This window comes from Antechinus flavipes, chromosome 3, assembly GCF_016432865.1.
Source record: "Antechinus flavipes isolate AdamAnt ecotype Samford, QLD, Australia chromosome 3, AdamAnt_v2, whole genome shotgun sequence".
Lineage (NCBI taxonomy): Eukaryota > Metazoa > Chordata > Mammalia > Dasyuromorphia > Dasyuridae > Antechinus > Antechinus flavipes.
In genome coordinates this window covers 473,572,929-473,645,017 of record NC_067400.1, presented here as the reverse complement: position 1 = coordinate 473,645,017, position 72,089 = coordinate 473,572,929, and the positions used below count along the sequence as shown (strand labels likewise).

The window sequence follows — 72,089 nt, the reverse complement described above, 5'->3', positions numbered from 1 at the left end:
AATGAACAGTAACTATAGTAATACTGAGGTTGTATATGCAATCTACTAGAGGAATGAAGATGAGTAAAATTGGTTGATTATTTAGTGAATGCTTGCCTGGTTACTTTTGATTGGAAGGTGTTTCTGCTAAAGTGTGCCATTTATATAAAAGTATGTCTCCTGAAAAGACAAATAGCTCAGTGGATAGAGTGTTAGGTCTGGAGTTAGGAAGACCTGATTTCAAATCTGGATTTAGACATTTACTAGTTGTGTGATTCTGAACAGGTCATTTAACCTTTCTTTGCATTAACCCACTGGAGGAAAAAAAAAAGGCAAATCATCTAGTGTTTTTGCCAAAAGAAAAAAATCCTATGGACAGTTTGGGCTGTGGGGTCATGAAGAGTTATATATGACTGAATGACTGAACAATAAATTGTTAGTAACTGCAGACTCTCTCCCAAAACTTTACTTTTTCTGCTCCTCAGAGCACTTATATTCTAAAGAGAAATTTTAAAAAATCAGAGTAAACCAAAAACTGGAGTATCAGGAAAGGCTGTCATGACTCTTGAAAAAACAAATATTCCCTATTTTGCACAGCAATATGGTACAGTGGATAGAGTGCTTTTCCTGGAGTCAGGAAGACTCATCTTTCTGCATTCAAATCTAGTTGTGTGATCATGGGCAATGTCACTTAGCCCAGTTTGACTCAGTTTCCTCATCTGTAAAATGAGCTGGAGAAGGAAATGGCAAACCACTCTAGTATCTTTGCCAAGAAAACTCTAAATGGGGTGACAAAGAGTCAGAGACAACAAAAAAGAACTGAACAACAAATGTTTCTTGATATTTATTAAAGACAATTATTTCCCCAAGAATGTGTTTGGGAGTACTACCAGTATGATACAGAAAGATGGAGCTCCCAAACAGCTGTGACTCAAAATTGTACTGAATGTCTGTCTTAGTGTAGTTTAATTTGTAAAAGCTTATGAAAGTTTTAAGTTATAAAAGTTTAAGACTGAACTAAGACTTTTGGGACACTGCCTAATAAAAGCTAGTCCTTTTTTCTTATCAGCTAGTCCTCATAGCAAGTAATTTCTGAGTCATTTACCTCTAATTTGAGGAGCTGTAATGGTAGAGTGGGAAAGAGTGCTAGACTTGCATTTTGGAGATCCCTTCTTAAATCCTAGCTCTGCATGTTTTCACCTAGAGCAAAAGCATTTGAGGAGGGAGGAGGTTGATGGATAGAACAGTTTGACTAAAAGAAGATGTGATGTTTGGAAGGGCAAAGAAGAGTTAGAGGGGGATAACTCAAAGCTGGTGATCAGTCAGATACATCAGGGGAAGTTACAAAGACAGAAGCAGCAGCTCAGGACTAATGAAGCTCCTTGCTCCCCACTAACCACATCCACATTATAGTACTAAAGTGAAGCTCCAACTGTCCTCTATTAGTTATTTCTTTCCATTTCCTCCATCTCTCATTTCTCTCACTTTCTTCTTATATGCCATCTTACTACAATTTTAAACCAGGGGAAGCTGAAGAAACTGGCAGAGAGTTGGTGGTTAAATTATTTCATTAAACTCAGTTTATTGGGCCACAGAAAAAACAATTTCTCCAAAACTTTTATTACTTATACTAGCCACCAGGTGGAAGTCTTGTTCTACAGACCTTTATTTCTGGTTAAAGAAGATTTGGAAATATTTCTAAGAAAACTCAGAGATTTAGAGTGAAAGAATTTTAGTGGTTATTTAGCACAGCCCTCTTGTTTTATAATAGGATCCGAGGGTTGAGATATGATGAAACTTTTCTAAAATCATATATATATTAAATATATGAGTCAGAATTTGAATCTAGGATCTCTGGTTCTAAATCTGGTTTTCCTTTTAAAACATAGAAGTTATGTTTCAAAATTAATATTCTTTTATTGTCTCTCTCATTTTTTTTGCTTCCTCTACATATCTGTCATCATCTAGATCATTTCTAATCATATCCTCTTTGTTTATCTAGCTCTATCCATCTTGCTCTCTTTTCCATATCTACCTCTGTTATCTATCGATCTACTTTTGTCATCTCTCTTTCTCTTTCATATCTATCTGCCATCTATTTTCCTTCCTCCCTCCCTGTTTCCCTCTCTCCCTGTTTCCCTCCCTCCCTTCCTTCTTTCCTTCCTTCCTTCCTTCTTCCCTTCCTCCTGCCTCCCTCCCTCCTTTCTTTCCTTTCCTTCCTCTCTCTCTCTCTCCCCACACACACACATACATACACACATCTACCTATCTATATATACATATGACAAGCAGTGTAACATATTAGCTAAAGGAATATTCTAGTTATTAGGATGATTTGATTTCTAGTTCTCTTTCTGATACAGACTTCTCAATTACACAGGTAGGACAAGTCAAACTGCTTCATGGTTTTCCTTATACACAGTGTTTTATATTTTCATTTGTCATATTCCATGGTTGGATGAACTCCTTGTTTCCACCTGCCTCTTAAAACCTGCAATTTCTTTTCGGGCTTAGCTACAGTGCCATCTTTAATAGAGTGCCTTTCCTCATCCTTTTGGATTATTAGTGTTTCCTCCCCTTATCTCTTAATCAGATATTATGAATATCATATACATGTTATCTTACTAAATTGTAAGCTCCTTAAGAGTAAGATTTTTTCATTTTATCTATATATCCACCAATGTCCAGCACAGATGAGTAGCACAAAATAAGCGGTTAATAAATGCTTACTAATTGATGGAGTTCATTTCTCAGCCAAGTTTTAGGTTCTGTAAAGACACTGCAACTAAGTGGAAAAGTAGAGCACTGGAGTTAGGAAGATTCATCTTTTTGAATTTACTTACTACCTGTGTGATCCTGGGCAAGTCATTTAATTAAGCACTTTTTGCTTCAGTTTTCTCATCTGTAAAATGATCCTAGAAAAGAAAATGGCAAACTACTCTAGTATCTTTGCCAAGAAAACCCCAGAAGGGATCAGGAACAGTTGGACAGGACTGAACAACAACATCAACAACATAAGACACTGAGTTACTAAGTTACAAAGAACTTACTGGTCCACATCAGGAGTTTCCTGAAGGATAAAATCACAGGTCTGGATTAAATATGAATAAGAGGCAGTGTGGCCAATTGGACAGAGAACTGGCCTTAGAGTCAGTAAGTCCTGTGTGTATGTGTTCTTATAATTAGATCAACTTGTACATCTCAATCCATTTCTCTTCATGTCATCCTGATGAGTGAGGGAGGCAGAACATGAGATGAATTGGGGGAATTTAGTCTTGGAATAGCTGATTGATTCAGTGTGGCTAAGCAACTAATCCAGGATTAATAACTGAAAGTTTGGTCTTCAGACATTGTATATGTGTACATGTTTAGGCAGCCTAATAACACACATTGTTAACCAGCTCCTTGAAAACAAGGATGTTAGGTTCAACTGTGAAAATTTATATGTGAGGGAAGATGGCAATGGAATAGTTAATTTCAGAATAGCCATGTTATAAATGGGCATTCAGGCTAAAAGATAATTTTTTAAAATTCACTATAGAAAGTAGGGCAGCTAAGCTGGATAGATTGCCAGACTTGGAGTCAAGAATATTCAACTTTATGAATTCAAATCCAGCCTCAGACACTTCCTAGTGTGTGATCCTGGGCAAGTCACTTAACCCTATTTGTCTCAGTTTCCTAATCTGTAAAATGAGCTGGAAAAGGAAATGGCAAATCACTCTCCAGTATCTTTGCCAAGAAAACTCTAAATGGGGTCATGGAGAGCTGGATAAGACTGAAATGACTGAATAATAACAACAACAAAATGGAGTTGTTCAATTATAAGGTACTAATGCTGTTGCAAAATGATATCACTTGGAAAAATCTTAAGTGGGGAATGTCTGTGAATAACATTCAGGTTTTCTTTACTTTCTATGCTCATCAAAGAGGCAGAGAAACCTAATGGATAAAGAGCCAATCTCAGCACTTCTCATCAAGTACTGCTTTTGAGCAATCCTTTAACCTTTTAGGATCCTGGGCAGCTCTCTAAAATGATAGTTACAGGACTTCCGGCCAAGATGGCGGAGAGGAGGCGCACAGCTGTGTAAGCTCTGTGTTTTTTCTCAGAATCCATTTCATTGCAAGCCTCTGAATTAATGCTTGACTGAAAAAAACCCCACAAATAGCTACCAAGAGAAGACATCCTTGAAATTCGCCAGGAAAGGTCTGTTTTTGCTTGAGGGCAGGGATGGTTTTAGATCAGGCCCAGGGTGAGGGCAGGCAGCGGCAGCGAGAGCCGAGAGCCTGGCAGGCAGCTCACAGCTGAGCAGACCGGAGAGGGGGTGGGGTGTGATCTCAGTCGTCTCTGCGGGGGGAGCTTTGCTACAGGATTGGATACTTTGCCCTGGCAGCAAGTTAGCAGCCCAGCAGAGAAGCCAAAAACACTGGGGTGGGGGATGGGGGGAGGGAGTGAAGACTACAACCCCAAACAGCTGGAGTCTCTCGGGACCTGGCCACCCCTCCCCCACAGTGTCTCAGCATGCTCTCGGATCTCAGAGCGCAGGCGCAGCACAGTCCTGCTAGTGCCTCGCTGCTGCCCCCGCAGTCTATAGAGGAAGCTCGGTAACACCACCCAGCCCCTCCCCCCCAAAAAGCAGACTCCATTTAGGGTTTTTTTTTTTTTTTCTCTTTTTGCTAGTTTGTCTTTGATTCTTCTCTGACAAAATGAGCAAAAAATTGAAAAGGGCCTTAACCCTTGACAGCTTCTATACAGATAGAGAGAACAGACTGTCTCCAGGTGAATCTCCAAAGGAGGAGATCATCTGTTCCTCAGCACAGATGAATCTCATAAAAGAAGTTAAAAAGGCTCTCACAAGGGAGCTAGAAGAAAAATGGGAAAAGGAGAGGGAGGCTTGGCAAGAGAGACTGGAGAAGTCATCCCAGTCATTTAAAGACAGAGTGGATAAAGAAATCAAATCCTTGAAAAATAGGATTAGTGAACTGGAAACAGAAAATAGCTCTCTAAAAAACAAAATTGGCAAAATGGAAAAAAATTCCATAGAACAAAAGAACTCAATTGGACAATTAGAAAAAGACACAAAAAAAGTGAGTGAAGAAAATACTTCACTGAAAATCAGGGTCGAACAAATGGAATTGAATGACTAAGGAGACAACAAAAATCAGTCAAGCAAAACCAAAAAAATCAAACAATGGAAAAGAATGTGAAATACCTTCTTGGGAAGACAACAGACCTGGAAAACAGATCCAGGAGAGACAATCTGAGAATCATTGGACTCCCAGAAAAGCATGATGAAAAAAAGAGCCTGGATACTATTTTCCAGGAAATTATCAAAGAGAACTGCCCAGAAGTCATAGGAACAGAGGGTAAAATAGACATTGAAAGAATTCATCAATCACCTACTGAAAGGGATCCTAAAATCAAAACACCAAGAAATATAGTAACCAAATGCCAGAACCCTCAGACAAAGGAAAAAAAAATACTGCAAACAGCTAGAAAAACCCAATTCAAATATAGAGGAGCCACAATAAGGATCACCCAGGATCTAGCAGCATCCACATTAAAGGATCGAAGGGCCTGGAATATGGTATTCCGAAAGGCTAAGGAACTTGGTATGCAACCAAAAATAACTTATCCATCTAGAATGAGCTTTTTTTTCCAGGGAAGATGATGGACATTCTATGAAGTAAGCAAATTTCACCTATTTTTGATGAAAAAACCAAAACTTAACAAAAAGTTTGATCTACAAATATAGAACTCAAGAGAAACCTAAAAAGGTAAAAATAAATCTTGGGAACTATATTTCTGCTATAAAGATGTATAAATAATACATGTATACGTTGTTCTAGAAACTAGATGTGGAAAGGACATTGTACCAGAAAAAGGGCAAAGTGGGGGTACTACATCTCATGAAGAGGCAAAGGAAACCTATTATATCTGAGAGAAAGAATGGAGGGGGATGAATATAGTGAGTATCTTACTGCCTTCAGAATTGGCTTTAAGAAAAAAATTTTAGACATATTCAATTTATGGTGAAACTTCTCCCACCTCATTGAAAAGTGAGAAGGGAAAAAGTGAAAAGGGAAGGAATAAGCTAAGCGGAAGGGAATACGGAAACTGGGAGGGAAAGGGGTAAGATAGGGGGAGGAATTCTAAGGCAAGGGGAGGGATACTAAAAAGGGAGGGCTGTGAGAAGCAAGTGGTGCTCACAAGCTTAATACTGGGAAGGGGGGTAAAGGGGAAAGAAGGGAGAAAAGCATAAACCAGGGTTAACAAGATGGCAAGTAATACAGAATTGGTCATTCTAACCATAAATGTGAACGGGGTAAACACCCCCGTAAAGAGGAAGCGGTTAGCAGAATGGATTAAAAGCCAGAATCCTACAATATGTTGTTTACAGGAAACACACCTGAAACAGGGAGATACATGAAGGTTAAAGGTAAAAGGTTGGAGCAAAATCTACTATGCTTCAGGTGAAGTCAAAAAAGCAGGGGTAGCCATCCTGATTTCAAATCAAGCTAAAGCAAAAATTGATCTAATTAAAGGAGATAAGGAAGGACACTATATCTTGCTAAAGGGTAGCATAGATAATGAAGCAATATCAGTATTAAACATATATGCACCAAGTAGTGTAGCATCTAAATTCTTAAAAGAGAAATTAAGAGAGCTGCAAGAAGAAATAGACAGCAAAACTATAATAGTGGGAGATCTCAACCTTGCACTCTCAGAATTAGATAAATCAAACCACAAAATAAATAAGAAAGAAGTCAAAGAGGTAAATAGAATACTAGAAAAATTAGATATGATAGATCTCTGGAGAAAACATAATGGAGACAGAAAGGAGTACACTTTCTTTTCAGCAGTTCATGGAAACTATACAAAAATTGACCATATATTAGGACATAAAAACCTCAAACTCAAATGCAGTAAGGCAGAAATAGTAAATTCATCCTTTTCAGACCACGATACAATGAAAATTACATTCAACAAAAAGCCAGGGGAAAGTAGACCAAAAAATAATTGGAAACTAAATAATCTCATACTAAAGAATGATTGGGTGAAACAGCAAATCATAGACATAATTAATAACCACCCAAGAAAACGATAATAATGAGACATCATACCAAAATGTATGGGATGCAGCCAAAGTGGTAATAAGGGGAAATTTCATATCTTTAGAGGCCTATTTGCATAAAATAGAGAAAGAGAAGGTCAATGAATTGGGCTTGCAACTAAAAATGCTAGAAAAGGAACAAATTAAAACCCCCAGTCAAACACTAAATTTGAAATTCTAAAAATAAAAGGAGAGATCAATAAAATTGAAAGTAAAAAATAAAACTATTGAATTAATTAATAAAACTAAGAGTTGGTTCTATGAAAAAACCAACAAAATAGACAAACCCTTAGTAAATCTGATTAAAAAAAGGAAAGAGGAAAATCAAATTGTTAGTCTTAAAAATGAAAAGGGAGAAGTCACCACTAACGAAGAGGAAATTAGAGTAATAATTAAGAGTTACTTTGCCCAACTTTATGCCAATAAATTCGACAACTTAAATGAAATAGAAGAATACCTCCAAAAATTTAGCTTGCCCAAACTAACAGAGGAAGAAGTAAATATCCTAAACAGTCCCATCTCAGAAAAAGAAATAGAACAAGCTATTGACCAACTCCCTAAGAAAAAATACCCAGGACCAGATGGATTTACATGGGAATTCTACCAAACATTTAAAGAACAATTAATTCCAATGCTAAATAAACTATTTGAAAAAATAGGGTTTGAAGGAGTCCTACCAAACTCCTTTTATGACACAGACATAGTACTGATACCTAAACCAGGTAGGTTGAAAACAGAGAAAGAAAATTATAGCCCAATCTCCCTAATGAATATTGATGCTAAAATCTTAAATAAAATATTAGCAAAAAGATTACAGAAAATCATCCCCAGGATAATACACTATGACCAAGTAGGATTTATACCAGGAATGAAGGGCTGGTTCAATATTAGGAAAACGATTAGCATAATCAACTATATTAATAACCAACCAAACAAAAACCATATGATCATCTCAATAGATGCAGAAAAAAATTTGATAAAATCCAGCATCCATTCCTAATAAAAACACTTGAGAGCATAGGAATAAATGGACTTTTCCTTAAAATAGGAGCATACACTTAAATCCATCAGTAACCATCATATGCAATGGGGAAAAACTGGAACCTTTCCCTGTAAGATCTGGAGTGAAGATAGTGCCCACTATCACCATTATTATTCAATATTGTATTAGAAACACTAGCCTCTGAAATAAGAGTCAAAAAAGAGATTAAAGGAATTAGAGTAGGCAATAAGGAAACCAAACTATCACTCTTTGCAGATGATATGATGGTATACCTAGAGTACCCCAGAGATTCTACTAAAAAGATATTAGAAATAATTCATAACTTTAGCAAAGTAGCAGGATATAAAATAAATCCCCATAAATCCTCAGCATTTTTATACATCACCAACAAAATCCAACAGCAAGAGATACAAAGAGAAATTCTGTTCAAATAACTGTTGACAGCATAAAATATTTGGGAATCTATCTACCAAAGGAAAGTTAGGAATTATATGAGCAAAATTACAAAAAATTTTCCACACAAATAAAGTCAGATTTAAATAATTGGAAAATATTAAGTGCTCTTGGATAGGACGAGCGAATATAATAAAGATGACAATACTCCCTAAACTAATCTATTTATTTAGTGCTATACCAATCAGACTTCCAAGAAAATATTTTAATGATCTAGAAAAATAACAACAAAATTCATATGGAACAATAAAAAGTCGAGAATCTCAAGGGAATTAATGAAAAAAAATCAAATGAAGGTGGCTTAGCTGTACCTGGTCTAAAATTATATTATAAAACAGCAGTCACCAAAACCATTTGTATTGGCTAAGAAATAGATTAGTCGATCAGTGGAATAAGTTAGGTTCACAAGACAGAATCGTCAATTATAGCAATCTAGTGTCTGACAAACCCAAAGATCCTAACTTTTGGGATAAGAATTCATTATTTGATAAAAACTGCTGGGATAACTAGAAATTAGTAATGCAGAAATTAGGCATGAACCTACACTTACCACCGTATACCAAGATAAGATCAAAATGGATCCATGATCTAGGCATAAAGAACGAGATTATAAATAAATTAGAGGAACATAGAATAGTTTATCTCTCATATTTGTGGAGGAGAAAGAAATTTGTGACCAAAGATGAACTAGAGACCATCACTGATCACAAAATAGAAAATTTGATCATATCAAATTAAAAAGCCTTTGTACAAACAAAACTAATGCAAACAAGATTAGAAGGGAAGCAACAAACTGGGAAAACATCTTCACAGTTAAAGATTCTGATAAAGGCCTCATTTCCAAAATATATAGAGAACTGATTCAAATTTATAAAAAATCAAGCCATTCTCCAATTGATAAATGGTCAAAGGATATGAACAGACAATTTTCAGATGATGAAATTGAAACTATTACCACTGATATGAAAGAGTGTTCCAAATCACTATTGATCAGAGAAATGCAAATTAACACAACTCTGAGATACCACTACACACCTGTCAGATTGGCTAAGATGAGAGGAAAAAATAATGATGACTGTTGGAGGGGATGCAGGAAAATTGAGACACTGATGCATTGTTGGTGGAGTTGTGAACAAATCCAATCATTCTGGAAAGTAATCTGGAATTATGCCCAAAAAGTTATCAAACTGTGCATACCCTTTGATCCAGCAGTGTTACTCCTGGGCTTATATCCCAAAGAAATACTAAAAAAGGGAAAGGGACCTGTATGTACCAAAATGTTTGTGGCAGCCCTGTTTGTAGTAGCTAGAAACTGGAAGTTGAATGGATGCCCATCAATTGGAGAATGGCTGGGTAAATTGTGGTATATGAATGTTATGGAATATTATTGTTCCGTAAGAAATGACCAGAAGGATGAATATAGAGAGGCTTGGAGAGACTTACATGAACTGATGCTAAGTGAAATGAGCAGAACCAGGAGATCATTATACACTTCAACAACGATACTATATGAGGATATATTCTGAAGGAAGTGGATTTCTTTGGGAAAGAGACCTAACTCCATTTCAATTGATCAATGATGGACAAAAGCAGCTACACCCAAAGAAAGAACACTGGGAAATGAATGTAAACTATTTGCATTTTTGTTTTTCTTCCCGGGTTATTTTTATCTTCTGAATCCAATTCTTCCTGTGCCACAAGAGAACTGTTCGGTTCTGCAAACATATATTGTATCTAGGCTATACCGCAACATATTTAACATATATAGGACTGCTTGCCAACTAGGTGAGGGGGTGGAAGGAGGGAGGGGAAAAATCGGAACAGAAGCGAATACAAGGGATAATGATGTAAAAAATTACCCTGGCATGGGTTCTGTCAATAAAAAGTTATTATAAAATAAAATTAAATTAAAAAAAGAATTAATGAGTAAAAAAAAATGATAGTTACAGAGTAGTGTCAGACTGATTTGATGGAGGGAGTTTTCTCATGGGCAATCCCTTGTCCTATTTGAAATCACAGGTCTGGGCCAATGTGTTTGGTTTTATATTTATTCATTTCCACTGGAAAGACAAATTTTGAGTGCCACTCCACTCCTCCTTTCCCCTTTTTCCCTGGGGAAGGGATATTGGGTTCAATCTAATAAATCATTAACATGATTTGATGCCTATCCCATGAGTGTTTGCAAGATCTGGAGTGTTTGGATGGATTCAGAGTCATGAGATTGACATTAAAATTTAGGTTTGGGTAACTCATGTGGCCTTTCTGTGTATAAATTTCCTGATCTGTAAAATGGGGAGAAGTTGGACTAGAAGGCTTCTAAGATCTTTTTCACTATGTTCAAAAAGTTATCAAACTGTGCATACCCTTTGATCCAGCAGTGTTACTATTGGGTTTATCTCCCAAAGAGATCTTAAAGGAGGGAAAAGGACCCACATGTGCAAAAATGTTTGTGGAAGCTCTTTTTGTAGTGGTTAGAAATCGGAAACTGAGTGGATGCCCATCAGTTGGAGAATGGCTGAATAAATTGTGGTATATGAATATTACGGAATAGTATTGTTTGGTAAGAAACAACCAACAGGATGATTTCAGAGAGTCCTGGAGAGATCTACATGAACTGATGCTGAGTGAAGTGAGCAGAACCAGGAGATCATTATACACGGCAACAAGATTATATGACAATCAGTTCTGATAAACATGGCTCTCTTCAACATTGAAATGATTTAAACCAGTTCCAATGATCTTGTGACGAAGAGAGCCATCTACACCCAGAGAGAGGATTGTGGGAACTGAGTGTGGACTACAACGTAGCATTCTCACTCTTTTTTTTCCCTCAAAAATTTTATTCCATTGTTTACTTTACTATTTTTTATTATAGCTTTTTATTTATAAGACATATACAGGGGTAATTTTTCAACATTGACCTTTGCAAAAGCTTCTGTTCCAACTTTTCCCCTCCTTCCCTCCACCCTTTCCCCTAGATGGCAAATAGTCCCATACATGTTAAATATGTATAACATTCTCACTCTTTTTGTTGTTGTTCCTTTGCCCTTTGTTTTCTTGCTTATTTACTTTCGTTTTTTGTTTTGACTTCTCTTGTGCAACAAGAGAATTGTATAAATATGTTTATACATGTTAGATTTAACATATTTTAAAAACATGTTTAACATATATTGAATTGCTTGCCATCTAAGGGAGAGGATGGAGGGAAAGAGGAGAAAATTTGAAACACAAAGCTATGCAAGGGCCAATGTTGTCAAAATATCTGTGATGTTTTGAAAATAAAAAAAGTTTTATTAAAAAAAGATCTTTTCCAGTTCTAAATCTATGATTTTGCAATCTTAAATAGTCTTCTAATGGTCTTCTAATTTCAAACATTGTGACTTTAGGTTGGGAGAAATATAATTTTTAATCTGGGGACAAAGGAATTTTTTTGGAAATAATAATGAATATTTAGATAAAGATTGAGGTTGTTGCAGAACAGAGATTCTTAATATGTGTGTGTGTGTGTGTGTGTGTGTGTGTGTGTGTGTACACAGAAAAAGAGAGAGAGAGAGAGAGAGAGAGAAAGAGAGAGAGAGCGTGAGATAGAGTCTCTTCAACAGTATAGTGAATCCTATTAACACTTTCTCAGAATAAGTTTTGTTAAGTGCATGGAATAAAAACATAGGAATAATATATGAATAAATAAAATGAAATAGAATAGGAAACAAATTACATTGAAATAAAGGTAGATAATTTTTCCTGACCCAAGTTCATGGACCACAATCTCTATCCATGAGTCCTTTGTTGATGGTGGGTATAGGGGTGATATTTCTATGGATTCTTGGTTAAAAATTCTTCTTCTGGGGGGGGTGATTTCTGAATTGAGAGCAAGAAAAGATCTTGAAAATCACTTGAACAAGGCTCCTTATTTTTTTCAGGTGAAAAATTGAGTACCTAGAGTAGTTCTGTACGAGGTTGGTGAGTGATCAAGAGTCCAGCTAAGATAATAAACTGCTGTTGTTTGGCCTTTGATCTTGAAAAGGACCAGAGACATAGGGAGAGTGATATTTTGACTTGCAAGCGACATGAATTCAAGTGAGGCAGAGCTATGAAAAGTCATCCTTTTTACTTTCTCCTCCAGAGTAATCAAAGTTCAATGGCAAGATATAAGTCAAGAAGACTGGTAATGGCTTCCAAGGTAGTAGCTAGTACGCCAGATTTAGCAGCAGAAAGATCTGGATTCAAATCTTTTCTCTGCCCCTTACTGATGGAAGCCATAGATAAATCTCTGAGACTTAATATCCTCAACAGTAAAATGGAAATCATAATAATAATACCTATAGTACCTACTTTACCACAGTGTTTTGATATTTAAAAAAAAATATATATATATATAGTGCTATATAAATGTTAGATGTTATGTCTGAGGCCACTCAGCTAGTTTATTTCAAAACTGGGACTAGAATCTAGATTTCCTGATTTGGTTCATATTCAATGACAACTATTTATCTACCATTAGACAACTAGGGAGCACAATGGATAGATCACTGGGCCTGGAGTCAGGAAGGCCTGATTTTAGATATAGTCTCGGATACTTACTAGTTGTATGACATTGAACAATTCATTTAACCTTTCCCTGCCTCAGTTTCCTCATCTATGAAATGGGAATAATAATAGCACCAACCTCTCCAGGAGAGTTGTTGTGAGGATCATATGAGATAATGTTTATAAAGTCCTGACACACTGTTGACTTTATAGAATGATAATTATTATTGCTATTGCCACCATCATGATTATCATCATCATTGACCTAATTAGTCATTAGCACTTTAGTGTGAACAGAGGATCTAGGATTAGTTTGTCACAATAGGCAAAAGAGGGAGGGAACATAAATTGAGCCCATGGTAGCTCTCTTCAAGTATTTGGAGCTTTTGACTTATGGTACTTGGCCCAAGAAGGCAGAACTAAAAGCAGGGAGTAGAGAAGAGGCATATTTTGGTTTATATAAGGAAAAACTTCTTTACAATTAGACCTGTGTAAAAATTGAATGGATTGACCTTAAGAGAAATTCCCTATCTCTGGAGGTCTTCAAGTAGACAATGGGTGACCATGGGGTGTTTGGGAGGATTTATGTTCAAGTGTTGGTTCCACTGCATGACTTCAAAAGGGTTCTTTAAACCAGAAGTGAATAGTATTTCAAGGCTTTTCCTTCTTCAAATATCTCCTCTCCCCCTGTCCCTTTCCTTCATGGCCTTCTATTAAAATAAAGGAATAAAAAAATTATATTGGACAAATTAAGTGGGCTATGATGTGATATAATATGACAAACTACCCATTTTGAGGTTATGAAAGTCTTTTCATTTTAACCTAAAAATAACATAAATATGTTGGAATCTTTACAAACTGCTAACTCATTAGAGTTGATGTTTTGGGCCAGAACCTGAAACAAGGTACTAAGTAGAACTAATTGATACAATGCTTGTGTTCACACCTTTACTCATTGGAGTTAACTGTAACTTTGTGAATTCATACCTCCCTTGAAGCTCTTAGGGCCAGAGAGCACTCTGGAAGAAACCTATAATCCCTCTCTCTCGTATCCCATAATTCCTCTCTCTCATATATATAAGATACAGACAGAGGCTCTCAGACAGATTTCAGCCAAATTACATGGAGAGGAGCGTCAAGTCAGAAGAAGCCACGAGTTGGAGTTGAGCTAGAGCCTAGAGAGAATTACTTCAGAAGGCAAGAGAGACAGATTCATCTTTGTGCTGGCTGGAGGCTGAAGAAAGCAGAGGCAGAGGCTGAAGGACAAACCTTTGGATTTGGAGACATTCGGAGGGAGTTCTTGGAACCGAGCAGAGAGATAGGCCTCTAAGAATCTAGCTATCTGGGCCCAAGGAAAGAGACAAGACTCGGAAGGAGAAATAAACATTTGTATTTTTACCAGCTGGCTGCATTTGGGGTAATTATTGATCTGAACTGATACTAAGGCTGCCTCCAGAAAACCTCCCTCAAGAGACCTGCTCTTCCCCAGAGAGAACCATCATCTATTTATATATTTTAAAAGAAGAAAATCACCACATAAATGCATAACTAATCAGAAAAAGTCTTATAGAGGCTGGGTGTTGAGAGCAGTCTGTTAAGAAAGAAGAGGAATTGGCATATGAAAGCTTGTTTATGGTGTATGGAAAGCCTTTAAACAGCAATATTTAAAACTGTGAGGAGTCTTTTCTGGTCTTACTTTTCTTTTTGTTGAGTTAGGAATGGGGCTGTCTTCTCTCTCCTTTTTTCATCTTGCCATCTCTATCTCTCATTCTCCAGGCCTCAGTTCTTGGATATATAGTTTTCTCATTCTGCTCATTCTTCTTCCTTTATTTCCTTTGTGGTTTTACATATTTGTTAGGCAGTGAAGATCATGTTGTTGGTGAGACATACAGGGTTTAGATAAAACTTAATCCTTGCTGTCATGGAGCTTTTACTCTAATAAAGGGATAAGAAATTAATACAGACAATAGATAATATTACAGGATAAATGCAATAGGAATTCTGTGAAGTCTTAGAAGTCTTAGAAGGAAGGACATTACTAATGGGGGGAATTAATGAAATGTCCAGGAGAAGGTAATATCCTTGAAGGAAAAGATTGTTCATTTTGTGTTTGTATTCTCAGTAACTAGTATGGTGGTTTCCACATAATAAAAAGCATAATAAAAATGCTTATTTAATGAAAGAGCATTTCTCTTGGGAGATATTTGAATTGGATTTTAGTGGATGGGTGGCAGATCAAGAGACCAAAAATGTGAGGAAGAGTATTCCAGGAATAAAGAAAAACTGAATTAAAGATACAGACGTGAGAAAACAAAAGGAATATTGGTTTTTTCCTTGGTGGTGGGGAGTCATAGTGCAGAAAATAGTTCAGCATGACTGGAACATAAAGCACATGTAGGAGGTGAAATAAAGCCCAATTATGATTTTCATTTTTTAATGTAATAACATCATTCTTTGTTCTACTTAATTCATTGTTTCTCAATGTGTTCTGTGAATTCAGAAGACAACATATGAGCAACATCACAGGGTCCTTCCCCCAGTTGGCTCCATATAAGACTCATACAGACCTGGTTCCATCTTAGAGAAATCTCATCTCAGAGAAGGAGGCTAGATTTCTCTTTGCTTTTCTAGCTTTTTGTTTCTATCCTGAAGTTAAGCTTGGAGAATCTAAAACTTATATCTACATATAGCTTATATTTAGAATTTCTGTAAAATCTTGGTAAGAGGATTTGTAACATATGTAAAATATGAATAGCAGACATAGGACAATGCTTCATTTCCTTCTCCACAGAAAATTCTTAAGATGATAAAATACTCATAGATTCTCATAAATATATCCTGGAAACACAAAGCCCATTATATTATATTATATTCTCCTCAAAAAGTAAAGGTGTTTTTAGGTAGTCTGTTGACTATTCAAAAAACAAGGAAGAAAGGGCAAGTGGAAGTAGAAGAATAGAGAATCCTTATTTTGTTTCCCCAAAACTGTGGATTTATTGAAGGACTCTTGTTTGCCTTTCTGTACTTGGTACAGTGCCTGGCACATCATAGATATTTAAAACTGTTTATAGATTGACTACTGGAAACTAAGCAACCACTGCTTGAAGGCCTTGGACAATTAGAGATAGGCTGATGGTTTAGTTAAAAAGTGGATATAAACTGTAACCTATTTAACATATAAAGAACTGCTTGCCATCTTGGGGAGGGGGTAAAGGGAGGGAGGGGAAAAATCAGAACAGAAATGAGTGCAAGGGATAATGTTGTAAAAAATTACCTTGGCATGGGTTCTGTCAATAAAAAGTTTTTAAAAATTAAAAAAAGAAAAGAAAAGAAAAAAAGAAAAAAAAGTGGATATAATAAAATTTCAAAAATAAAATTTTTGATCTATGATCAGATTGCTATCTTGGAGGTACAGAGAGACAATGGAAGGCCAAGTGTGAAAAATATCTATGAAGGAGATTATTGCATCTTTTTCTTTAGGGCTTTGGAGAGTGTGGAGCATGAAGCTAGTAATGCCCTCTTCCATGGACTCGGCTTGTCCATCTCCTTTAGGATAAAATGATATCAGGTCACCAAAATGACCATCAGGTCTTTTAAGGGTCAAAAAGTGTTTCTGTTTGAATTTATTTGGTAGTGACAATGAGAAATAGGAGTAGGGTGTCAACAAAATATTTTCTTCCAAGGTTAGAAAATCTGAGAGGCAATAAATAAGTTTAGGGAGTCTTTCCTTCTTAGATGCTTTGGAGTTGTTATAGGAAGAAGTGTGATAGAGAAGGGAAGAGATTTATAAGTAGACTACTACAAACACTTCACACTATTATCAGTCATTTATATTTTAGTATGAATGGAGATCTAAGGTCAGAGTTTAACATGGCATTGTCAGTTAATCTTGCTTTATGTATTGTGTTTAAAGGAAGACTGTTTACCCACATTATCCTTGTTCCCATTCCTTATAGCCTTCCTTTCTCTTTACTTAACTTCAGACTTTCTTTGGGGTAATGCCTATGATCTTACCTAGAAATTCAATTCTTAAAGTTTCATTCCTTAACCTTAAGATTTATTTTATCTGTTAAAATGAAATTAATTAAGGGAAGTATCACACCAATTTGTTGTATACCTTAGTGTGAATAAAGGTTTTTGCAATTGTTTTTATAGTGAGGGGAGATGGAAATGGGGACCCTAGGAGCCTAGAATCTAGGGAAGAGAACCCATCAAAGAGGAAAGGTAGAGAATTAAAAGACTGGAGGAGAATGTCTATTCAACTAATTTCAAGTATATATACATACATACATATATGTTTATATTGCTATCGTTGTTGTTCAGTTGTATCCAACTCTTCATGCACATTTAGAGTTTTCTTGGCAAAGATAATAGGAATGGTTTTGCTATTTCCTTCTCCAGCTTATTTTACAGATGAGAAAACTGAGGCAAAGAGGGTTAAGTGAGTTGCCAAGGGTCATACAATTAATTAGTAAGTATCTGAGGCCAGATTTGAACTCAGGAAGATGAATCTTCCTGACACAAGGCCCAGCACTCTGTCCACTGTGCCACCTATTTGTCCTATACATTTATATATATATGTATATATTACATATACATATACACATATACATATAAATATATATATAAAACCTGTTCTATGCTAGACTTAGGGATACAGAAATAAAAAATGTACATTTTCTCCTCCCAAGATGCTTGATGATATGGTATACTGATAACATCATCTGAGGGACATTATTATAAGTGCTACTAAAAGTTATGCTGAAAATGTGGCATTTCTTTTTGGAGTGGCAAGGAATTGAAAACTGAGTGGCTGCCCATCAGTTGGAGAATGGCTAAATAAGTTATGGTATATGAATGTTATGGAATATTATTGTTCTATAAGAAATAATTAACAGGATGATTTCAGAAAGGCCTGGAGAGACTTATAGAAACTGATGCTGAGTGAAGGGAACAGAACTAAGAGAACACTGTACATAGCAACAAGAAGATTATGTGATGAGCAATTCTGATGGATGTGGTTCTTTTCAACAATGTGATGATCCAGGGCAATTCCAATAGACTTGTGATGGAGAGAGACATCTGCATGCAGAGACAGGACTATGGGGACTAAATGTGGATTGCAGAATAGTATTTTTACTTTTTTTGTTGTTTGCTTGCTTGTTTTTTTTTCTTTCTTATTTTTGTTCCCTTTTGATTTGATTTTCTCTTGTGCAATATGATAAATGCAGAAATATGTTTAGAAGAATAGCATATGTTTAATCTATGTTGCATTACTTGTAGCTAGGGAAGGGTAAAGGTGGGGAGGGAGAAAAAATTTGGAACACAAGGTTTTGCAAGGGAGAATGTTGAAAACGATCTTTGCATGTATTTTGAAAAAAATAAAAAGCTTTTTTTTTTAAAAGAAAGTTATACTGACTCAATAACACATTGTTCCTAGAATTACTTATCAATCAATGTTGGGAGGAGATCACCCAGTCTTTAGTTTTGTATTACCTGCATGTACCTGGAATTTGTCAAGCATTTGCTGCCTTGGGGAGGAACTGAGATGAAACTGCCCATCCCCTTTTATTGCTATGGACCTGTGGAAACTCAATTGTTTTTATTTCATTATAAAAGTTATCAATAAAAGCTGGCTCCATCTTGAAACCATTTCTGATCTCTAGTGAGCATTTAGTCAACATGTACCTTGCTATAATTAAATTTTTAAAAATGTATTTTAATATAATTTAAAAAAATAAATTAAAAATTTTTTTTATTTAAAATTTTGAGTTCCAAATTCTATTCTTTTCTCTTTCTCCCTTCCCTGAGATGGTAAGCAACCAGATATAGGTTGTACATGTATGATTATGTAAAACTTTTCCATATTAGTCATTTTGTACAAGAAGACTTAAAAGAAAAAAAAGAAAGGAAGGGGAAATAGCATATTTTACTCTGTATTCAATCAATATCAGTTCTTTCTTTGGAGACTGATAATATGTTTCATCTTTAGTCCTTTGGTATTGCTTTGAATCATTGTATTGCTGGGAATAGTTAAGTCATTTACAATTCTTCATTGAACAACATTCCTGCTATTGTGTAGCAAGTTTTATTCACTTCACTATGCATCTGTTCATGTAAGTCTTTCAAGGTTTTTCTGAAATCATCCTGCTTGTCATTTTTTTGTAGCACAATAATATTTCATTACAATGACATACTGGCTTGTTTAGTCATTTCCAAATGATGGGCATCCCTTTGATGTCCAAGTTTTGGCCACCACAAAGAAAACTATCACAAATAGATCCTCTCCCCCTTTTTCAGATGGATCTTCATATACTTTTAATAAACTCCTTTTAATTTTCTTTGTCCTAAGTTTTGTAGGGCAAAAGCCCAAAAGAAAAATTTCCCTAATAACAGTGCAAAGGAGAGATCTAATAAAAGTTCTATGACTAATTAGAAAATTATTGAAGAGAAAGAAAGAGAAAGCTCAGGAAGGTGGTACCTGAGCTGTTTCAAAGGAAGGTTGTGATTTCACTGGGCAGAGATTAGGGATAAAACTGTAACTGAGAAGGATGGGGCAAAAGTGAGGGGAAAGGGATGAAGAATAAAGAGTTCTATAGGTTGGATGGAGCAGTATTAGAAAAGGATGTAAACATAAGCCAGATTCATCCTGAGGGACCTTGAATGTCAAGATCAGAACAATGTTTGGTAATTAAGGGAGCAACTGAAGGCTTGTGGTTAGAGGAGTGAAATGAGCAATGGTTTCATTTGGAAGATGAAGAAGGCAGCAATGGGGAATTGGAGGCTCGTGCATAACCGGTGGTGGGGACAGGACTCCTGCTTGGACCTCCCATTAGTTTTGTATGGTGGAATCAACTATATGGGTTATAGACTTCTCCAGGACAGAATTCAAGTCTCTACCCTTAAACACAAGGTGTAATAAAGTGCTATGTGCTCAGTCAGTCTTTATTGATGATTATGACAACGTGTTCTATTTCATTTGGGAAGAGAAATGATTATATCAGAAGATGAAGTCATTTGTCTCATAGCATAGAAAAAAATGGGTTTTGGCTTCTATAATTTTATCCAATGAGATGTTACTTCTCTGTTCTATCTTTTCTTTGCAAAAAGAACTGAGATTCTTTTTTTTTTTAAAGATTTTTATTTTCAAAACATATGCATGGATAATTTTTCAACATTAACCCTTATAAAACCTTGTGTTTCAAATTTTCCCTTCCTTCCTTCCATCTCTTCCCCTAGATGGCAAGTAATCCAATATATGTTAAACATGTTAAAATATATGTTAAATCCAATATATGTATACATATTTATACAATAATCTTTCTGCACAAGAAAAATCAGATCAAAAAGGAAAAAAAAACAAGAAAGAAAACAACAAAATGCAAGCAAACAACAACAAAAAGAGTGAAAATTCTATACTGTGATCCACACTCAAGGAACTGAGATTGTTGCCAAAATGCCTCAGCTCTTGGTTCTCTCCTTTCCTACTCTTGAGTCTTGCATTATTTCAGTCATTCTGTTTTTAATGAAAATTTAATTTCTTTAATTTGCCTCTTGAGTCTGAGAAGTAGAAAGAGGGAAGATTGCCAAAGAGAGAGATTTCAAGTAAAAATTAATGCAGCATTTTTGTTTATGGTGATGATGGAAGCACCTGAAAATGTGGTTTCTTCAGAGGAGCAACACTCCATGTATGGAAATTCTTTCCACTGATGCAACTTGGCACCTTCTCTGCAGCTTCTCTTTTGAGAGGCACTAAAGAGTTAAATGAATTTGACAAAGCCACACAGCTAGTATGTGCCATTGGCTGGGCTTGAACTTAAATCTTCTTGGTGCCAAGGGAGCCTTCTATACATTAGGCCATGCTAACTCTAGCAGTAATGCAGATAACATTTACCACTTCTGTGACTGTGACTCTTTGCTCACACAACAAATTGTCTAGAGATGGCAGAACTAAATACTTTTTTGGGAGATGGGGAGAATACAAAATGAATGAGGTCTATAAGTCATTGGTTCCTGGTAAATTATTTTTAAATTTCCATGGGAATGGGTATGCATTTTGAAAAGACTGATCTCACAGTCCTCCTCCTCATATATTCTTTCTTCCAAAGTAGCTAATTTGTGGTTCCTGGCACAGAATATTCCATCTCTTATTTACACAGACTTCCCTGATTTACTTCTTTTCCTAAATGCCATCCCTCTTCCCGCTCTTATTTTTTTATGTTATTCTTCAAGCCCTACAAGATTACTTTATATTTATTTATCTGTGTATCTGTATCCTGACTCATCTACTTGGAACTGGTTATTTTTAGTCTTTGCATACCAATTCCTAGCATATAATAGGTGCTTAATAAGTGTCTGTTGGATTGAAGTGAAGTATTAGAAGGGGAGGGAAGTGAAAGAGATTTAAAGTTTTATCTATTTTTTTTTTTTTTAGGATATTGATGGGCTTGATTTGTGTGCTGAGGAAAGCCAAGGACAGAGGAACTCATTCACAAAAAATATTTTCTGACAGTTGGAAATGGTACTAGTTTCTTATCTTCAAGAGTCTAAGTCAAAAATCAACCCCATACAATAATCTGCTTTCAGTTTGAAGGAATTCTCAGGATATTCAGGATATCATGCTATACACTACATTTTCTTCCTGTCCTGCTTCTGATTCTCAGGTCTTTGACATCTTGTCTCTTACTTTGGAGCTTTGTTGTCATGGAATAGCTTTCCTTTCCAGCTATCTTCTCCGTCTTGAGATTTCTTTTCTGAGTCTCTCCATTTTGGGGACCAGAGCCATCGTGCTTTATTTCCCTCTGCCATTCTCTGTTTCTGACTTCTATGACTTTATTGCCATGTTTTTAGAATGTTATCTTCCCCTGTTAGAATATAAACTAATTGAGGGCAGGGATTGACTATCAGGAGAAATGATTATCTCTCTCATGTGTTAACAGCTAATTATTGAATTAGGTAAAAGTTTTTCCCCTTTTCTATTTGTTTATTTCAAAATCAGCCCCTATAGATTACTTAGGCAATATTTTGATGTGCAGAACTGGTAAAGAAATCAGATCTGTTAAAAAAAAATAAAGTTAGGTAAATTGATGGATTCTGGCCCATTTTGTTTTATTCAAGACAAGTTTGGGAAAATGTGGATTTTTCCTCCATTGTGTTATACTCAAGACAAGTCTGGGAAGATGTGGATTTTTCCTTTTGTCAAATGGTGATATGGACACAGATAATTCTCTTTAACAAAAACTGAAATCAGTCACCTCCCCCACTCCCTCATTAGAGTAAGCTCGATTCTGACCATAATATTAATTCTTCTCATTACTTGTTAACCAGTTAGAGTTTATTTCCACCCACTCTTCCAAGAGCATATAAGCATTGAGTGAATTCCATGATTTATCTTTGGTCTAAGAAAGATGACCAAATGACCATTATTCTTTTACTAATATGCTAGCATCATTAATAAAAGAAAAAAATTCCCCAGAAATTATGTCTCTTAAAATTTTCATACATTACACTATCCTTTTTCTTTGTATTTGTATCGTAAGCATTAAGATACAAACAAATGTTGTAATAGGAACTTAATAAATAATTTTTGGCTTGATTTTATAATTGGGCAGTGAGTCAAAACCCAGGGGTGATAATCTGAGAAATAGTAAAAAAAAATATAAACTCCTGTTTAGCTTTTAAAGCCTTTTACAATTTTGTACCAAATCATCTTTTCAGTTTCTTTATTGATTGCTACTGACCTCCCTCCTATCTATCCAAATTGACTTTCTCTCTATTTCTCATACATATACTCAATCTCTGGTCTCCATGTCTTTGCCCTGGTCATCCTTCATGCCTGGAAGATATTCCCTCCTTACCTTTACCTTGTAGAATTTTTCTCTTTCTTTAAGGATTCACCTCAACTTCTTTTTTTTTAATTTTTAAAGCTTTTTATTTTCAAAATATATACGTAGATAGTTTTCAACATTCTTTTGTAAAACCTTGTGTTCAATTTTTTTTTCTTTTTTTCTTCCTTCTACCCTGACTCTTGAATGGCAAATAATATAATATATGTTAAACATGTGTAATTCTTCTTTACATATTTCCACAATTATTGTGCACAAGAAAAATCAGATCAAAAAGGAAAAAAATGAGAAAGAAAACAAAATGCAAGCAAACAACACAAAAAGGTGAAAATATTATGTTGTGATCCACATTCATTCCCCACTCTGGATGCAGATGGCTCTCTTCATCACAAATCATTGGAACTTGCTTGAATCACTTCACTATTGAAAAGACCCTCGTCCATCAGAATTGATCATCATATAATCTTGTTGCCATGTATAATGATCTCCTGGTTCTGTTCATTTCACTTAGCATCAGTTCATATAAATCTCTCCAGGTCTCTCTGAAATCATCCTGCTGATTGTTTCTTATAGTACAATAATACTCCATAACATTCATATTTTCCATTCTCCAATTGTTGGGCAACCATTCAGTTTCCAGTTCTTTGCCACTACAAACAGTTTGAACATTTCCCTTTTTTATGATCTCTTTTTTTTGATGAGCTTTTTTATTATCTACAGGCTCAGTAGAGACAAAGGGTATACACAGATAACTTTTTGAGCACAGTTCCAAATTGCTCTCCAGAATGGTCAGATCCATTCACAGTTCCACAAACAATGTATCAGTGTCCCAGTTTTCCCACATCCCTTCCAACATTTGTCATTAACTTTTCCTGGCATTTTAGCTGATCTGAGAGGTGAGTAGTTTATTTCAACTTCTACATGCACCTTTTCCTATTGATCTGAACTGTTAGTGCTTTCCCCTGTTCTCAAACTATTTTGTAGACAGCAAATTTCTATTTATTCTCTTTCTATGTACAGAAATACACATGTATACAATACAAGCATATAAAGACACACACGTAACATGTATGTGCCAGTTTTCTCCCTCAGAGCCAGGTTGCTCCATCTACTCCTTAGGATTTCCTGGAGGGAATCCAAGGAGATTGGGATGGAGTGTTTCTCTTCTCTACCACCATCAACACAAGCTCCTACTGCTGTGTTTCCCCTTTAGGTAAGAGCCTATGATTAACCTCTCAGTTCCATTTAACAACTTAATGTTAATTACATTTTACAAAGGGATCTTTACTTTGAAGATATAGGAGGAACTAAGTACAAATATTTCCCCTTTCCCATTTCCAACACCTTACAATACTTTAATTCCCCCTCATTCTCTGGAGGAATAGATTCAAAACTTAGTTCATTTGCTACAAAGTATTGATCCTGTCTAGTTCTCATCCAAAAAGACATCTCTACTGGGATGAGTAATGGTCTTGGCTATCTCTTGGCTGGGGTCTCAAAGGTCACTCCTTGCTCCCTGAGGCTGCAAAGCTGTGGACTTTGGAATACTAGGAAGGGCAGACACCCTCTGTACTGTTCACTCTTTTCACCCAGAATTGAAAAGGACAGACATGAATACATGTATCACATACATACATATATATATATATATATATGTATGTATAATGATAGAATTAGAGGAAACACACACACACACACATATATAATTATTTCCTCCATTAGGACATAAGCTCCTCATGAATAGAGATTGTTTAATTCATTGTATTTTTAACTCCAACATACAGCACAGTGTTTGGCACATAGAAGGTGCTTAATAAATGCTTGATGACTGGTTGATTGATAGGAGACAAGTGAAATCATAATAAAAAGCAGATTTTCTGTCTTCTTCCCTCTTCACTGGCATTTTGAGGTGTGTTATATATCTTTTTCTTTAAATGAAGAGTATTCTCCATTTCTTTTTGTTTTGTTTTCTCCCAATCTTTGGTATGATGAGGAAATTCCAAAACTTTTGCACTTAGGCTGGTTGAGGGAGGGATACTTAGAAAAGAGATGGAGTGTATCCTGAATCTAATTGTGAATGTTTCTCTCCCCACAAGGTCCGGTTGGGGAACTTCTGTACTAAGCTTCCACTGTCTACAAAAACAGGCCCTACCATTTCTTTATAGTAGAAGGTTCTAGATTATCTTTTTTTTTTAAACATAAGGACCCAGAGAATATACAAGGTGAGTGGTTGAAATAGAAAAGACAGAGTTAAAATTTTCTCTGACCAGTGGTCCAGGTTTATGATTCATGAGGCCCCAGCAGGGTCTCTAGTTGCTCCAGCTGTTTTCACATCTGGAGTAATATGGCCTAGGAGCTCAGCCAGTAGTGATGGTGTATAGACAATAGTTGAAGGGCAAGGCAGTCCCTGAAGACCCTAGGCTACTCCCTAAAACCTGATGGCTTACATTCTTTGTTAACCTCTATGGTTTAATCAGGGTCAAATTGAGTAATCTGGGTCACCTACAACTTTGGAGGCTCTTCATGCTCTTGGCAATGATTAATTAAAAAATGTAGACTTTAATGGAAGATAAATTCTTAATCATACTTCACATTATTATGTAGGATCCAATATAAATTCCCATATAATAGATACATGAAATAAAATTATTTCTCTTAGCAGTTAGGACTGCCTTTAGCTATCCATCCCTTTACTTTCTTCATTTTCTCTCTCCCTTTTTTTTTTAAATTTAATTTTATTTAATAATAACTTTGTATTGACAGAATCCATGCCAGGATAATTTTTACACAACATTATCCCTTGCAATCACTTATGTTTCGTTTTTTCCCCTCCCTCCCCCCCCCCCAAGATGGCAAGCAGTCCTATATATGTTAAATATGTTGCAGTATATCCTAGATACAATACATATTTGCAGAACCGAACAGTTCTCCCGCTGCATGGGGAGAATTGGATTCAGAAGGTAAAAATAACTCGGGAAGAAAATAAAAAATGCAAATAGTTCACATTCATTTCCCAGTATTCCTTCTTTGGGTGTAGCTGTTTCTGTCCATCATTTATCCAATGAAACTCAGTTAAGTCTCTTTGTCAGAGAAATCCACTTCCATCAGAATACATCCTCATACAATATCGTTGTCGAAGTGTATAATGATCTGCTGGTTCTGCTCATCTCACTTAGCATCAGTCCATGTAGGTCTCTCCAAGCCTCTCTGTATTCATCCTGCTGGTCATTCCTTACAGAGCAATAATATTCCATAACATTCATATACCACAATTTACCCAGACATTCTCCAATTGATGGGCATCCATTCATTTTCCAGTTTCTAGCCACTACAAACAGGGCTGCTACAAACATTTTGGCACATACAGGTCCCTTTCCCTTTTTTAGTATCTCTTTGGGATATAAGCCCAATAGAAACACTGCTGGATCAAAGGGTATGCACAGTTTGATAACTTTTTGGGCATAATTCCAGATTGCTCTCCAGAATGGCTGGATTCGTTCACAACTCCACCAACAATGCATCAGTGTCCCCGTTTTCCCGCATCCCCTCCAACATTCATCATTATTTTTTCCTGTCATCTTAGCCAATCTGACAGGTGTGTAGTGATATCTCAGAGTTGTCTTAATTTGCATTTCTCTGATCAACAGTGATTTGGAACACTCTTTCATGTGAGTGGTAATAGTTTCAATTTCTTCATCTGAAAATTGTCTGTTCATATCCTTTGACCATTTATCAATTGGAGAATGGCTTGATTTTTTATAAATTTGAATCAGTTCTCTATATATTTTGGAAATGAGGCCTTTATCAGAACCTTTAATTGTAAAGATGTTTTCCCAGTTTGTTGCTTCCCTACTAATCTTGTTTGCATTCGTTCTGTTTGTACAAAGGCTTTTTAATTTGATATAATCAAAATTTTCTATTTTGTGATTAGTAATGGTCTCTAGTTCATCTTTGGTCACAAATTTCTTTCTCCTCCACAAGTCTGAGAGATAAACTATCCTATGTTCCTCTAATTTATTTATAATCTCGTTCTTTATGCCTAGGTCATGGACCCATTTTGATCTTATCTTGGTATGTGGTGTTAAGTGTGGGTCCTTGCCTAATTTCTGCCATACTAATTTCCAGTTATCCCAGCAGTTTTTATCAAATAATGAAATCTTATCCCAAAATTTAGAATCTTTGGGTTTGTCAAACACTAGATTGCTATAGTTGACTATTCTGTCTTGTGAACCTAACCTTTTCCACTGATCCACTAATCTATTTCTAAGCCAATACCAAATGGTTTTGGTGACTGCTGCTTTATAATATAATTTTAGATCAGGTACAGCTAGACCACCTTCATTTGATTTTTTTTTTCATTAATTCCCTTGAGATTCTCGACTTTTTATTGTTCCATATGAATTTTGTTGTTATTTTTTCTAAATCATTAAAATATTTTCTTGGAAGTCTGATTGGTATAGCACTAAATAAATAGATTAGTTTAGGGAGTATTGTCATCTTTATTATATTCGCTCTGCCTATCCAAGAGCACTTAATATTTTTCCAATTATTTAAGTCTGACTTTATTTGTGTGAAAACTTTTTTGTAATTTTGCTCATATAATTCCTGACTTTCCTTTGGTAGGTTCTTCATTTTCTCTTAACTCTCATAAGCAAGCCTGAAGCTTTTTAATTTTTCTTGATTTCTTTCTGTTGTATCATTCATTCACTCTTTATGTCTGTGATGGCAACTGGAATCTTCCACTTAGAATAAAGAGAGGAGAAGAGAAGCCTTTTTGGAACGAGTGTTGATTAAAAAGCTGGATGCTAGTGCAAAAGAAAACCCTTTGTGGAAAAGTAAACATTAAAAATCCTGGAAGAGTAAAAAGTAGGAAGTAAAATAATTGACTTTCCAACCCCCTGATTTGACTAAACCAATGGCAATCCAGTTTGTTTCTTTTCAGAAAAAAAAAGAGGCAGATCCCTCAGGGCATTAGATTTCTAGAGAATTCTCAGGGGGAAGATCAGGATGGAGAGAGGTGACAAAAAGAATGGGATAAGAATAGGAAGTGAAAGAAGAGGGTTTTCCAAACGAAGAAGAATTCATATTGGCATGAGACTATGAGGAATAATGGCAAAAATATTAATTTATGCATACCAACTCTTCTTGTTAGTGTTCAGTTCTGACGGACTTTTTGTGACCATAGGGTCTGGTTTTCTTGGCAAAGAGTGGTTTGCCTTATCCTTCTCCAATGTGTTTCTACTTTTACAGATGAGGAACTGAGGCAAATGGATTAATTCTCTTGCCCAGGATCACTCAGCTAGTAAATGTCTGAGTTGGGACAGAGAACTCATTTCTTCCCGATTCCAGTCCCAGTGGCCTATCCACATTATCACCTAGGTGCCCTCACACTCACTTTTACCCCATCACAAATGAATGGGAAATAATCCCAGCAATGGCAGCATCTCTGCCTCAGTCTTTCCCCATTCTACTCAGCTGTCAAGGCGATTTTCCTAAAGCCAAATCACTTTACTACTAGAGGCTCCCTATCACCTCTAGGATAAACCTTATCCCTTTCTAGTCTCTTTACAATTTATTCCCTCCCCCATACTCTGAGATCTTGTGAGCTGGTCTCCTTTGCCTTCATCTTCCAATTCCTTCATGTCTGGAATTCATGTCCCCTTCTTAACTTCCCTGAAGTCTCAGTAAAAATCTTACCTTCTAAGAGAAGACTTTATCAGTCCTTCTTGTTCTTAGAGCCTTCCCTCTGAGATTATCTTTAATTTTCCCTATATATACCTCAGGCTTCGAGCCTTTTGAGAGCAGGGATTATTTTTTTGTCTTCACAACCACAGAGTTGCATGGCAGTTAGAAGCTGCTACCAGCCTGACTCATTGAAGAGAATAAGTGATTTGACCAGTGGTAGTATCTACCAGAGGTAGGATCTAAACAGAGATCTTGGTGCTTGAGGCTGGTCTTCTACTCCCCATTCCTCTGTTCTACCATATTATCCTTTGAATGTATGATGGGGATGGGAGTGACATCCCTAGGATGGAGATGAGGGAACTGACAGTAGACCCCTACCAGAGTTGGGAAATCAGTATAATTGCCAAATTCTCTTCTCCCTTGAGGGATTCTTGTATGGAGGAAGAAGCAATGATTCCAGGTATGATTAGGATCTATGAACAGTTTTGATAAAGTTGCTCTTGAGGCAGCTAGGTAGCACAGTAGACAGAGCTCTAGGTCTGAAGATAGAAAAACCTGAATTCAAATTTGGCTTCACACACTTTACAAGCTGCACTTATTAGCTGTGTGATTCTAGCCAAGTATAATAGTCTTTGCCTCAATTTTCTCATATGTAAAATGGGAATATAATAGCATTTATTTTGAAGGATTGCTGGGAGGATCTAGCACTTAACACAGTGCCTGGCACATAGTAAATACTATATAAACTTTGGCTATAATTATTATGATTATTATTGTTCCAATTTACTAATTGTGGATGCTCTGGAATATGCAATAAGCCAACTCCTTTGGAAAGGCACAAAATCTCAGAGTTGGATGGGATTTCAGCGATTGAATTCAACTCATATCAGAACCAAAAATCACTCTGCAAGTTCATTGAGTTGTTATCCAGTCTACTTGAAGAGCTGTAATGAAAGAGAGCCCACTCCCTCTCAAAGCACTAAGAATACCACAAATCCACCTGACTTGTTAATGAGTTTGTGCTCAAAAGTGAGAGCAGGCTGAGTGAGGGGGAAGGGAAGTAGGGCATTTAGGTCAGAAAGGGTCTCTCCCTCCCTGGGGCTATTGCGCTGGTTCACTTTTCCAGAGGCACTGCCAAACTCCTTCAAATCAAAGCAAAAGGAGAATTTCTTTGGAAACTTTGTAACCTACCATTAAAACAACTGTGTGTAGGAAAGCAATCGTTTGTCCTAAATAAGTGACTTATGACTGCCCTTGGTACTCTGGATTTCTTTTTAATTACAGGCCCGTTTTAAACATACAAACACACAGGGCCTTTGAAAACTTAAACTCATTCTTTGTATAGACATTCTCCTGAACACACACACACACACACACACACACACACACACACACACACACGTCTCTCCCCCTCTTTCTTTCTCTTTTAATATATAAACATTGGTCTCTTACTCATATACTAAATTTCAGCCCCTTATCCCTCCAAAAGGGATAAGATCCTACAATCAATATGTACCACAGAACTTCTCTTTCTTCATCAGGGCTTACAGAATAAGTCTGTATTCAGGTTACTTTGATGATAGAATTTAAAAAGGAAAACCTGCCTAAGCTAGTGAGTTGGGAGACCTCTGCTGTGCCCTATGTCATTCAGGAGTGCACTTAGCTCTTAGCAGAAACAGTAGGTACATTATGAAACCTTTGTGATTATTTTGTACACCTACCTCCAGCGCCTCTCCCATACCTCCTGTTATGTACAGAGGCATTGTCCCTATTCTTTCTCCTTCAATCAGTGTTTTGGCATTCTTGAATCATTTCAGAGGCAATCTACTCCCTAGAAGACTATTTAGCATCATGGAGGCTAAGTTCACCCTTCCAACATCTATTTCCTTTTGACTTCTTTTTCCTGGGTTGGTTTATAAATGGTGGAAAATTCAAGGGACAGGTAGATGACTTTAGGAATTGATTCCTGAAATCAGGATTTCCTTGACCATTTCTAGTTTAGGTTAAGCTTCCACAATGATTTATTATTCCCATTACATTTTATAGCTTCATCTCCAGCTCACCAATGTTTTAAAATGTAGTTGATATGTACATTTGGTTTGAGAGGGAAGATTACATAGAAACAATCATGTTTCTCTCTGTGTGTCCCTTTCTCTCTGTCTGCTATCTTTTCCTCCCTCCCTCTTCTCTTCCTCTCTGTCTCTTTGTCTCTGTTTTTCTTTGTCTCTTTCTGTTTCTCTGTCTCTCTCTCCCTCTCTGTTTCTCTCTGTCTCTCTATTTCTGTCTTTCTCTTTCCCTCCCTCTCTCCTCTCTCCCTCTCTGTCTGTCTCTGTTTTTCTCTTCCCCCCTTCTCCCCCCCTCACTGTTCTGGAAGGGAGGAATGTGATAGTCTTCCTCCTCTCTTTTGGTACCCTTCCCCTTTCCATTCTTGTGCTGGGTGTAGTAGGATGTCCTTGGTTTAAAGAAGATATTACTGCTTTAGGACATGGAGTGTGTGCTTGTGTGTATAAGATACAATTTGCATAAGAGACACATACAGAAAAACAGAAAGAGACGGTCCTTAAGAAGTCTCTGAACCAACTAGATAAAGGTCACCTACAGGATAAGGAAAACATAGGAGAAGGAACTAGCTGAGAGCTTTGATTGGGAACTACAAGAGGAATGTTTCCAAACCTCACGAAGTACCATTTGATGGCAGAAGTAAAACACCTACCGGGGTCTGGTGGACTATTATCTAGAGAAAATGGGAGGCAGCATCCTAGCAACCAACTAATTTACCCCTTGTCCACGCTTCCAGCTAGTCTCTCCTCCCTCCCAGCAAAACACAAGAGGCCAAGTGGCTCTCGGCTGTGTAGGCGGGACCCAGTTCTTCAGTTGCCCCAGGAAGCTCGGGGGCTGCAAGTGATGGGAGGGGAGGGGAGGAAAGGGGAGGGCCTCAATCAGCTCTGTCTGAGGCTGTGCTGGCCCTTTAAGAGGGCTCGCCCTGTGCCGCGCTGCCAGGGTCTGCCTCTCTACGAGTGGCTGCGGAGGCTCCAATAAGCGTCCCAGCGCCTCCCCGCCAGGCCCTGGGCCACAAATCTTAGTCTTCTGCACTTGACAGCGATTGTATATAAAGCTCCCAGAGCGCGCGCTGCTCCGGGAGACACAGGTAGGAGTTGGGGGGAGCACAGTGTGCGCTCATTGCTTAGGGAGCATTTTAATCCCTCTCTTCCTTTACAAGCCCCGAAGCTGTTGTTCCTCCAGCTGGGTGCAGCCGTACCACCCCAAGAGCAGGGGAGCTCTCCTTTCTGGGACCCCTTCTGTGCATAGCCCCCGGCGCCATGCTCTTGTTAGGCATCCTTGCCCTGGCCCTCGCAGGGGCCCCCGCTCGCGGTACGGACCCAGAACAGGAGATTGTGGTTCCCATCCGGCTGGACCCGGACATCAACGGGCGCCACTATTACCGGCGGGGTCCCGAGGACTCCGGGGAACAGAGACTCATCTTCCAGATCACCGCCTTCCAGGAGGACTTCTACTTACACCTGGCTCCTGATGCCCAGTTTCTAGCGCCCGCGTTTGCCACTGAGCATCTGGGTGTCTTCCAGGCCGGAGTGTCTGGGGACTCTCCCGACCTCCGCCGCTGCTTCTACTCAGGGGATGTGAATGCCGAGCGAGACTCTTTTGCAGCTCTAAGCTTATGCGGGGGTCTTCGTGGTGCTTTTGGCTATAGGGGCGCAGAGTATGTCATTAGTCCTCTGCCCAACGTCAGCGCGCCTGAAGCGCAGCGCAACAGCCAAGGTGCACATCTTCTCCAGCGCCGGGGCGCCCCTGGCCGAACACCAGGGGATCCTACCTCCCGCTGCGGGGTGGCCTCGGGCTGGAATCCAGCCATTCTGCGTGCTCTGGACCCCTATAAATCCCTTCGGTCAGGCTCGGGTGAGAGCCGGCCACCCCGAAGAGCAGGGCGGGCCAAACGTTTTGTGTCCATTCCGCGCTACGTGGAAACACTAGTCGTGGCTGATGAGTCGATGGTGAAGTTCCACGGTGCGGACCTAGAACATTACTTACTGACGCTGCTGGCCACTGCCGCGCGCCTCTACCGCCATCCCAGCATCCTCAACCCCATCAACATAGCAGTGGTCAAGGTGTTGGTCCTCGCTGACAGAGACAAGGGGCCCAAGGTCACAGGCAACGCGGCGATGACCTTGCGCAACTTTTGCGCTTGGCAGAAGAAACTCAATAAAGTAAGCGATAAGCACCCCGAATACTGGGATACAGCCATCCTCTTCACCCGGCAGGTGAGTTCTGGGCTCCTCTTTAATCCCAGATATTTCCGCTACCCCTGGGCTACTAGCAAGTTTCTTTTAATTGGCTTTTAAAAATCTCTTTGTAATTTAGGCATTCTTCCCCCTCTTCTTCCCCCTCCCTTCCCCAATTAATCAAGTTCATTTCTGCAGTTTTAAGCTTTATTATCTGTGACCCACTCCAATTCTCTCTAGTTCGGATTATTGTCCCATAATCCCTGAGGGTTCGGGAGGGGGAGAAAGGGAAGAAAAGGATTTCCGTTTATTTCTAAATCTTGCTGCCACCTCAGTTCCCTACTTTGCCTCCGCCCTCTAACTAGGTTGAGTCCCCAGGTCACGTTTTGGCAACGCGCTTTGAGGAGGGTTGGTGCTTTAGGGAGGTGTTGCCCCAAGTGGCCAATCAGCGTCTGAGCAAACCCTGGCACTCGATGGGCTGGAATTTGGGGAAACCGATGGCTAGTTTTCAATTCTCACTGAGGCCGAGAGGAGGCGCTCTGAGGATGGTTGGTGGAGAGCTTTCAAGTGCTGGAGCTGTTAATGTGGGGGTGCAAGAGTCCTGGTCCTGGGCGATCTCCTTCCATTGGTTAGAAGACTGGAGAGCGACAGTCTCAGTGTTAGCAAACTGGGCCCTCTGCAATGTTGGGGTTAGTATGGCATCCTACTTGCATAGGATTCGGATGGAAAGAATTGCTGCCATCCTTTGGCTTCTGGGCATCAGTCAGTGCAAAGAACAGTTCCTCCCTAGCGCCCTGGGAACGCGGTCAGATTCATGTCTTCTGCTGCTGCCTTCTCTTAACTTGGCCTTTTGTGGGTGAGTCTGTTTGGTTCCCTAAAGGACGCGTCTCGCTGAGAGCAGGCTGTTTAGTTGAGGCACCTGTTTGGGAAGTGGGGTGCCAGGGTCCCAACTGATGAGCATTCACCTCTGCACCAGATTCAGCTCTTGACTTTGGCTCCATAGGGCACGGTAGTTCATATCTGTTTCCCATTGAAACTATTTAGTCCTGCTTTTAACATCAAAGCCAAAAAAACTGCCTTTGTTTGCACTAGTGTTTGAAGTGGACAGATGGGAGAAAGAACTTGTTTGGGAAGGTGTATTTGCAGGGAGGGGAAGAGGAATGCTTGAAAGGGAGTAGAGAGATTCACAGGTCAGGAAAGCCACTGGGGTTTAAAGCCATCTAGTTTTGGATTTTGAAATTCCCATGCCACCTAGGGGTTGGTTCTTCGTCCCATCTATTGGAGTCTTCAGGGAGCAACAATCAGAACCAAATTTGACATTGTTGATGCTTTCAAGAATCCAATTCTTTCTTAAAGATTTTCATACACTGGCGGCTGACCCAGGATTTCAGTCTTTGAGAAGTGACTTTATCATTAATCCCTTTTTCATTTCCTATAGAAATACTATTTTAAAAAATCTGTGGTTCAATTATTTAGGGTAACTCCCAAGTGAGTTACCCTATGGGAAATTCCCTCCACTGGTTCAAGAATTGGCAACTTTCAGTCTTAGAGAGTTTCCTTGGAATACCAAGAAATAAAGTGGTTTGCCCGGTATCACCCAAGCCAGTAGGTTTCAGAGGGTGGGCTTGAATTTGTTTTTCTGACTTTGTGTTACTTTATCTATTATACTGTGCTTCCACTCATGGCCAGAATATCTGTGAATAAGAACTTCTTTTAGCAAACTCCTCCCACCACCTGGTTTCTCTTGGGAGCTGCTTGGCCTGTGGTAGTTCTTTTACATGAATTCTTTCAGAGTAGGAAAGTCTGTTGCATCTGCTGGGCTTCTACACTATTGACTCATTTGGGGAGACCATACAGGGAGTGTCTCTGACCCATTCATAAAACCCATCTCTACCCTCAGTTTGGTGAGAAATAAAGCAAGTCCAAGAAGAGGATGCCTATAACCACCAAGCAGCTAGAGTTACTTTCTGCTTCTGGGCCTCCAACTCATTAATTCTTGCTTTCCCTATGGAAGTGCTCCAGAGTAACGGAGTTTCTTCTCTGTAGTGCAGAGCCAAAACAGATTTTTTGGGAATCACTTTGGGGAGAGCACAGGTCCCTCTGAATATTTAGACCATGCAAGACAGAGGGATCTTGCCCTTTGAAGGAAAAGAAATCAAACTGAATGGATTAGGGCTTCTCAGTGATGTGTTACACCCACGACTTGACCCAAGAAGTCATGTTGACCTTGCATAATGGATACAAGATGTATGTATGACCACTTTGGTTGAAAGCTGTGGCTTCCAAACTGCCTTTCTTCAAGAAGTTACAGAGCAGGACCGGAGAGAAAAGAAGCTCTGTTGGCTGTTTGGTCATCAAGGTATGTGCCTGAGACTAGAGTAATCCCCTTCCCAGCAAATACTTAATGCCTTGCTGCATTCTAAGGGCTTTACCTAGCCCTTCATTCCTGAACCCCCAAGGGCAAGTACAGTATGAGATGAGCGCTCCTACCCAACACAGCTGTGCTTTCTGGACTCCGGCAGCTGAGGTCTCCAGAAACCAGATTGAGCCAACTACCAAAATACTTCAATATAAGAAGTGGGCTTGTGCTTTTCTTTGTAAGAATTACTTGGACTGGTCCTCTGTCTGAGTTCTGTAGTTCTTCTTTAAGTTCTGTTTGTGGTATTAGCAGTATATTTATATTTGGATGAATTTCTTTTCTTCTCTCTCTGTCTCTCTCTCCCTCTTTAAAAATAACTTGCTCTAACTTCCAACTAATTTCTTCTAAATAGCTAACTCTTATTTGCATTTTTCTCTCTTGAAATTTTACTGTTCTAGAAAGGGACAGAAGAATAAAGCATATTTGATGGAGCTGGATATAAAGCACAGTCTTTGCTTCCCTGATTCGAATTGCCACATTGATGGTGAGCCCTTTTGTATCTCAAAGGTATTAAAAAGGTGATAAGTGATGCTTATTTATTTTGATATGGGTTAGCGACTGATATGTTTGATATGTTAGCTTAGGGCTCAAATCTTTTTCATGAAGAATCTGAGCATCAGATAGTGGCTTCCTAAGTACAAGAAGTGACTGATTAAATTATGATTTGCTTGTAGTAGGAGCTTCCCTTGAATAAGACCCATGCTTCTATGTCTAAAGCTGATGGGTTGTCTTGTCAGAGGCTAGTGTCTTTTTGGATTGTGCATAGCATAACCACTGAGAAGAGAAGACCTTGGAAGGATTTGGAGATATTTGAAATGACTAATTATAGAATAAACGTAGCAGATGATGGCGCGTATTCTTCGTGAAGACAGCTTGGTGTACAAATGTCACAAATCTGATGTTGCAGAAGGAACCACAGATGTTCCCCTTGTAGCCATGCTCTCAGAATTAACTTTTCCCTATTTTTGCAGTGACTAAAGACAGGTGGAGTCATCCTCTAACTCGACCAGGTGAGGAATTTTGCAGTCATTTTGAATGAAAATTTCCCTAATGGTGAGAGAGTTTTCCATGCCTTTTTGGTGTGCTGGACAGCGTGCAGTCCTGCTGACTTAGCCAGATCTGTTTCTGTCTTTCTCTTTTACTGCAGGCTAAACATTAACCTAATGCCACCTAGGTAGACCATTATTAAAGTTTGGTGTCAGTCCTTGACCTTTGTTGACTTTGGATGTAGCCATGAGAAGCATGTGCTAAGGGGTTGGTCAGCAGGAATTGCTCTGCTTCCCTGGCTCCTTGTTGGAAATGGAGGAAGCATTTATAGGGTACCTTACTATCATCTGCCAGGCACTGTACCAAGCAATTTTTACAAATATTACATCATTTCATCTTCTTAACAAACCTTCAAAGATAGGGGCTTTATTATTTCCATTTTACAGTTAAGCAGATGAGGCAAGCAGGGATTGCTCAGGGTCACAGAGTAGTAAGTGTCTGAGGCTAGATTTATACTCAGGTCTTTCTGATTTCAGGTCCAGTGTACTACCAGCTGCCTCTGTTGGGGAGTCCAATGTGAAAGGAACTAATTTCGCTACTTTATTGGAAATGTTTAGGTTTGGTTCTTCTCCCTCTACCAATTCTTCTTAGCATTGGCGTCTTCTGACATTTTGTGTCCTGGAGATCTTAGGTTTTCTATTTATTCCTTCTTTGTAGAGGGCTGAAACTATTGGGTTGGGTTGATGCACTGAGGTCGGGACTGCTGAGCACTTGAGGCTAACTACTGATTGGACAATACTCTGTGGGCATATGCTTAGAAAATGGTCCTTTCCACTATCCCTACTGGCTCAATGATTGGTGTACAAAGGATTGTAGGAGGGACTAGGAGGTGGAATAAGACTTGCCAGAGTCACACTCTTGGCGGTAGAAGAGGGGGAAGGCAGTCATGTTTCCATCCTGTTCAACCCTGAGTCTAAGGACAAGAATAAAGACTGAGGACTTTTGCTTATCCTGACTCCGGCTGATTCTGGGGTAACTTGGGTGGTGACCTGGTCATTATACTTCTTCTTTTAGATGCTCAACAATTTTGTTTCTCTTTTTTCTTTTCTTTTTTTCTTCTTTTAGTTCTTTTCTCCTTAACTTCCTAATTTTCTCTTATACTTTTTTCATTTTTATTTTTTTGTCAATTTTTTCATCTATCTATTCATCCATCCATACTTTAATTCATTAATTCTCTCCTTGCCTTTCATAGACTGGAATTTACTTTCACATTTATCGTGGGAGAGTTTTGTCCAAATTCTTACAGCACATTTTCACATAGGTCGATATACATGCATAAATATTTACACATATGCATATATACATGCACACATATAGCCACCTACTGTTGTAGTTCTTTGTATTATTGTTGTTGTTTAAATCATTTCAGTCCTGTCTGACTCTTCATGAACCCATTTGGGGTTTTCTTGGCAAAGATACTGGATTGATTTGCCATTTCTTTCTCTCAGTTCATTTTATAAATGAGAAAACTGAGGCAAATAGGGTTAAATGACTTGTGCAGGATCACTGTTATCAACCATCTGAGACCAGATTTGAACTCAGGTTTTGTTGCACTTTGTTTCTTCTAGTTATTTGTGCACATGCCTTATTTTTCTTATGAAATTGTAAGCTCCTAGAGTATAGACTATCTTTAGATTTTCTACATATTCAGGACAGGAATTAGTACGACTTAGTGACTGTTGAATGAATCAGTGGTAGCTTTTGGTGGCCTTCTTTCTTGCCAGGGCATACCTTTCTACTTGTGTTTTTATTGCATTTCTTTCTGTCTCTTCTGGGAGCTTTTCTGAGAGAGAGTCATCCCCTCTAGCTCTTAACTTATCTGCAGGCTCTCTATTCACTCCCTTTGCATTGTTTTAAAATATGCCCATGTCTTTCCTTCCCATGTTTTAACAGAAATAAAACAAAACATAAAAGGTTCATCTGAGTTTATCAACTTCCCAAGCTGTTGTCTTCTACTTGTTCTCACTATCAAACTCTCAACCAGAGCTGTCTTCTTTCACTGCTTGTATGTCTTTACCATCAGTATGCTTTCTGCCTTTTGACTCCAGAAGGCACAGTGGATAGAGAACCAGGCCTGAAGTCAGACAGGTTCCTCTTCCCAAATTCAAATTTGGCCTCAGACATTTCCTAGTTGGGTAAATCACTTAATCCCTTTTGCCTCAGTTTTCTCATCTGTAATGCGAGTTAGAGAAGGAGATGACAGACTGCAGTATCTCTGTCAAGATAACTCCAAGTGGGGTCATGAAGAATTGGATGTGTCAGAAAATGACAACTTTCCTGAAACGAACCTTTTGAAAGTCACCAATGATTTCATCTTTTAAATTGGATGGCCTTTTGTCAGATCTTCCTAAATGTCCTCTCACTAGCTCTTGTCACCCTCAATATTCTTTCTTCTGCTGGGATTCTGTGATACTTTTCTCTCCCAATTCTTAGTTTCAGACTTGCTGCTGATCTTGGTGATGCTTGTGTGTAATGCATACTGCTGGGGAAGCTGAAGCTCGAATTCAGGAATTCTGAGCTACAGTGGAGCTAAAGATGTTTGGGAGTCTGCATTAAGGTCTGACATCAGCATCAGGAGCACACAGGAGAGCTATTTAGAAGGGGCAAATTAGTTCAGATTAGAAAAAGGGAGCAGGTTAAGACTTCTGTGTCAATTGATATTGGGATGGAGACTGGATGTGAACTTTGTAATGACCTGGACAAGACTGGGAGATCTAATCTCAAGAAACCCTCTGGAAAAACTCCCTTGTTAAGGTGGAGTTCTGAACATGTCACTGTCTGCTTAGACATCTTTTGTAGATCTCTCTTGCCTCTGGAATAAAATGCAGATCCCTTAGTCCGGCATTTAAAGCTCTCTGTAATCTTTCTTCTTCAGTCCAAATGGGACCATAAGGTCTTCCCTTTACTGGACGTTCCATTTTCTTCCCATACGTATTCTTGGGTGCCATCTCCATTCTTTGAATGCCCTTCTTCTTCATCTTTCAGAGTCCTTATCTTCCTCTAAGAGTTAGAAGAGATTTCCCTTCCTCCCTGAAGTCTCCATCTATCTCTTCCTCTCCCCTGCCCATTTCTAGAGTCCTCTTCCTCTCCAGATGACTTTATATTGCACTTAATTGTTGGTGTGTTGTATTCTTCCCCCGCCCTGATAAGGTTCTTCACCACACTTGTGTCATACTTCATCCTGGGATTCTCAGCTTCCAGTACAGTGTCCTGTACAAGGTCAGTGCTTCATAACCGTGGTTGTTTGGGTGCTAGTCTACCTTTCTCCCCTCACATGGATCATTCACTCAACTCTCCAGGGTTGAGTCAGCCTTTTGGGTGGAGGAGGAGGGAGTTGAGGTCTGGGGCCTTTCTGGCACTTTAGAAAGTGAGCCGGGCACTCTGCCACTGGGGCCCGAACCAAAGGCCCCAGGGAAGGGAGGGGCTCAGGAGAACAGCTTGTTTAATCCATCCCTGAAGTTAGCAGATGAGGTTCACTGCAGTAAACGGGGTCAGTGTGTCAGTACAGGTGTTGGGCAAGAAGCCAGGACCTTGGCTAACCGGAGAAGCACGGATCCTGTGCAGAGACTGTGCTTACTGCCTAATCCTTCCATTCCTCTCTCCCCAGGACGCAGCCCTCAGCTTTTTAACTAGTACCAGCAAGTATCCAGGCAGGGGAAGGAGGGGAGATCAGTCAGTCCTAGTAAGCTTCTGATTTCCCTTCCCATTTTCTTTTCCAAGAGGAAGGTCAGGGGGGCATTCCTGAAGAGATGCCTTTACAGACCAACCCATCTTTGGGGCTCACCTTTGCCAAAGTCTGTTCCAGAGGACACGTCAGCTTTTCTTCATTCTTCATTTTCTCCCTGCAGTTATCTTTACTGTCTTATTTATTTCAACCTCTCTCCTATGGTACCATTCTGAAAACCAGTGATTAAAAGGCCAGTGAACTAATCCTCTAATAGAAGTGACTTAATTCTGTTCTTTGGGGAGAATGATCCATCTCCCACTTTGCTTCTCCCTCCAAGTCCAGACAGCAAAGAATTATAAAATTCTTTTCTTCTTACAAGCTATAGCCCCCTCCTTCCTTAAGAATTACAAACAGAAAAGGGAATGTGGCTTTGGGGCTTGGATAAGGAAATGTAAAGATCCTAGATAGCTAGGAAGTTCTTAAAGAGGACTCGGACATTTTAGTATTTTATTGCCTCTAAGTAGGTTGAGGACTGGGGCATATCACTTGGGATGGAAGTTACCCTTGACCCTAACATTTTAATTCAAGGGAAATAGAATTAAGTGAATGAATAAATCAGTAAGCATTTAGTAAACTTATGATATTTGTCAGAGACTGTGGTGGGCTTCAGGGGATAAAAATATCAATAGCATGGTGTCCACCACATAGTAGGTACTTCCTAAGTGCTAGTTGACTGACTCATCTCAAGGATTTTAGATTCTATTAGGGAGAATACAGTGCATTCAAAGATAAATAAATATAGGATGGGATCAAAATAAATGAAAGTAACTTGAGGGGAGTGCACTAACAACTGGAAGAATCAGAAAAGACCTTTTGAAAGATGTGGCTTTTGAATTGAGTCCTGAAAGGAGTGAGGGTTCCAAGAAGGAGAGAAGGGAAGAGCAGTGTAGGAATGGAACACTGTTTATGTAAAGTCATGGAGGTCGGCGATGAGGTGTTGTGTCTGGGGAACAGAAAGGAGACCAGTTCGGTTGAAGTATAGGGTTATAAGGGAGGAGTAATATATAATCACCTGGAGAGATAGGCTGGAACCATATTGTGAAAAGTTATAAAGGTCTGGGGTGTTTGTATTTTATCTAGAGAAATCACAAAAGCTAAAACGAAGCTTTAGGAATATTGATTTGGGAGTTGGTTTGCAGTTCGGTTTGGAAAGAAGAGAAGCACAAAACAGACAGAGCAAAGGTGATTACAGCTGTCCAGATGAGGTGATAAGGGCTGGAATTAGGGAGTGAAGGGGAGAAGTCAAGGAGGTAAAATTGTTAAGACATGGCAAATGATTGGATGGGGTGCCGGGATGGGGTAAACAGTTGATTATGTCTGAGGTGGTAAACCAGCATGACCAGGAAGCAACTACAACAGAAACTGGGAAATTAGAGGGAGAGCTAGTTTTAAGGGGATAAATAGGCTAGGGAAGTAATGATGGATAGAAGAAAAAGCTTTAGGTAATGTGTGGCTGCCTGATGTGACCCCAGTTTCTTTCCTTATAAAATGAAGTTATTAGATTAAATGGCTATTGAGATCCCTTCCTTAAGATCTGTCATCCTTTGACACTCTGGTACTCCCCTGCTCAAGAAGCTTTTGTGATTCCTAATTTTCTCTAGGATAAAATGCAAATACTTCTGACCTTTAAAATTCTTTACAAAATGGTTCCAGTCTATCTCTTTAGGCTGATTACGTATTAATTGTTACTTGTGATAGACACAGGAAGGAAGGTTTCTATTTTCAGTTGATTCCAGTCATTCAATTTATTCCATTGACATTAGTCTGGGTTGTTACTGGGTAGTTCCCGAGGGGGTCAATTGTGTGTATAATCTAGGGACACGATGATTTCTGAAATTAATTTGCTTTGTTCAAATCTGTTCAATACATAGAGAAGGTCAATTTCTCAGGCTTCCTTCCTTTTGGAGGAGTAGAGAATAAATTAAAATTCAGTAAGTAGGAATAGTCTTCCACTTAGGTTCTACTTTAGAACCTTATAAGTTAAGTGGCAAGTCTAATAATTCAATTCAACCAACACTTTTTTGGTACCTTTTATGAATGAATGAATAAGTAAATGAAAGTCCTTGCTATTAACCAAGTACTGTGCTAAATGCTACAAACACAAATACAAATGATAGTCCTTACCATCAAGGAGCTCTTTATTCAATAGCATTTTATTTTTCCAATTACATGTAAATAGTTTTCAACATTCATTTTTGTAAGATTTTGAATTTTAAATTATTTTTTCTTCCTCTGTCCTTCACTTCCCTGCTTCCCAAGACAGCAAGCAAATTTCTTTCTCTGTTCGTGCCTTTTCTCTTGGCATTCCACCCCTACCCTCCAGCCCAAAAAAAGACCCCTCAAAAATCACCAAGTAAAAACCAAAGAAGGGACATAGGGAAAGACTGCCACTGCTGCCAGATTGAGTGCTTGGCTTGAGACCTCTGGTGCTGAGACCTTTGCCTCCTCCTTGCTTCCCTGTCACTGGTAACACAGGTTATTCTTGAGTTAGACCTGCCCCCTTCCTCCATCAAAGTGGAAGCTTATTCCTGCTTTTCTATCTCTCCATGTTTTCCAACCAATTTACATTATGTAAAAATCATTTGACTGAGACTGATCCACTTATGTAAAGTGAGAACTGTCTGTAATATCTAAATGTTATCAATGATGATCACTGTGCTAAAGGCTGGGAATACAAGGGAGGCAAAAGACTCTCTGCTCTCAAGGAGCTTCCTGTCTAATGGAGATAATTTTTTTCTTTTCTTTTTTTATTAAAGTTTTTTATTTTCAAAACATATTGCATAGATAATTTTTCAACATTGATCCTTGCAAAGCCTTGTGTTCCAAATTAACCCCCTTTTCTCACCTCCTCCCTAGATGGCAAATAATCCAATATATGTTAAACATGTTAAAAATATATATGTTAAATCCAATATATGTATACATATTTATACAGTTATCATGTTGCACAAGAAAAATCAAATCAAAAAGGAAAAAAAAAATGAGAAAGAAAACAAAATGCAAGCAAACAACAAGAAAAAGAGTGAAAATGCTATGTTGTGGTCCACACTCAGTTTCCACAGTCCTCTCTCTGGATAAAGATGGCATTCTTTATCACAAGATCATTGGAATTGGCCTGAATCATCTCATTGTTGAAGAGAGTCACATTCATCAGAACCAATCATTGTATAATCTTGTTGTTGCCACATACAATGATCTCCTGGTCCTGCTTATTTCACTTAGCATCAGTTCATGTAAGTCTTTCCAGGCCTCTCTGAAATCATCCTGCTGATCATTTCTTTTCTTTTTTGTGTGTGTTTTCTTGTATTTTCTCTATTTTGTTTTTTTATTATAGCTTTTTATTTACAAGACATATGCAGGGGTAATTTTTCAGCATTGACAATTGCAAAACTTTTTGTTCCAACTTTTCCCCTCCTTCCCCCCACCCCCTCCCCCAGATGGCAGGTTGATCAATACATGTTAAATATGTTAAAGTATATGTTAAATATAATATATGTATAATGTCCAAACAGTTATTTTGCTGTACAAAAAGAATCGGATTCTGAAATAGTGTACAATTAGCCTGTAAAGAAAATCAAAAATGCAGGCAGACAAAAATATAGGGTATTGGGAATTCTATGTAGTGGTTCATAGTCATTTCCCAGAGTTCTTTTGCTGGGTGTAGCTGGTTCAATTCATTCCTGCTCCATTGGAACTGATTTGGTTCATCTCATTGCTGAAGATGGCCAGGTCCATCAGAATTGATCATCATATAGTATTGTTTTTGAAGTATATAATGATCTCCTGGCCCTGCTCGTTTCACTCAGCATCAGTTCATGCAAGTCTCTCCAGGCCTCTCTGAAATCCTCCTGCTGGTTATTTCTTATAGAACAATAATATTCCATAACATTCATATGCCACAATTTATTCAGCCATTCTCCAATTGAGGAGCATCCACTCAGTTTCCAATCTCTAGCCACTACAAAAAGGACTGCTACAAACTTTTTTTGCACATGTGGGTCCCTTTCTCAGAGACAATTTTCAAGCAACTATGTACATATAATTTGTGTAGAAGACATATTGGAGCTTTCAGTTCAGCATTAGCACTAAGGGAGATCAGGAAAGGCTTCCTGCAGAAGGTGGGACTTGAGCTAAGACTTGAAGGAAGCCAGGGTGAAGTGGAGGGAGAGGAATTGAGACATGGGGGACAACCAAGGAAAATGCCCAGAATTGGTAGATGAAGCATCTTATGTAGGACGTAGCAAAGAGGTCAGTACTCCTTGACTGTAAAATATGAGCTGAGTACAGATAGGGTGTAAGATGTAAGAAGTAAGGTTTAAAATTTAGGAAGACTGGAAATGTAGGAAGGGTCCTGGATGGGAAGGGCCTTTAGAGCTAACCAGAAGATTTCATATTTGATCACTGAAGCCTGTGGGACTCACTGCTTGAATTGGCCAGATGTATGCTTTGTTTGGGAAAATCAGTTTGAATAAGTGGAAGATGGACTGGAGAGGTGAAGGACTTGAGAAAAGGAGACTAATTGGCAGGTTGTAGAAATAAGTCAAGTCTGAAGAGGTGGGGTTTGCACCAGAGTGATGGAAATATCAGAGGAGAGAAGGGAATGTATAGGAGAGATTTTGGGAAGATAGAAATGGTAGCACTTTGTCAGCTGATTGGGTATGACACCTTGGCTGGAAGCCTGGCTGATTGTATGATGTCTACTTGGAAGAGGGGAAGGATTTTGTTTTGTTGGAGGAAGATGATTATATATATATATATTTTTTGGAGAGAGAACGCATGGTTGAGCAGTTGGGTGGATGCAGTGGATAGAGCTCAGCACTTGTAGCCTGTAGTATTTGAGTTCAAATCTGATCTTAGACACTTAGTAGCTGTGTGATTTAGCACTAAGCAAATCACTTAGCTTCAGTTCTCATCTGTAAAATGGGAATTATAATCTCTCAAGAATGTTGTGAAGATCAAGAATTAACATAAAGGAGAGTAGGTGACTAGAAGTGTTTGCTGTAGGTAATTGCTTGTGGCTGAAGTCCAGGGTGGGAATGTACAGAAGAAAATATAGAAAGTATGTGTGTGTGTGTGTAGAAATGTGAGCTGTACTGATGAATAAATTGTAGTCAAATAAGAAAAACCTTTGAAAAATGATGTTTCAGGGCTGTGTAGATTCCCTGGTCACCAGGGGCCTTATGAGGAAGGACTAAAGAAATGGATGATACAGGAATAGTGAAGTTCTTAACTGAGATGGAAAAACCATCCTTCTGGGGCCATCCTGAGAAGGGGACAGCAGCAATAGCAGGGAAGATAAATGGTAAGTGAAGCAAGCAGGAGGACTGTCGGGGAATGTTCCTGCCAGCCCTTGGGAGCCATAACAGATTCCATTCTTGAAGACCTGGACCAGACAGAAGGAGTTAAAGAAATCAGAGTGCATTTGGAGTTCAGTCCAGATGGGCAGAGGCATTCAATGCTGTATGTGAGGAAGAGCTAGAGCTGGATGCTTCTGGGATTCTGAACAACTGCCACAGGCCTTGAACGCACACAAGGCCTTGTGCTTGCCCGTCATGTCCCCAGGGGACATCCAGAGCCTGGGTCCCAAACTAGCCACTCCCTGTGATGACATGAGTTGTTGATGGACAACGGTTCTCAGCTGTACCCCAGCCCTCATGAAGCTGGTTTGAGCCACGGGAATCGGGATTTCTTGATGGAAAGAACAGGTTGCTCACCAGCCAAGGAAGGTTTTTGTGGTAGAAGAGGAAAACCTCTTTTCCTCCCTTTAGTTCCCTGAGGTTTTTTCTAGACACAAATCTTGGTTGATTTTTCCTAATAGAAGAGGCAGAGCATGAAAAATCCCAAATGACAGATTATTCCCAAATCTATGATATTTGGGTTGGGAACACATGGTGTGATTGTTTTGTTTATTTCTCCCAGCATATTTAGCCTAAATAGAATTCAGTAGGGCAATGTGAGAAGTTTTTATTCTCTTTATGTGTCTCTATTTCTCACTGCCACCCTCCTAGAAAAGACCCTTATTTGCACTTGCCTGCACTATTGCAATAGCTTGCTAATAGGTTTTCCTCTGCTGTCCCCTGCCTCTCATCTTCTTTTATAGGAAGGGGGAATGAGGGAAAGAGGGAAGAGGGAAAGAGGAAGGAGGGAAGGAAAGGGGAGGAAAGGAAAGAAGGAAAGAAGGAGAAAAAGAAAGAAAGGGAGAAAAGAAAGTGGGAAGAAGGAAAAGAAGAAGGGAAGGAAAAAGAGGTTGAGGGAGGAAAGGTAGGAATGAAGAAGAGGGAAGAAAAACACTTATAAAATGCCTATTATGTGCCATTCACAGTTTAAAACATTTTACAAATATCTCATTTGATTGTCACAACAATCTTGGGAGCTAAGTGCTGTTATTACCTCTGTATTATAGTTGAGAAACGTGATGTAACTTCTGGCTTTATAATAGCTAGAAGAATCTTTGTTCTGTATAGATCTTCTCATAATACTTTCCTGCTCAAAAATTTTAAGTAGTTCCTTATTCCTCAAAATATAGGCATAAACTTTTCTATCTGGCACTCAAGGCTCTCCCTTATCCAGCTCCATCCTATCTTTTTAGCCTTGCCTTATATGATTCAGACTTTGTTTCAGTCAGACCACACTCTCCTCTGTTTCCTGAGTCCTTCTCATGCTTTTCTACCTCCATGCACTTTTTTATGTTGTCCCTCTACATGGAACGAATACCCTTCCTCCCCATTTTTGCCTCTTGATTATTCTCTATATACTCTAAAAGCCAGCTCAAGGATCAATAAATAACACCCCTTTCTCGGATCTCATGTAACACTTTAGACAGCTCTTCCATGAACTTATCATATTAGATTGTGTTATTGTTCTCTATATTTATTCCTTCTCAGAATTGGGGTGATGAAGAGGATAGGAGTCAGGAAAATCTGGATTCACATCCTCCTCTGATTCATATTGGCTGAGTAACCCGGAAAGTAACCTGCATCTGTAGAGGAGTAACCTAAGTTTCCAACTAAAACTGGGCTTTTTTGGATGGTGCTGCTTAAGTGGGACTCTTTATTGGTGGAAAGAAAGGTGATACAGGACTGATTTTTGACTGTGAGGGGTGTGTATATTCCTTGAGTTTAAAAGGAGAGACTTTTTCATTCTTTCTTCAAGATTCACACATGGTTCCAGTCTCTCTTCAGGATCGACTCAGACACGAAGAGAAAAGAGAGAAAGACTATGCAAGCTGCAGATATATAGGGGAAGTCAATTCCTCAAAATGTCCCTGATTTCCAGCTTTTCTCCTTAGAAACTTTAGGGAATTTTCCCTTGTGGGAGAATGAAACCTCTCTCTTGGTTGAACTAAGATCTCATCTCACTCTTGTGTGTTTTCTAGTATGTTTTACTCTGTATGACTTCTCTAATTTCTGTTTAGTATCTGCTTGGATAAATGAGTTTGTTCACCATTCACTATTTGTGATTGGTTTATTGTTTAACCAGTGTTGGTGAGAAGGGCTCAAGCTGGTGAGTGTAATCTTGGCAACCTACCTTGGCAACCCTACTCCCATGTGAGCTATTAGGAAAGTGGCTTATTGTTTTGGAAATGATTGAAATGATTGTACCTCTAGACCAGCAACATTTAGAGGCAGATAGAGATAATTCCAGTCCAGTACCCCTTTGTAGCCTAGAAGAAAACACCCAGCCTGGCTTTTTTCCAAGGGCTTCCCTGGCTCTCCTCTTTAGTTATCTTATTGGCTTTCCTCCTCTTCTCTGGGGAAGTCCAAATCAATCAATCACCATTTATTAAGTGCCAACTATGTGCCAAACCCTGTACTATCTAGCCATGTTTCCCAGGAACTGCTTATCTAAATGTATAGCTATTCCACGTCCACATGACCTACATGAACAGCACACCTGTTTTTGCCAAGAGAATCTCAGTTTTTACTCCCTATCCCTATATTTGTGTCTTATCTCCCAGTTGTATTCTAAATTCCTGAGGACAGGGACTGTATTATATAAATCACATCTCCCCTAGATGATATCATAGTATTCTTCACATAGTAATTAGCTAATAGATATTTGTGGTGGTATATGAGAGAGTGAGTGTGTATTGGGGGAAGAAGAGGCTATAAACTGGTTCAGGAATCGGATAATTAGTGAGCGATGCTTTATCCACCTCTGAACAACCATATGTGTATACCTGCTCAGGTATAATTGCATAAGAATTGAGTATACTTGATTGGGCTCCATGTAGACAGACTTACAGATAGATGGATAGAACCTTTTCTCTAGAAGGGATTTATCCACTATGACAGGAAAGAAGTTTTCTTTTTTAAAGTCTCTACAGAAGACATAGGAGAATTCTGAGTTCCAGTGTCTGTTTCCATCTTAGTTTTTAAGTGATCCTAGAGATGTACATCTGTCCCTATTCAGGGCCAGGCTGAGGGGACTGGGGGAGGAGCAGGCACTCAGTCTTGGAGCCTGGTATGGCCAAGATGCTTGCTAAAAACGGGCTCCTCCCCTTCTTCCCTAAAAATACAAAACTCTATTTCAAGCCACTTTTATTGGAAAGGGAACAAGGAAAAAACAAAGAATGGGGAATCATAGAATGTTAGAACTGGCAGGGACCCTGAAAACTTTCTCACTGAACCCCTTCCTCATACAGAGGTCCAGAAGGAAGAATTACAAGCCTGAGGTTGCCCAGCAGTGACTCTGCTGCTTGCTCTCTATGTAATTTATTGGCAGGTCCTATAACCTTTCTCTGGGCCTCAGCTACTTCAGCTGCTCCAAATGGCCTTGGGGGACATAGAATGGGCAGCTTGGTGGCTCAGTGGGTAGGGCACTGGGCCTGCAGTCAGTAAGACTCCTTTTTTGAGCTCAAATCTGTTCTCCAACACTTATTAGCTGTGTCACTTAACCTTATTTCTCTCAGTTTCCTCATCTACAAAATGAGCCGGGGAAGGAAATGGCAAACCATGCTGGTATGTTTGCCAACAAAACCTAAATGGGGCGCTGAAGAGTCAGACACAACTGAATAACAATCATGTTATTATTTGTCGCATGACTGAGAATCCAGGTGTTCCGATTCCTTAGCCAATATTCTTTCCTGTACTTCTTCTCTCATCTCCATCCTGTTACATCCTTTCCTTTCTCTCTCTTTCTGGCTTATGGATATTTCTTATGACTAAGGGCTGGCTAGATTGGCAATTGGGAGTAACATGCAGAGGAGTTCAGTGAGAGATATTTTTGATGTGGATTTTATAAAAGCCCATTTTTTAATGCAGGAAAGTTTTCATTCTTCGTGACAAAGAGGTATTTGCTTTGTAATGTCAGGCCATAGCAGGGAGCTGTGAAGGCTCAGAACTTTCCTGGATAGTGATGTGCAAGACTTTGTCTGGGGTTCACAAATTATCTGAGTTGAGTTGTGCTCCAGGCGACTCTTACCACCTGGTATGTGTTATTTATCTCTTTTCTGTCATTTGTTGAACAGCCACCCTCACCTACTCTACCTCTTCATGTGACTTCCCTCCTGGGATGCTGATTCCATCACAGAATTCTGGGACATGGGAAGCTCTTGGAGCTGTAAGAACTCCCTGCTGTGAGGTCTGTAGATTGCTGTGCATAAGCCACCAGAGTCTGCCACAAGACATACTTTTCTTTTATCTATATCCAGAGATAGTTGAGTCATTAGAAAATATTACTACAAGGTCATGTGAACCCAAGTTTGATTGCTCAACTGATAAAACTTGGAGAAAGTTGAATTAAATCATGATATACGCCTCCTCCCACTCCCCCTTCCCCAATAAGGCAAAGTTTAAAAGGAAAATGGGATCAAGGAACAAGGAACATAATTAGCATAACTGGGGTGAGGAGAGTTTTGGGACTCTCTTTTCCTGTTAGGGAATAATTGGGTATGTGTGTGAAATGTATAGTCTTCCAAATTCTCTTCCCTTACGTAAATAAATAGGAATTTCTGTGAAGTTGATATGAATTGCTGTATATAGGACAGGTAGGAGGACTCATATCTCTGAGTTCAAATCTGGCCCCAGCTAGATGACCTTGGACAAGTCACATATTCCTGTTTGCCTCAGTTTTTCCTTCTGTCAAAGGAACTGGAGAAGGTAATGGCAAACTACACTAGTGTTTTTGTCAAGAAAATCCCACAAAAAAAAGATCATGAAAAGTCAAACATGACTGAAGGGATTGCATAAATAACAGTTTGTTATTCAATCTCTTTGATCTTAAATCTCAATGCAAACAGAGATGACTTTCCTGCCAAGTACTCTGGCAGGTCAGAATTCATCCTTTCTTGTTATAATCTGCATTAAAAAAAGATTCTCTTGAATTCCTATAACCAAGTGGAGTTATCTCTCACATTTAGCTGTCCTCAACCCTGGCCACTGTCTTAACTGAACTAAAGCCTCATCTGGCATGGACAGGAAGGTTTTTGCTTGGTGTTCGGTTGGCTAAAGGTCTAGCTCTCTAAGTCATGAAGATCTGACTGAAGCTTCTTTTCAAAATTTTATTTATTTATTTATTAACATTTTTAAAATGAAATTTTGAGTTCCAAATTTTTTCTCTTCCTCCCTAAGATGATAAGCAACTTGATATAGGTTATATGTCTATGCCATCATGTGAAACATATTTATATGTTAGTTACTATGTGAAAGAAGAAATAGAACAAAAGGGAAAAAAAAAACTATGAAAAAAATGAAGTGGAAATAGTCTGCTCCAAACTGAGGGGAGCTTCTATAGCCAACAGTGGCTGAGGAAGGGGGGACATACCCATCTTCTACCTTGTCTTGCCTCTCTGTATACCAGGGCCTCAGCCAGCTGAGGAGAAGCTGCTCTGGCCACCTAGGAGGGTTTTTTCCTATATAAAATGACTCTCTGGATATATTTTAAACCTCCTAATTTCCTCCAAGAATAGTGCCCCCAACAGGAAATAGGCAGCCCTTCCTTGGTAAGCCACAAAACACCATCACAGGGCCAGCCACCATCTCCTTAGCTCGTCCCAATGCTCTTCATGTCTGTTCTCCATCCTTTTTGGCATCCCTCTCCTTCCTGCTTCCCCAAGATGGCTGTTGTCTCTAACTTCGGAATTTCTTCATTGCAGGATCTGTGTGGTGCTACCACTTGTGATACCCTGGGAATGGCTGATGTGGGCACCATGTGTGACCCCAAGAGAAGCTGCTCTGTCATCGAGGATGATGGGCTCCCATCGGCCTTCACTACTGCCCATGAGCTGGGTAAGGCTGAGGGGGGAGAGAGAGGGAGAGGGAGAGGGAAAGGGAGGGGGGAAAAGAAAGGGAGGGAGGGAAGGAGAGAGAAAGAGAGAAGGAGGGAGTGAAAGAGAGAGAGGAGGGAGAGAGAGAGAGAGAGGAGGGAGGGAAAAAGAGATAGAGAGAGAAAGAGAAGAAGGGAAAGAGAAAGAGGAAAAGAAGAAGAAGAAGAAGAAGAAGAAGAAGAAGAGGAAGAGGAGGAGGAGGAAGAGGAAGAGGAAGAGGAAGAGGAGGAGGAGAAGGAGGAGAAGAAAGAAGAGGAGAAGGAGAAGGAGGAGGAGGAGGAAGAGGGAATTTTCCTCCTGGCCTTTTCTGGGTTTGCTGGGAATATTCCAAGGGTCAGAGACTGAGCTCTGGTTTGTTGGACTCTGTTCTGTTTTAGCACTTGGGCTCAGGGGAGTGTATTTCATCCCTGCACCACAAGCACACACATCCTGGGGCACTGAATGAGCCCCTCTATTATGCATCATGCTTTTATGGAGCACTGTGAGAAGATGCAGAAAGAGAAAACTCATGGCTGATGGGAATGGGGGTGGACATAGGGAGATTGGCTGGAGGCATAAAAATCACAGAGAACACTCTGACGCTGGTGGAAATGAGTAGTAAGTGATTGGGGAAGGACGATCCCACCATCTTTCCCCCATCACCCGCTTCCTTCTCTCCGGCTGCTTCCCAACCAGACTTTCTGCCTCGGCCCCAGCTCTGGGGGCTCCCCAAGAAGGCCATTTTTGCCCCATATTCCTTCTCCTTATCTCTGCCCGACCCCAGAGGTCTGCTTCCCTGGCCTAAACAAGGGCTTTCTCCTGTTTTGCCCACCAGGTCACGTATTCAACATGCCCCATGACAATGTGAAGGTGTGTGAGGAGGTGTTTGGGAAGCTCCGGGCAAACCACATGATGTCCCCTACCTTGATCCAGATCGACCGCGCCAACCCGTGGTCAGCCTGCAGTGCCGCCATCATCACTGACTTCCTGGACAGTGGGCACGGTGAGCAGGGGCGGGGGAGGGAGGCCTTGGTGGGAGACCGGGCCTTATGGCAGGGAGGAGACCATTTGTAAGCTGAAATGTGCCCTATAAAGATGAGCTCTAAGTATTGCTAGTAGCTTGTTGGAGCAGGGTTCTGATCCCTGACTATGGGCTTTGGGCAATCAGTTCTGGGACCCAGTAGAAAGTTCACCATCCCAGTCACTTTCCAACTGGGTCTGACTCTTTTTGACCCCATTTGGGAATTTCCTGGTTACATTTGCCATTTCCTTCTCCAGGTCATTTTACAGATGAGAAAACAGAGGCAAACAGAGTGAAGTGACTTGGTCAGACAGCTAGGAAGTATCTGAGGTAGGATTTGAACTCTGGAAGAGGAGTTTTCCTGACTTTGGGCTGGGTGTGCTATCTAGTGCACCACGACTTAGTTCCCTGTTCAAATCCTAGCTCTCGCTCTTCCTGGGGCAATATTTTAATCTCATTGGGCTTCTGCTTCCTCTTCTGTAAAATAGAGTTAGACCAGATGGCCTCTGAAGTCTACTTAGATCTACAATTGTATGATTTTAGGTAACCTCAGTCATTTTTTAGTACATTGTGCCTCTGTTCTGGATTCAGAAAGGTCAAAACTTACTTAGCTCCTAGTATTAGTCCAGGATAGTTCCTTTTGTGAGAAGAGAGCCGGTTTTTTATGTTGGAATCTCTTATAAATGATCTTCCCAGGAATCAGGAAAAGAAAATTATCTTGCTGGAGAAAGTAGCCATAATACAGGATGAGTAACAGTAGGAAACATGCCGATGTTTATAAAAGTTAAAATCTGAAAGAGGAACCAGGAATAAAAATCCTGAGTTGTACAGAGATGGTGAAAGTATGGGTAACAAGGAAGTTGAACTAGAGATCTTAATACAAGGTGGCGGACTTTAGCACAAATATCATTGAGACTTGCTGGAAGAAGCCTCTCTGAAAGGAGAGAGAGACCCAATTCAAAAGAACTGGACAGGTCAAAGCATGTGCCTGTGTGGGGGATGTCAGGACATGGAGTAGCACTGTGTAGTTATACTCATGTTCAGAAATCCAGGAGCCAAGGAAGTGTTCGGGAGGGGACATAGTGAAGATCATTATCATGAAGACATAAGAAAGAAGAAACAATTCTAATGAGAAAGAAAAGGGGGAATTGTCTACAGAATCTGATGTGGCCACACAGGGAACTCTCTGATCAACTTAGATTTTTTTTTAAAAGTCCAGAAGATAGAAGCAAAGATAGATAATGGGAAATAGATATAAAAGTGAAGCGTGATTCTATGGAGTACCTAGGTGATACAGTTGGGGTGGATAAAACACCAGACCTGAATTCAGACTGACTCATTTTCCTGAGGTCAACTCTGACCTCAGACACTTCCTAATTGCCCACTACTCTGGGCAAGTCATTTAACCCTGTTTGTCTCAATTTGTGCATCTGTAAAGTGATCTGGAGACGGAAATGGCAAACCTCTCTACTATCTCTGCCAAAAAACCCCAAGTGTGGGGTCACAAAAAGTTAGACATGAGGAAACAATTGCATAATAACACCGTGATCCTGTTAGACTTAGGATTGCTAAAGCTTGTAACAAGCTGAGGTGGTGAGGAATATTAAGGACAACTAAAAAACTTGGAAAAAAGGAAGGTCAAAGAAGGGATAAGATAGTTATTTAGAAACATATGTGATAATGATATGTGTTAATGACAACAGATGATGGAGTGAAAACAAAATTTCTCTGTTCTACATTTTATTTTGGATGTGTTTTTTGGTTTGTTTTTGTTTTTTGCAAAGGATAATCTTTGGATTGCAAAGGGCAGAACAGAAATAGCCAAGAAGGAGTTAATACCTGAGATAAGAAGGGTGAATAAACTCTTGATGTGTTTAAGTCTCTAGTTCAAGACACATTGTGTCCCAACCTGCTAACAGAACTGGAGGATGTCACTACCAAGCTAGAATCAGTGGTACTTGAAAGGCTGTGGAAACTGGAAGAGGTACCACAGGATTGGAGAAGGGCAAACATTGTCTAGATTTTCAAATAAGGATGAGAATGGATAAACTAGTGAGTTTGACTTAGATTCTTGGCAAAAATCTAGAAGGTATTAGCAAAAGGATAGTTAATGAAATTTTGGGGAGTGATAGTAGTGATGCCAGAGAACCACTCTGTTTCCTCAAGAATGGATCATGTCAGACTGACCTTAATTCCTTTTTTGACAGGACTACTAGACAGATTATCAAGAAAATATTGTAGATGCAGTTTACCTATATTTTAGAAGGCATTTGACAGAGGCTCTTTCTGTTCTGGAAAATATGGAGGAATATGGGCTAGAGAATAGTACAATAAGGTACAATTAGTGGAATGGATAGCTTCAACGAGTAATATTTATAGTTTCTTTTCATTTTGAAAAGTCTCTGGTGGAGTGCTCCAGAGAACTCTGCTTGGCCCTGGGCTATTTGACATTTTTATCAGTGTAGCTAAGACATAATCAGTATGCTTATCAATTTTACAAATAATATAAAACTAATTCTTTGGATGAGAGTATTTAGAAAGATCTAAACATTTAGAACTCAAATGGATTTTTGCTCTCATTGATGTTAATGTCTACTCCAATGATTCAAATCACAATTCTTTTATGCATCCCTTGAGTTTACTACAAGCAGAGTACTCTGTGCTGGGATGTTTCTTGCTGTCTACTTTGTAATTCCTTATCTGTTATGTAATACAACCTGCTCATAGCCACCATATATACTTTTCCATTTGCCCTCTGAGCAATGTCATTTAAAAAATTCTTCAGAGACTATATTTGCAGTTATATAAACTTTACAAAAAGTTGGCAAGATACTTCAGTAAGCGAAGTCATCCCAATACCATTTGAGGGTGAAAATGGAAGCTGACAATAAACAGAGGAAAAATGGAAAAGATCTGCAGACTCTTGAAATCTTTAAAGACAGTAATGTTACCACACTAGGACTCTAGAATTACAGTCTCAGGTGCACTTAGAGAGAAGTTAAAGATAGTGTTAAAGCAAATAAAGAAAAGAAAAACAGCTATGTTGGACCAAGTGTGCAAAGAAGGAATCATTGCCAGAGATAACAGTTTTGAGAATGTTGAAGATATTTAAAGGAAGCAAAGATCCCAAAGGGAAGATAAAAATATTCAGATTTTATTAATGTCCCAAATTCTAAGTAGAAAATTTATGCTTAATTTCTGAGTGCAACATTTTAGGAAGGATAAGGATAACTTAGAGGGGGACCACTAGGAAGATGAAGGACCTCAACTTTGTGATCATTTGATGATCACTGACAGAACTGGAAATGAAAGATTATTTTCTGGAAGAGGGATTAGACTTGCTCTACTTGGACAGGCTTCTTTTGAAGAAAAGTTGTTGCTTATTTGTTTTTTCTTTGTGTCTGACTCTCTTTAACCCATTTGGGGTTTTCTTGGCAAAGATACTGGGACAGTTTGCCATTTCCTTCTCCAGTTCATTTTACAGATGAGGAAACTGAGGCAAACAGACTCGCTGAGGGTCACACAGGGTAGTTGAGGCTGGATTTGAACTCAGAAAGTTGAGTCTTATGACAACAGGTGTGGGACTCTATGCACTATGGCACCACCTGGCTGCCCTGGTATAAGGAAAAACTTCCTAAGACTGGATGCTTTATTGTTCAGTATGTTGCAGAGAGTATTCTTTCAAGTATAGGCTAGATGAAGTACTCTCTGAAATACCTTCCAGTTAGATGGCATATAGCATACTAAGTAGAGTGTGAGACTTAAAGTAAAGATCTGAATTCAAATTCTGCTTCAGATGCTTACTAGCTTATATGACTCATGACAAATCCTCATCTATAAAATGGGAATAATAATAGTACCTAAATCACAGGATTATTATTAAGGATTAAATGTATACTTTGCAAATCTAAAAGTGCTTTATAAATGTTGGCTCTCCTTCCAACTCTCAGAGTCTGGGATCTTCAGTTAGGAGATATAACATAGCCTTAATTAAGCTCTTTACTGAGGTAGCTAAGTGGTGCCACGGATAGAGTGCCAGGCCTGGAGTCAGATTCATCTTCCTGTTCAAATCCAGCCTTGGATATTTACAAGCTGTGTGATTTTGGGCAAGTCAATTAACCCTGTTTATCTCAGTTTTTTCATCTGTAAAATGAGCTGGAGAAAGAAATGGCTAATCAATTAACCTGTTTACTTCAGTTTCCTCATCTGAAAAATAAACTGGAGAAAGAAATGGCAAATCACTTCCGTATCTTTGCCAAGAACACCCCAAATGGGGTCATGAAAAGTGAGACTTGACTGAACATAACAACAAGCTCTTCACTTGCCATTTCTCTAAATCTCACCTTGTAAGACTTTGGCTTCCAAATCTATAATCTGGTTAAGACTATATCTGACCTCCTTACCTCATATAATTGTGAGGGCAAAATGAGGTGATAGGAAAGCGAATGCTTTAATAGTTAAAACTCCTCCCAGAAAGAGAGCAATGGGTAAAAGAGCTCTGGCAACATCCTTTGTTTCTAGATTTTCAGATGTGGCTCAGAAAATCTTTTCCCCCTTGCTTTTTTGGAAAGTAGCCTCTGATTGCTGCTAATTCATCCCAAGCCTCCAGCAGCCCCAGCTCTCTCACCTCCTCCCTTCTTAATCCCCTTGGTTTTTCCCCACAGGTGACTGCCTTTTGGACCAGCCCAGCAAGCCCATTTCACTGCCTGAGGATCTCCCAGGATCCAGCTACACCCTGAACCAGCAGTGCGAGCTAGCCTTCGGTGTGGGCTCCAAGCCCTGCCCCTACATGCAGTACTGTACCAAGCTGTGGTGCACGGGCAAGGCAAAGGGCCAGATGGTGTGCCAGACCCGCCACTTCCCCTGGGCAGATGGCACTGGGTGTGGAGAAGGCAAGTTCTGCCTGAAGGGGGCTTGTGTGGAGAGACATAACATCAGTAAGTACAGGGTGAGTATCATGGCCTGCTCTTTGCTGGGGATGCCAGGGAGTGGGGGCAGGGTGGAGCCCCTCTTAATTCCCTTCTGTGGGGACCCAGTATCTGGGAAGAAACAAGGGCTCCCGTGTGAGAACCACAGGACCCAGATTCTGTTTCTTCTGCTACTCCATTCATTGTATGACCTTGGGGATAGTGTATTTTTCACTGGACCTCAGTTCTTCTATGGTCCCCAACTTTTAAGGGGCAGGGAAAGGAGAGGAAGCAAGTTCAAAGCACTTAATGGGTTTTACTGAAGAACTTAATGCAAAAATCCTCCAGAGGAAGGAGGTGTTCGGACCCCATCTTTCTGTGTTCTCTCTTACTACCTAAGAAGGAATTTTAAACTTGACCTCTAACCCTTCAGCAATGTCTCTTTCCTCTTTTGTCACAAGTTGGATTCATTCATTCATTCATGATTCAAAGAATAAATACTTCTTAAACGCTTATTAGGTGGCAGACACTCTCCTGGGTGCTCTGCTGTGCTGGATGGAGACATGCCAGCTGGGCCTTTGTCCTTAAGGAACTTCCAGGCCAGTAGACTGCTAGTGACAGGAGCTTAAATTGTCCCAGGAGTAAAAAACCTGAATGAATCTCAGTGGGGCTGTTGAACACAGAACTAAAGGTAATTAGATTTTTTACTGATCTGGAATTCCCTTCCACCCTTTGCAATTCTACTCCAACCTTTCAAATTAGAGCATCACCTTGCTTATAAATCACCATTTAAAGTAAAAGACTTCATGACCCTCGAGTGAAGTGACCGCAACAAATCCGCTCTCTTTGTCCCACTAGAACAGCCTTCTGGGTTACTGAGCGAGGGCTTGGCTCTATCTGAAGGAAGGGTGAGGCTCCTTCACTAAAAACAATATTCACTTTGGGGCCTATTACTTGTAGTGGCCTGGCAATTGTACAGAGCAATTTACACATAGCCCTGCCCTCTAGGAGCCTGTAGTCTGAGTGAGTGGTTTATGTACTGAAGGATAAGGGCAAGGATAGAATGAATAAATACACACAAAAAGGTCTAAGCCTTTCTCTTAGGGTGGGTCAGTGATGTCATGTGGAAGAAGGATTAGGGTTGTTTTGCTTGGCCGGGGGCACAGGGTTAAACCTCTCATAGGAAGGCAGATTTCAGCTACATTTCAGAATATTCTCCTTCCCAGTTAGTGCCCCAGTCCTTTTCCTCCCTTTCCTCTCTCTCATTTCTCTTTTATCTGATACAGTCTTGTGCTCCCAAGTATATCAGGGACAGAGAGACTCCAACAGATCATCCAGTTTATCCATGAGACAGATAGGTTGACAAAGTCCCCCTCTTAGCATAAGGTTGGGAAGAGAACTCTGACGAGTCTCACTTATTGCCTCAGAGTCTGATCTGTAACTGTACATGGACCAAGACCATTGCTTTGTCCTTTTCAATCCTTCAAATAGAGCTTTCTGGCTTCTTATTTAAGCTGGAGTAGGAGTCCAGGTTGCCAGATGGGACCCTTGGGAGGTGGCAGGATCTCCTGGACGTTTTCTAGAGGAGAATGGTTTTTCTTGAAATTGAATGAAATAATCTATGTGGTCCCTTCCAGCTCTAACTCTTTAATTCTAGGTTCTATTTCATATATCAAAGCCAAAGAGAGACAGCTTGGTGTAGCAGAAAGCGTACTGGTTAGAAAGAAGTAGTTTTAAATCATATATACTTTCCAGCTGTATGACATTGGAAAAGTCACTTGACCCCTTGATATGCCTCAGATCATTCCTTAGAAAATTTTTCTTTATAAGTCATAGAGGGATTGTGAGCATAAGAGTACAGTGATTCAAATCCCAGGAGTCCCTTATTCTGATGAAATCACAGCTACTTTCATTTTTTGCAATATTTTACATTCCAGGCTGGTACAATGTTGGTCAGATGACATCTGCTCATGGATTGCAAACTCATTTTTAAATATTAAAATGCCAAGAAAACATGATTTGGAGTCTAAATTTATAGTTCCTTTTCTCTCCAGACTCTAAACAAAATCAAATCTTCATTCCATAATCTATCTCAAAGTTGAAATGATTTTAGGATTGTGGGAAGCTAAATAATTATCAAGTATCACTGATCCCATCCATTAGCAGATTATATTATATGGACATTTGGCCACTGTTTGGGTTCTACTTGATTCAGATTGAATGTAAATAGCATTTATTTTTGTTTAGTTGGAAAACCTGAAGATTTTTTCCTCCCAGTTTTTTTTTATTCAGATTTTTTTTTCTTTTTTTGGACTAGTGAAAGGAAATTCTTTGCCTCAATTGCTACTCAGTTTTAATCACTAAATAGGTGCTGCCTCTATCAAACTGAGATCTGTTGAAGACCTTATCTTAAAAAGATGGAGGTCTCCCACTGCATCCAGGGCCATCTCCAGTTCTCCTGATCTATATCTGGTCACTGGACCCAGATGACTCTGGAGGGGAAAGTGAGGCAGGTGCCCTTGCCCAGCCCTCCCTCACTTACATCCAACTCACTTGCATGCCCTGGCATAAGCTCTCTGATGTCATGGTGTTCCTTGAGAATAAAAGACAAATGACAATTTAGTAAATTAACTCACATTGGACTTGATGATGGAAAGGCTGGATTGATTTAGAAGTTATAATTAAAATATTTAATATATTTAAAGAGATACTTTTAGATTCATAAAGGTCACACTATTTTTTCTTTTACAAACAATGTCATTTTTAAATAACTCTTCACTCCTAAGAGAATAAAATGACAACTAAACAAACTAAATCAACAGGTTGAGTTTGTCCAACAATGTATACTTCATCCCACATCTGTAGTCTACGATCAGTTCACTAAGGATAGGTCTGTTTCATTAACAGTTCGCTGCAGTCTCTATTGGTCATTGCATTTTCTGGAGTCCTAATGACTCTTTACATTGTTGGGGTCAATTCTTCTGTTTTTACTCATTTTGTATCAGTGCATACAAATTCTGCTAAGTTTTCAAGAATTCTTTTTTTTTTTTCATAATTATAACTTTTTATTGACAGAACCCATGCCTGGGTAATTTTTTGCAACATTATCCCTTGCACTCACTTCTGTTCCATTTTTCCCCTCTCTCCCTCCACCCCGTCCCCCAGATGGCAAGCAGTCCTATACATCCAAAAATTCTTTATGGATATGTTCTTACAGCAGAAACATCTATCATATTCATCTATCATCATTTATTCAGCAATTTCTCAGTTGATGGGTACTTATTTTAAGACAAACTCTTAATGGGGAAAAAAGGAATATTAGGAAATTCAGTTAAATATATAATTAGTAGCAGTTTGTATTCAAGCTTATGAAGGTGATGTTGCTTTTAGTTTTTTAAAAGGCTAATCATTTGTCATGATTACATTCTTAATTTGCTTAGCCTATCCTTTTTTCTCTAAAGAGACACAAAGATAACTTGTGCAATTCTTCTATACATTTCCCCACAAATATCATGCTGCACAAGAAAAATCAGATCAAAAAGGGAAAAAAATGAGAAAGGAAACAAAATGCAAGCAAACAACAACAAAAAGAATGAAAATCTCTGTCACTTTTTAAAGCCTAGATAATCCACAAAAAAAATAAATGAAGCTCTGATTTGTAGCCTTTGCTTTTTTGTAAAATGCAAATATTCCATCTGAAAATTTAACAATCCTCTTTCTATTGGTCTGAGCAGACACCTGCTTCCAGACTAGCCTGTGGGAATTCTGGGAAATTCTGAACCAGTGGAATCTCAAAACTAACATTGCTTTACTTCAGGGTAGATGCATTGGTGGGTTGTTGATTCAGGGGAATTTCACAGATATTAAGTGGTCTCTGTCTTTCCAGGTGGATGGTTCCTGGGCCAAATGGGAACCTTATGGCCCCTGCTCCCGGACCTGTGGTGGAGGTGTGCAGTTGTCCCGTCGGGAATGTAGCAACCCTGCTCCTGCCAATGGAGGCAAATACTGTGAGGGAGTGAGAGTCAAATATCGATCCTGTAACCTGGATCCATGCCCCAGTTCAGGTAAGGAGGAACCAGGAGCTGACTCTCTTATCCTGGAAATATGGGAGTTGAGGCTGGATTTTCTAAACAACTACTATATCCAAGATGTCAGCCTTATAATTGGCAACATTGAAGGGTCCTTCGGATGTCTTTTCTCTTGCTTTTTGGAAGACAATTTCCATACTGAGCATGAAAAGTTTCTGGCCTACTTAAGTTAAAAAAAAAAAAAAAAAAAAAAAGATTTGTTTTTCACTACCTTCATTTGCAAATCTATCCCTCTCCCTCCACTAGATAGTGAGTCATCAAATCTGGCCTACTTTAAACATTCTGTGGAGGGAAATGTCAGAATTTATCCCAGTTAAGGGCACTAACATTTCCATCAACTTGTAGTAGATTATGAAAGGGAAAGGGCCAGCATATTGAATGTGAAGAGAGGGACTCTAGTGGCATCTGGACCTGGACAATTGGGAAAAGTGACCCCTGGGAATCTAATTCATCTCTTTTCCAGATTCTTTGGGTTCGTTTATATCGATTTTTTAAGCCTCAGTTTTAGTTTTCTGTTAAATGGGGGAGAATGATGGACAAGGCTGAAAGCAGAGAATGAGTGGCTCAGGGCTGAAGAATCCCCCCGGAGTCTTGCCCGCCCATTCCCTCGAGATACTTTTCTGAGACTCCTGTGTTTGCTTCCTCCCACCCCAGTCTCTGGCAAGAGTTTCCGGGAGGAGCAGTGTGAAGCTTTCAACGGCTACAACCACAGCACCAATCGGCTCACCCTCACCATGGCCTGGGTGCCCAAGTACTCGGGCGTCTCCCCCCGGGACAAGTGCAAGCTCATCTGTCGGGCCAGCGGCACTGGCTACTTCTACGTGCTTGCACCCAAGGTGAGCAGACCTGGGCGGGGAGGTCCCAGCCAGGGTGGCTTCCTGTAGGGAAAAGCTGCACGAACGTACCTGCTCATCCATGTCTCTCTCTCCCCTCCCTGCGGGGACCACAGGTGGTAGATGGCACCCCATGTACTCCGGATTCCACCTCAGTTTGTGTCCAGGGCAAATGCATCAAGGCAGGCTGTGATGGGAACTTGGGTTCCAAGAAGAAATTTGACAAATGTGGAGTGTGTGGGGGAGATAACAAGAGTTGTAAGAGGGTCACCGGACTCTTCACCAAACCTATGTGAGTTTTTTGATTGTTTGAACATTAGGCTATGATTGGTAATTCTAATTTAAAGCCTTTTGTTTTTTAATGCATATTTATTTTTTCTTCCTCCAAAATCCCCTGGTCCTACTAGGAAAAAAATAATAGCAAAAAAATCCCTACAATAAAAAAATACATAATCAAGCAAAAAAAAAAAAAAGATATCCCACATTGGCCATTTCCAAAACTGTATTCTGTACCCTGAGTTTATCATCTCTCTCTATCAGGAAGTGGGTTGCATGCTTCATTATCAGCCTTTTAGAATCATGGTTAATACAGAATTCTTAGATCTTTTAAAATTGTTTTTATGATGTTGTTTTAGTACAAATTGTTCTCTGGTTCTGCTCACTTTATTTTACATCTATTTATTCAGATCTTTCCAGGTTTCTCTGAAATTATCTCCTTCATCTTTTTTTATGCCATGTTTTGTTACATTTAAAAGTCACATTTTGTTTAGACATTGCCCAATTGATGGGGACCCCTCTTGCCCCTCTTAGTTTTCAGTTCTTTGTCACCACAAAATGAGCTGCTATAACTATTTCTGTATCTGTAACATCTTTTCCTCTTTGATCTCTTTGAGGTATAAGCCTAGTAATGATATGACTGGGTCATATGACTGGGTCAATGAGTATGCAGATTTCTAACTTTGGGGACATATTTCCAAATAGCTTTTAAAAGTAGCCGTACTAATTCATCACTCTACCAAGAATGCATGGATGGGCCTGATTTGCTGGAGGCCCTCTAGCATATGAGTTGAAGGCTTGGGAAGATAGCAGCTGTTGGAGGGGTTGGTAAAGAAGGAAAATAAAAATTCATTTCCCCCTCTCTGCTCCTATACCCTGGCTGGGAGCTCTAGAGTGACTGAGACAGATTCAAGACCTTAGACAACACCTTCAGCTATAATAATAATAATGATAATAATGATAATAAATAGCATTTTTATAGCCTTTAAAATTTACATAAAACTCATTTGAATCCTATGATGACCCTATGAGTTAGGTACTATTATTATGCTATTATACATGAGGAAACTAAAAGAGGTTAAAGGAATTGACCATGGTATATAGCTAGCAAAGTCTGAGGCAGTTTATGAATTCATGTCTTCTAGATCCCAAGTCTCACTCCCTATATACCCTTTGTCACCTTGATACCTAGCACACAGTGCTCTCCTTATCCCTAAATCTCTGAAGTAAAGTTCACAAGTATTTATTGAATGCCTGCTATCTGTAAGGTATTATATATAGTGGGTGATTAGAAAATTTGTGGTTTTTTTTTTTTTTTTTTTGTTAAGCCAAATAAGACCGGATTTTTGACACTGGGAGATGAGATGAGCAAGCAAATCATGATATAAGGCAGACAGAGGGTGGGTCCTCTTATAAAGGTTCCCATCTTTTGCCTGGGCTTTCTGCCATTTTTTCAAGTTTGGAGGTAAGGGAGTCGCTTTGGAGTGGGGACCAGGGAGTGGAATGGATTTTCACTGTCTAGAAAATCATGATTTGAAGCCCTGGCTCCCAATTCTTGACTGTTGGCTCCAAAGCTGCAGGACCTGGCTTCTGTGCTCACGTGAACACCATGCTGAGAGCAGTTATTTTCCTCAGTTCAGGCCTGGGAAGAAGTCTTTTCCCTTGACAGTGTCTCCCCTTTTGCTATCAAACTCTGTTTTTTTTGGGGTGCACAAAGGTTGACATCAGAATACATTGATCCTGAGAACTTGGGGCTCTTAGGTCTCGAGGACTAACCCTAGTTGCCCTCTCTGAATCTCTCTGAAGGGTAACTCATTTAACCCTTTCTGTGTGCAGACTGGAAGGGAGAGAAAAGCATTTGGTTGCTGTGTACAAGAAGCTTACAGAACTAAGTCACACATGCAGAAAGCAATCCAAACAAGCAGCAACAAACAAGAGCCTCAGGGAGTGACACAGAGTTAGCTCACGGTGAGCTGTTGGAAGTTGTCCATCCCAGGGATGATCTCTGGCATAATTTATCCGTGAGAAACTCTCCTTCTGAACCATCTCCCTTAGTGACACTTGGTTCTGGGACCCCAGAAGCCTTTAAGTCTTAGTGAAAGAAAACCACTATCAAGAAGGTCAACCCATTGTTGCAGAAAGGGGAACAAACCTCCAAAGGCACTGATTCCTCCCCCATAACAAAACCATAGGCCGAAACAAATTGAAAATTAATATTTAGTCATACAGAATTCTGTATAATGCGAGTTTCAGTCCATTAATATAGATACAAAGAGGCAAGTCATGAGTGCTGGTGAGTTTAGGATGGGATAGTTTGGAAAGGTTGTAGGTAATAGGGCAGATAGGTGGCTCAGTGGGTAAACTACTGGGTCTCCTAGGAAGACTCACCTTCCTGAGTTCAAAAACAGCCTCAGATACTTACAACCTATGTGACATTGGACAAATCACTTAATTCTGCCTCAGCTTCCTCATCTGTAGAATTGGCTGGAGAAGGAAATGGCAAACAACTTCAGTATCTTTGCCAAGAAAATCCCCCAGTGCAGCCATGAAGAGTCAAACATAACTGAATGGCAACAACCAAAAATCCATAGGAATAGACGAATATGCAGTGAATTTGTGATTTTTTTTTTAATACCAATGCATGTTGGGACTTTCGCTGCAACTTTTTAGTTTTAGCTAGAGTACTTAGAGGTTAAATTACTTGCTCAGAATCCCACAGACAGTATAATGTCAGAAAGAGGATTTGAATTCAGTCTTCCTTACTTTGAGATCCATTTTCTATTCACTATTCTATGCTGTCTCAATTCTAGGGATATCATAATATCAAACTCGTAGTGCTTACTAAATGCTTTTAGTAACCAAATGATTGGTTGGTAACATCAATCATTTGGTTACTAAAAGCATTTAGTTGGTTAGTTGGTAACATCATTTACAAATGTGGCACTTTAAGATTTGCAAATTATATATGATCACGTTTGATTTATACAACTCTCTGAAGTAGGTAATGCAAATATCATTATCTCAGTTGCAGATGAAGGCATTGAGGCTTAGAAAGGCTGAGGGCCTTGATCATGGTCATATACTAACTAATAAGTGAGATTTTGAACCCAGGTCTCTAGCAGGATTTTGAGTCCATCTCTTCTGACAAAGTCCAAGATTCTTTTCTTTATATGAATAAAATTTTTTTGTTTCTTTTGTTCAGATTTATGATTTCATATTGATCGGTATCGAGCAAACCCTTGCTTGGAAACTGCTTCCACCAATGCAGATCAGCAATTTATACATAATCTGCAATTTATGGTCTTAGAGTTACCGGGGGGCCACCATATATAATATGTCAGAGGCGGAAACTGTTCCTACATCTTCCCAACGCCATACTGCATTTGGTCATGAACAAAGCTTAATTTAATCGAGAATTATCCAAAGTAGCTGCTTTTAAGGTATTAGATTTCCTTTCAGAAAGGGCTTGATTACCTGTTGGGCACGATGTGCTAGCGTAGATTAGACTGGACGCTGAGGTCAGATCTGGGAAGTGGGACAGGTCTGGATGTCTCCTTCTGAATTGGACGAGTCAGTTTCCAGGGGTTGCCGTGGGGACCCCTTCCACGGTGAGCTGGACCAGGCGCTGCTGAATTTGGTAATTCTGTGACCGTGCCCCTCTCGGAGCTTGCTCTGACCCCAGCTCTGTTTCTCTCCTCCCCCAGGCACGGCTATAACTTTGTGGTGGCTATTCCAGCGGGAGCCTCCAGCATCGACATCCGTCAGCGTGGGTACCAGGGCTTGATCAATGACGACAACTACTTGGCCCTGAAGAACGGGCAAGGCAAATACCTGCTCAACGGGCACTTTGTGGTGTCCGCCGTGGAGCGGGACCTGATGGTGAAAGGCAGCCTGGTCCGGTACAGTGGGACCAGCACGGCGGTCGAGCGGCTGCAGGCCTCCAGGCCCATCCTGGAGCCCCTGACTGTGGAGGTCCTCTCCGTGGGCAAGATGACCCCGCCTCGCATCCGATACTCCTTCTACCTGCCCAAGGAGCCCCGGGAGGACAAGTCCGCCTACCGCAAGGACGGCCGAGGGTCTTCGGTGCTCAACAACAGCGTCCTCAGCCTCTCCAACCAGGTGGAGCAGCCGGACAACAGGCCTTCAGCTCGGTGGGTGGTGGGCAGCTGGGGCAGCTGCTCTGTGAGCTGTGGGAACGGCCTGCAAAAACGTGTGGTGGACTGCCGGGGTTCCCCGGGGGCTCTGGCTGCTTCTGCCTGCGACACAGTCCAGCGGCCACCTGAGACCAGGCCCTGTGGGGAGCCCTGCCCGACGTGGGAGATGGGGGCCTGGTCTCCCTGCTCCAAGAGCTGTGGCCGGGGATTTAAGAGACGCCCCCTGAGGTGTCTGGGCCACGGCGGAAAGCTGCTGGCCAGGGACCAGTGTAACCTGCGTCGGAAACCCCAGGAGTTGGATTTCTGCACCCTGAGACCATGTTGAATCGGGCTCTTTCTGCCACCCCCTCACTCTCCCCACCCTCACATTAGGGCCATCAGCGTTCTGGTCGGCTGGCACAGTGGGCACTGGCCAGGGGGTCACCTCAGGACCCGGCTCACATCCAGGAGCTACGGACTATTGGACAGGGGTGAGAGCTTCTCCTCACCCTCCCTCACTTGAGCAGAGTGGTACTAAACTCACAGTCTACCTCGTGCCAGGCTCCTCCAGTGCCCAGGTGCGGGGGAGAGAGGAGGGAGAACCTGAGAGGAGAGCATGCTGGGCATGGAAGGATTGGAGCCCAGTTTAAAAAGAGACCTGGAGCATGGGCATCTCCAGGGCAGAACTTCAGGTACTGTGGCACTCCCTCAAAGGAGGCCGCAGGCTGCTGCAAGAGCCGAAGCTGGCAGCCTGGCACCCTCAGGGGGCCCTGAGGGCTCTTGCACCATCTCTGAACAATGCAGGTTTTCACGGTGCTTGCAACCCACTTTCCTTTTCTTTTATGACTGATAATGGGAAAAAACAAAAATCCAAACCCAACAAACTCAAAACTTTGAAGGATAAGGGGATCCTAAAGGAGTGGGGAAAATGATTAGGTATCCCAATGATGAAGTCATTTTCATCATGAGGGGATGGGGATGTAGAGGGAATCTTCAGGGAATCTCCCAACTTTCTGTTTTCCTTCATGGTCCCCAAAACATTCCCCTCCTGTCAACTCCAGGTTTATAGAATATTGTATTCATTTGGGGCTGGGGGTTGGAGCTGGAGTGGGGATGGGGAATAATCTTTAAGGAATAGCCTCTATAGTTTTGTAAGGATGAAAAATTCTTAAAATTGAGAACAGTGTGAGAATATGGAAGTTGAGAAAGTCTAGATTCCCCTAAAAGAAGGATTGGGCCAAAAAAAAAAATGAAATCTGCTATGGTATACTGGAGACTGTGCCAGAGCCAATGGCCAGTGTAAGGAAACTTAAGGGATAAATAAACTCCAGGCAGGGAGCTACTGGCACTGGGATTGGAGGCTGGGGTACTTGCACCTCCAAGATCTCTTTGCTTTAAGATTCTTCTGGATTTCACCAAGTAAGAGTGCCATTCCCTCAGTGAATGCCCCTTTCTCTCCAGTGGGGGCCGCAAAGGGAACCCAGCTCTGTTACCCCAAACTGCCCGCAAAATGACTGGCCTCATACCCCAGGAGATGTCCCAGAGGAACGATGGGGGCCGAGTGATGAGTATGGCGGTACTTCCCCTATCTCTGACATCAGGACTGCTGTGGGGCCTTTGATGTGTTTGTTTGTCTCCCTGGATGTTTCCCCACCTGTAAAACGGGGTTAATTGTTTGCTACCTCAGGTTCTGCTTTCTGGGCATCCTGTTTCCCTTTCTCCCACCTCCTCACCACAATGCTCGCCGGACTATCCCAGAGCCGAGGGCCCTTCTCGGAAGGTCATGCTGAAGGTCATCCACGAAGATGAGTGGGTCTCTTTGGGGCAGTGTCACTGAGCGGGGCTCCCAATTTTGAGACAGGATCCCTCCTTTATCCCAATCCAGGTTTCCTTACGGGCCAATATCATAAAGCTTGTAGTTTCCTCTATGATAGGATTTCATTGTTGACAGATTCCTGAGAGGCTCTCTAACCCAACCTGAATCTAAAACATGCATTTTTAAATTAAAATTTTTTAAACTTAAGAACATTTGTAACCCCAAGGGAAGGCATTTCAGCTAAATTCAGGTGGCCCAGGTGACCTATGCCAAGGGAATAGAAAGCATGCTTATATCCCATGGGCCGCAGGGCCTTGAAGAGAGGGTTGGCTGTGAGTTAGGAAGAAGTCTGGTTGGAGGCTTTTCATAATATAGCATCCTCCTTCAGAATAAAGATACCCCAGCGCAGGTTCTGAGATTTCCTCTGTCTGAGTCATTAGAGTTGAAATCCGGATCCTAAAGGACATCTGGATTCCCCAAAAGGACAGAAGAAGGTGGAATTCTAGAGAGAGAATTTTGATTCCTGCAACCATTCAATCAACTGTTAAATATTAATTCTTTCCCTCTAGCTTCTTCTTAGGGCCTGAACTGAAGGGTAGAAATCCTTTAGAAGTGGGGGAAATATATGTGTCTACTGGTGAGAAAAAGCAGGGACCTTCTGTAGGGACGAGGACCACAACAAGAGCAGAGATGGAGACTCAAATGCAAAGCAGGGTAATTCATTTTTAGTGCATCTCACTAGAATTCAGTATGGGGTGGGATCTGTGAAGAAGAGATGGATGAGGGTGGGTGGCTAGTAGAGATGCCTTCAATGGGATGACTAGCTTCCTTGAAGGAGAATCTTTCTTAGCATTTATTTCATGTGGGTCTTTAAAGAGGAACATACCTTCTTGTTTGTGAAATCAGGTCTAGAAGGATTTTTTTTCCCTCCTGGTTTTTGGTAATTTTTTTGTCTTCATTAAAAAAATATGACTAAGGTAGCTTACTTGGAAGTTGCCCTTGACTATGAACATTCCACTAATCAAACTATGTCTTCAGGACTGAGCAGAGTTCAAACTTGAGGCAGATTTTTGGAGGCTGGGATGAGTTGGGGAGACATCTCAGGTCTGGATGACAAGAGACCCCTTGGGACCCCTTAAAAAACCAAACTTTTTTTCCATTGGTTTGGGGACAAATAGGAATTGGGTTTAGCTTGTCCTTGTCTGCTTCCTGTGCACTGACTGTAGGAGCCTGACCCCAGCACTCACCTTACTGACCTTGTGCTGTGGGACGGGTGAGCGGGCAAGGGGGCATCCTGAGGGGCTGGTTCTGTTTCCTGCACCTGACGCTCCCCCAAAATACCAGAACTTGTTGCTGTTACTCGTGGAGTTTGTTTTTTGTTTTTGTTTTCTTCCCTTATTGGGGGGGGGTATGTGTGTGTGTTTGTGTGTGTGTGTAAGTTTGGTTCGTTTACGCCCTGCGTACTGCAGAAGGACAGCAGACCCTAGGTACTGGCTGGGCTATGTATACTGTGTATACCTGGGAGCTGGCTAATGAGTTGTGAACAGCCGCTCCTAATAAAGTTGTAAGGATTTAAAATCTTCGCTCGGTCTCGGTGTTTTTATTTCTTCATCAGAAACGTTTCCCAAAGCTGAATGAAGGACCCATTCAGTTGGAACAATATGTTGATGTACTAATTCAATTAATTAATTCCTTTAAAAAATCCATCAATAATCATTTATTGCCTTTTGGATGCTAGGCAAAGAAAGGAGACAGTGTCTATTCTTGAGGACCCTATAGTCTAATAAGTGGAGAAAACATGCACAGAACTATGCACAAAAAGGATATTTGAGGGATAAATCATAGAGAATCAATGGAGGGCAAGGCACTGGCACTAAGAACCATATAGATTCTATTCTAGTTCAAACGGATGACTAAGAAAACAAGAAAATTCTTTGATTCAGCAAAAAAGGGCATGTATATAAATACATGTACACATGTCTCTATATGCATGTATACATATTTTTTGTGTGTGAATATATGTGATATATTGTTTTAAGGGGTTGCCATGATAAAAAATGCCATCTCCCATGAACAACTTACTGGTGGGCTTTTTGTACTCCGTTAAGCCATCCCTAGATTGCAGAAAGTCTATTGCTGCCCCATGGTTACTCTAAGGTTGTGATAGAAGCTGCTAGAGCTTCATTTTACATTGCCTTTGAAAACTCCACGCCATTCCCACACCAAAATAAAGTATCTGAAGAGGACATCCCTGGGAAGTTCCACAGGCACATGTAGAAATTTGCTTTAACAATCTCAGTTTGGATTCCGAGTCCTGCTCCTAAACCTCAGCCTCTGAGAACTTATTCCGAGACATCAGCCATGAGAAACAAGGGTTTCTTTGGCCTTTTATCAGAGGGAACCTTAGAAGGCAGAGGCTATAAGGTCACCTGCACTGATGTCTCCGTGATGTGGGCCTGATGGCCTGACCAATGCCTATTTATTGGGGCAGCTAGTTGATGGTGTGATGTGCGCCAAACTTAGGGTAAAGAAGACCTGAGTTAGAATATTGTCCCAGATATTTAATAGGTATTTGGTTTGGAGAGAGTGACTTAACTTCTAGTCTGTTTCCTTGTCTGATAAATGGAAATAAGAAGCACTTACTTCACAAAAATAAGATTTTCTATGTAAAGTTCTCTGTAAACCTCAAAGTGCTATGTATGTTAGCTAGTAACTTATATAATTAATATTCTATTTGTTAATTATATAAAATTAATAATTTAATGCTATATAATATGATTACATTGTATATGTAAATTACATATAATTAATGATTTAATGTTATATTAAATGATATTATATATTAGCACTTAATTAATAAGTTGTTAATATTTAAACTGATATTTAGGTTTTGCCAAAGGAATAACCTTTGGAGGCTTGTTCACAACATAGCATCATTCTACATATCCAATTTTTTTTTTGGGGTGGGGGAGGAGGCTGCTTTGGAAAATATCATCCTAGTAACTAATATTCCTAAACCTGGAAAGAGACTTTGGGACTTTTTGAGTTGATCATCTCTGTGCCTCCAGGCAGGATCATACTCAGACCATCTCAAACAGATGAGAAGGCCTTGTTTTGAAAGCCCTCCAGAAGAAGGAGAGAGACATTTCTTAATCATGGCTGGATCTTAGAGGGAGGCAGGAACAATTTGCTCTGTAATCCATACTCCAGTGGGGGAGGCTTCCTTTGCCCTAGGAGAGAAGGAGATTCGGTGATTGCAAAAATGGATTTTTTTTCCCCCCTCCTTCGACAGAGCTCTAGTGGCCAAGTCAAGTCCTGGCACCATGCTCAGCAGGCTGAGTCGGCACACCGATGTGCAATGTGTGTGACCCCAAATAGTCTCTCCATTTCTTGCTGGCTCCTCCCCAGCTCTTGCTGAATGAGTCAGCCTCAAGGCCCATCAACAAGCTCTAGAAGAGCAAAGCGTCTTCCTTTTGGCCTCTTTGTAGACTCACCCATGAGCCAAAGGCAGCAAACGATGGTTTCCAACAAGGTCTTAGACCTTTCCAGCGCACGTGACTGCCAGACAATCAGATTATGTTGCAAACCTAGTTGCAGTGCCAGTAACCCAACAGCCATCCATCCATCCTCTCCCACTCAAGACAATCAGATGACTTTTGGTGCCCCTTCCTTCCTCCCGGCTCTGCAGGAAATGCTTCCATCTCACTTTCTGAGGTCTCCTTTTCTGGTTTGGTT

At 40.0% G+C, this 72,089-nt stretch overlaps 1 protein-coding gene across 1 annotated transcript; it reads left to right on the top strand.

Annotated features, from left to right (window-relative positions):
- The first annotated feature begins 30,566 nt into the window (after window positions 1–30,566).
- On the top strand, window positions 30,567–69,937 carry ADAMTS15 (ADAM metallopeptidase with thrombospondin type 1 motif 15). Its single transcript, XM_051986663.1, has 8 exons — window positions 30,567–32,881; window positions 51,131–51,263; window positions 52,116–52,283; window positions 56,966–57,249; window positions 61,095–61,272; window positions 61,951–62,132; window positions 62,246–62,421; window positions 66,110–69,937. Exons 1-8 carry the CDS (start codon window positions 31,925–31,927, stop codon window positions 66,882–66,884), a joined length of 2,853 nt encoding a protein of 950 aa, XP_051842623.1. The 5' UTR covers window positions 30,567–31,924; the 3' UTR covers window positions 66,885–69,937.
- The last annotated feature ends 2,152 nt before the right edge of the window (window positions 69,938–72,089 follow it).

Coding starts and splice junctions, on each gene's coding strand:
- ADAMTS15 (XM_051986663.1), top strand. CDS start 31,925: ATGCTCTTGTTAGGCATCCTTGCCCTGGCCCTCGCAGGGGCCCCCGCT. Junction 51,264..52,115: donor CACTACTGCCCATGAGCTGG/GTAAGGCTGAGG, acceptor TTTGCCCACCAG/GTCACGTATTCAACATGCCC. Junction 52,284..56,965: donor CTTCCTGGACAGTGGGCACG/GTGAGCAGGGGC, acceptor TTTTCCCCACAG/GTGACTGCCTTTTGGACCAG.